Source organism: Serinus canaria, chromosome 3 (assembly GCF_022539315.1).
Source record: "Serinus canaria isolate serCan28SL12 chromosome 3, serCan2020, whole genome shotgun sequence".
NCBI classification, from domain to species: domain Eukaryota; kingdom Metazoa; phylum Chordata; class Aves; order Passeriformes; family Fringillidae; genus Serinus; species Serinus canaria.
The window spans coordinates 16960497-17031361 of NC_066316.1; the positions used below are offsets into that span (position 1 = coordinate 16960497).

At 42.6% G+C, this 70865-nt stretch overlaps 2 protein-coding genes and 1 long non-coding RNA gene across 11 annotated transcripts; 2 read left to right on the top strand and 1 right to left on the bottom strand.

Moving 5' to 3' along the window:
* The first annotated feature begins 4326 nt into the window (after nucleotides 1-4326).
* On the top strand, nucleotides 4327-18313 carry PLEK (pleckstrin). Its single transcript, XM_009096238.4, has 9 exons — nucleotides 4327-4483; nucleotides 5026-5181; nucleotides 10228-10409; nucleotides 11423-11514; nucleotides 12315-12499; nucleotides 13748-13852; nucleotides 15519-15602; nucleotides 16248-16317; nucleotides 17164-18313. The coding sequence occupies exons 1-9, from the start codon at nucleotides 4436-4438 to the stop codon at nucleotides 17301-17303; spliced, it is 1062 nt and encodes a 353-aa protein (XP_009094486.3). The 5' UTR covers nucleotides 4327-4435; the 3' UTR covers nucleotides 17304-18313.
* Nucleotides 18314-31334: 13021 nt separating this feature from the next.
* On the bottom strand, nucleotides 31335-40980 carry FBXO48 (F-box protein 48). 2 transcript variants are annotated; one of them, XR_007777059.1, is made up of 3 exons: nucleotides 40702-40980; nucleotides 40355-40482; nucleotides 31721-31852 (listed from the first exon to the last, which is right to left on the bottom strand). XR_007777059.1 is itself a non-coding variant. In XM_009096240.4 (2 exons), exons 1-2 carry the CDS (start codon nucleotides 40969-40971, stop codon nucleotides 31691-31693), a joined length of 432 nt encoding a protein of 143 aa, XP_009094488.1. In that variant the 5' UTR covers nucleotides 40972-40980; the 3' UTR covers nucleotides 31335-31690. The 2 variants fall into 2 exon arrangements, 1 of the variants encoding a protein (XP_009094488.1); XM_009096240.4 differs by lacking the exon at nucleotides 40355-40482 and having other exon boundaries at nucleotides 31335-31852.
* A 58-nt stretch (nucleotides 40981-41038) lies between these two features.
* LOC127059366 (uncharacterized) lies at nucleotides 41039-46997 on the top strand. 8 transcript variants are annotated; one of them, XR_007777063.1, is made up of 5 exons: nucleotides 41192-41890; nucleotides 42684-42832; nucleotides 43516-43642; nucleotides 45380-45558; nucleotides 45699-46997. It is a non-coding gene; the product is annotated as an uncharacterized LOC127059366 (long non-coding RNA). The 8 variants fall into 8 exon arrangements; XR_007777062.1 differs by having other exon boundaries at nucleotides 45768-46997; XR_007777067.1 differs by lacking the exon at nucleotides 41192-41890 and adding an exon at nucleotides 41048-41172 and having other exon boundaries at nucleotides 45380-46997.
* Nucleotides 46998-70865: the final 23868 nt, after the last annotated feature.

The window sequence follows — 70865 nt, forward strand, 5'->3', positions numbered from 1 at the left end:
GTAGTTCCATCCAACCACTATAACCACACGTACCTTTGGTTAAAACAATGCTTGCTTATTTCGAATACAATGCCTGCTTGTAAGCCTTAAAACACAATGCACAGAGCTCCATTATTAAGCTTCAAACTTCCTCATATCTTGCTAGATAAACTTTTCTGCAGCTTAGGAAGTTATCCTAGACAAGCATTAATACATGGACCATTGTTCTACGCATCCTTGCTTTTCTACTTTTTAAATAATATTTCTGCTGACCAATCTCATGGCTATTGCTTAACTCTAATCACAGTTCTGCTGTTTCTGAGGCCTGTCTTTTGCAGCTTTCCCAAAACCCTCTAATTTTGTGGATTCCCACTTTTTTTTACTGAAATGTCAGCTGGACAGTCTTGTTTGAAAATCACTTGAGTGTATCTTTCCCATAGAGACAATAATTTTGAACATATAACAATTGTTATAATTTCCCCTGCAAATGCAGCTTGATTTGCCATAGTGACATATACTTACGGATAGGTCATGTGTTTTACTACAGATTAGGTGGGTTTGTGGCATTTACAGTGCAACAAACATGTTAGAACCATCTCTGTAAGGGCTTGTGGAGCAATGAAGCAGGTGTAACTGAGAATTTTGTCTTCCTTGCAGCTGCTGTATGGTTCCAATTTTTGGTATAAACACATCTTAGTCCCTCTTGCTTAGATACATGTGGTTGATCTTTTTTTCTCAGTGCTTGCAGGAACTTATATTCTGAATTAGCAGAAATAAAGAATTTTCTGAAGAAATTCAGCAGTAAGTTCTCCTGTACAAGAAGAGTAAACTGAGCTAACATATTCAGCTCTGCTGCAGATTGTAATATTGTGACAAATTCTGGTCATCTGACATCATACACCTTTACCTACTTGAGACAGAAATGGAGAGGACATAGTAAGTTATAGCAGATTTCCACATTGCAGGTTATCTTCTCCTTCTGATAAAGCTCTTCCTCCCCTTTGTGGAGAGGTAAAAGAAATGCAGCTCTTCCTCCCTCTTATGCCTGGTGCTGCTCTTTAGGAATGGCTGGACAAAGAAGACTGACATCCACAGTCCACACTCCCTTGCACCTGCCACAGCTACTGTGTGTTTAAGGACCATTTTGCCTGACATGAATGATTCAGCTACATCAGCATGTTTCTGTCTAGGGGGGGATGAAGTGCTGATTTCCCTGCAGTAGTGTGTCGTAAATGAAACCAAACCTCAGCATTAAAGAACAGGATTGCCCCAGACTTGTAAAGTGGAACAGCAAAAGGACGAGCTGAGCTTTGAAGATGAAATAGAAACAATAAAAAGGTGTTATAAAAGTGGTTGCCTTCAGTTAACATTAAATGGAAGTTATTTTGTGTTTTGACACTGAGTAGCATAAGTAGTAATGGTAAATTCTGGAGCCTTTGGCTAGGTGCCACTGCATTTAGATTTACATTTCATACCGCCAAAGGCTTTTCACACAGATAAGTGAGAAAAAGGAGTTTTTGTGAAATTGTGGAATCCCCATCCTTTTCTGTTTTCATTAAACCACTTTTTAGTATAGGGATATATAGATATTCTATTGAGGAGTACCTATCTCTGGTCATCTCATATCGCAAATTTATTGTGCAGGGCCCTGTCATCCTGATTCAGCACAAGCACTGAGTCAGCAGGAGCAGGTGAGCAGGAAAACCTGCACAAAGGATGCCTGCAGGGAGGGAAATACTGGCAGGTTCTTTTGTCTTTGCTCCCCATAAAGCCTTCCAGCTAGGGAGGGGGCTTCCTTTCCTCACACCGAGGTGGGGGACGCAAAGTAGGGACAGAAAGAAGAGCTGTGATCCTGTTCTTGGTCTTTAATCATAGCTCCAAGCTCTGAAGCATTATGTCCTCAAGGCAGGTAATAAAGGGATAATTTGGCTTTCAAATTACACTTTGAGACTTACTGTTGACTATGACCAGTATTTTTTGGTATTTGGTATTGACCGGTATTTTAGGTTTATCCAATTGGAGAAAAGGAAAAAAAAAAGTATCTTTTCCTGAAGATAGAACCACAGAAATGAAAGTGAAGAGAAGGAAACAATTCCCCTTTGTAGAAAGATTCTTGGCAGAACAAGGGCATGCTATTTTCCTACAAGAATTGGACAACCCTGGCCTGCAGCTTACAGAATTACTTTGAAGACCATGTACTGTCCTTGGAACAAGATAGACCATGTACTGTTCTCAAATAGATACAACAAAGAAAAATGAGCATTGTGCCAGGATGAGGCCAGATGCCAGGCACATTGTGGGAATGTCTAATTTAGCACACGTTAGCAAAAATGCTTATAGCGTGACAAGCAATCAGCAAATAACATGTATGTATGAATGCAGCCTCTTAACCAATGAGCATTAAGCATTAGTGGCGTGAGACAGTGTATAGAGAAAGATAAGTATGTCAAAGTAAAGTAGAACATGTAGCCCCATTGGTGTGATTGTTGTTACTCAGCTGACTCCGTGGGACCCTCTTGACACCTTCTTAAAGCAAAAAGAATTAGTGACCAAAAAAGACATTATACAGGAGGATTCTACAAGCTCCTCAGTCCCTCAAACATCTTTTTAAAACTTCTGGGGGAAGAAGAGAACGTTCACAGAAATATAACTCAGAAATCCCATTAGATTATCTCTGCTCCAGGAATCCAGAGCATCTTCAGTTCATTCCAAGTCCTAGACCTGGTGGGCAAATTTTCTATTGTAAATGTTGGACAAGGTTTTTGATCACTTTTTAGTGGTAATTTTTTACTTTTAATTCCAAGGACCATGAAGTTTTATTAGGTCTGTTGAGATTCTGTCTCTAATAATTTTAAAATCTAATTGTTGAATTCAAGTATGCTTCACAGCCAGAGAATACATGGAGTCTTTAATTTGCAAACTGATGGATTGGGTTCATCAGCAGCTAGTGCCTCTAATAGCAATAAGATCCTTACAACAGTATGACTTACATGAACAAAGGAACAATGTACTGGGACTGCAGGTTTTAGAAACCCCAAACAATATAGTGATAGATTAAATCATCACAAAAAAGTATGCTTTGGACAGAATGCACCATGACATAACCATAATGTTTCAGGTTAAAATGTTTAACCTGAAACAGGTGGTACAGACAGGTGCTCTGCCTGCACAGAGACTGGATGTGTCATTTGAGCAGCAACTCACTGAGAAAGACCTGGAAAAGGAAAATCTCAATTCAGACATTGAGGAAAAACACCCAGCAACTGGGATAGTGAAGCATTGATACAGATACCAAAGAAGGAGTGGAGTCCTATTTGTGAGAATACCACTAAATAGGCATCAGTGAGGAATGTCTAGGAAAGGTCTCTGAGGGCTCTGCTAACCCTCTGGTCCCCTATCACAGACTTGTGAGTTAGACTTCCTTCAGAGTAAAGTCTGAGACAGAGAGTCATATGGAGAACAGGAATTTCTGTCTGTGAAAAAAGTCCCTGTTTAGGAATCTTTAGTTTGGCAGTGGTGACAGATGGAGACACCCTGGGCTTAATCAACACTTATCTGAATGAGGTTAGCTGCAAAAGTGACCTGGAATCTTGTGCTTGGAAGAACACAAGAGGCTGCTTCAAGACACCATGAAGCAGCCTCTTATCGCTTCCCATATACACTCACTTTCTTCTATATGGGGAAGAGGGGTTGTGACTCTGGTATTTATAAAAACCTATGCATTTGCCTTGTCTTTTTCCAAAGAAAGCCAAACAAGCTCTGCAGGAAGTAAAAGATGATTGTACAAAGCATTTTGTGGTCAGTGCTTTAGGTAATGCACAGGTCTAATCCATTTGTGCCTATTTGACAGCAGACGTCTTTGGGAGGCTTCAGCATCAAAATTCAAATCCTGATCAAGTCTGATAAACAAATTTCTCATATCAGCAGAGGGCGCATCCTCATTAACCAAGTGAGGGTCCTCCACCTTCCTGCCAGACCCCACATGCTTGCCCTCATGGAGCCAGGTTTGGAAGGCAGGGTGAAGTGAAAGCATTGATGCATTGAAAACCTGTCTCTGAAATCATTTGGCATGCACCAGGCAGCAGCAGCACCATGCCCTGTTTTGGGTGTTTTGGTAGAGCTCATGTATTTGCAGAGCAGGCCCAGTTCCTTGTGACTGAACACTGAAGTGTTTATTTAACTTCCCAGGACTCTGTCATCAAGGCTGGCTGTATTTGAGAGGATGGAGTGTTTTGTCAGGCTGTTGTCTGTGCTGCCAGAGACAGACTATAAATACACATGTACTTCTGCATTTCCCTATCTCTCACTCTCTAAGAGGAAATGGGCTTGCGATTAGCATTGAGAGGAACTTGTGAAATGACACAGTTGTACTGTAAAAACACCATCCCACAGACTTTGCTGCCAGAGGAACTCAACAGCCAGTGCTGACAGATCTGAGAGCAGGATTGCTCAAGCCATGGAGCGAGAGCCAATGCGCATAAGGGAGGGCTACTTGGTTAAGAAGGTAAGTGGGGTAGTTTTGGATTAAGTGGAAGAGAAGACTAACTCTGGGAAGGTGTAGGGAAACATACTGTGGAATCTTGGCAAAGAGGCAACAGGAAATAGCCACAGCCTACTCAGTTGCACTTAATTGGGTTAAACATCAAGGAAGAATAGTGAGATTAAAGAGGTCACGTCACCTTGGCCTCAAGACAGTGTGTGGGGCCACAGGAACATCCAGTCTTTGGGAAGGTGTTTGCCACTCCACATGAATCTCTGTTTCAGAGTCTTTTGTAGTACAGCCCATAGGATAAAGCCTTTGCTTTTATTTAAACCCACAGTGGCTTCCACTGGCAGAGCAACTACAAGGGGAAATAAATGGTGGTCAGAAAAATAACAACAATATTTAACTGCATAGTAGGATGGGTGAGGTTGTGGCATGTTCCCTTTGAAACACAAACTGTAGTTATTTTAGCATCAATAATACACTCCCTGGAATCTCATATCTTCCTTGGGTATCACATGAAGAGTGCTTCATTGAACATAATTTGCGATTTATTGATGCAGGGCAGCATGTTTAATACCTGGAAGCCAATGTGGGTTGTGCTCTTAGAAGATGGAATTGAATTCTACAAGCGGAAGGCTGATAACAGTCCCAAAGGGATGATCCCACTAAAAGAAAGCTCTATTCACAGCCCATACCAAGATTTTGGCAAAAGAATGGTATGTACTTTTTTAATAAAAAAAATTGACAGTATACTTATACTTCTGGAAGCACTGAAAAGGCAAAAGGGTGATGGTTGCTAATTCCTGGCACTTATCCTAGTGGAGATTCTCATATGCCTTAGGAGGTCACAAGCAGGCTTGGAATTGTGCACTATTTGAATTCAGGACACTTCAAGAGGAATAATTCAGAAAGCACTTGGGGTTTGGTTGGTTGGTTTTTATTAAACTTCTGAATCTCTCAGAGAGCAGAACTAAATTTAATTGGTGTGAGGACTTTTTGCAGCTGAATGGCAACAACTCCTGAATTAAATGTAAATCTAAGTGCCACAGAAAAATGGTAGTGGGACAATATTTTGTGAGCAGGAGAAACATTTATTTTTTTGTCAAGGAACAATTGGCTTGCGCAGATAGGAAGGAGATAAATGCTGTGACACACATATTTTGTTACAGGGTTCCTGAAAAATAGTTGGTAAAACAGGATTTCTCATATGGGCAAAGAATCATATCATTAGTAATTTGTTATTTTGTCAACTCAGTTTCATCAAATAGACCTGACATTCCCATGAATTCCTCTGACAAAGGGGCCCCCCAGAATCTGGAACATTATTCCACCACAGTTTAAAGAAATTTACCACAGGGATACCTGACTAAAGATAAAAGTCTCTGTGAGAGTATTAGAAAAATAGAAAGTGTGAGACATGGCTGAGATGGTGAACTTTACTTTTACATATGAGTAAAGTGAGGATACTTAAACCTGTCTTTAGGTTTGGTAGCAAGTGGAATCAGGATCCCTTGTGTCAGATTTAGACCTGCTGGCTTTGCTTTTTCCTTCTTTTCTTTCTTCTGCTTTCTTTCTTTCCTGTTTTTTTGTTTTTTTTTTTTCGGGGGGGGAGTGGGGGGCGGGGGGGGGGAGGGTGGTCTTGGGTTTTTTTTTGGTGTTGCTGCAGAACCCATATTTATATGAAGAAAACACACCCTGATTCTTACTAAGTCTTTTTAGACTTACATCTGTCAAGAGAAAGCTTCCAAGCTATCTTTGAGACAGTATAGAAAAAGGATGGGGCAGAGAATAAAGATTGCTGTTAATCCTGTGCTGATTATCTTATTAACAAGCCTCAGCACAACACTCCTTACTCTATACATGAGGTATGAAGGGTACTATGCAGGAGTATAATGGACCTAGATTATAATGGTAGAAATCAAGTTTTTCTCACAAAGAATTCTTCTCCAAACAGTTTTGTGTTGGGTTTTGGCTTTTTCTTTAACTCTCAGAAAGGCACTGCCATCAACATTGTTTCACAGTAGTTGCTTGAAAATGTCAGTAACATATTTATAATAAAGGAAAAATAATTCACCAGCATATGTGCATTCAACAAAGCAGGCACAGAGGTCTGAAGTATCTGATGTCTGCTGAAGGCAGAGTGAGAGAGATCCTCACCTGCCCAAAAGGCATCCTTTGGGATGCACCAGTCTCCAGAAGATGCATTGTATCTTTATGGAAGGGTGACAGTCATTCCTTTGGCTGCACTGGGTTTTCTGTTATGCTTCATTTTACATTGGGTGTTTACATAATGAGCTTTACATTATGTTTCATTTTAGTTCTTGGGGTCTTTTCTGAGGGACAATAAAGACAAAGAGAGACCCAGGGGTTGAGGCACCCAAAATAGCTTTTCATAAATGAGATTTGTGCAGAGTTTGCTGAAGTCGGTGGAAAAAATCCAAATTACTTCAGCAGGCATTGGAGCAGATCCTTGATATTGAGGTGGTGAGATTGTTCTGCAAGTCCATAAACAAGTAGCCCTGGAGATAGATTTTCTCTTAAAATTTCAACTTGCCAAAAATTGAACACGTTCATTCACAGGAGCAAAGCTATCACCAGGATAATTCTTACAAGTACAGCCCAATATTATTATACCTAAGTTCCTACATGTATTCCTTGAAAACGTAGTATCTTTATTTTTACATCTTTCATTTTACAGCTTTACTGTACTGCTGAATTCAATGTTTCTGCATTCTTTTCTGGCTTCTCACTAGTTAAATGTCAGAGCATACAGTTATTCCTCTTATGAGAATTACTCTGGTTCTTAAGTTTATATGGCTAGGAATGAAAGTATATTTTTAGGACAGGAATTCTGTATGGTAAATAGTGGAATAATTCTCATTGGGTCAGTTTTAAGGATAGTCTCATCTGTCTGGGCCCAGTTTGAACAGGGACTATTGGGCCACAAACAAACTTCCATATTTCTCTGGTTAAATTTTTGAATCAGCATGTGTATCTGCACCAGGACTTCATTTGGAAGCTCAGAGCACATCACCAACATGCTTTGTTTACTACATCAATTACAATTTGCAGGTGCTGAGGGGAAAAGAACCAATCTTGGATTTGTTAAGCACAGATAAAGCCTGTTCAGAAGGGGCTGCAACTGCATATTTTGAGATTATATTTCAAAATGCATTCACCACTGTCTGCTGTCCTTGACTTAAAGTTTGATCATTGTTTAATGTAACATAAATTCTGATATTCTTCAGCTTTTTCCATTTCCCCCCATGGTTTTCTTGAGGACAACATTATCCTGTTTGGTTGCTCAGAGTTAGATTCATCTCTCTCAATTTAAATATGTAAAATGTTGGTATTTAGTTTAGTCTAATCATCTAATTTTCTCAAAAACACAACCAGGTATACATCATCAGAGGGAGGCTTGGCCATATCTAGGATTGAAGAATCAACCTCTTTACCAATTTCAGAGGAAGCCTGGAAGTCTATCTAACTTACTGGCCCAGCTTTCTAAATGCTAAGAAGAAATGGCTTTGCCAGTCTTTTCTGTGTGCTGGAAATGAAAACTCTTCTTAGCATTTCACTCTAGGTTGCTTCTCAGCTCTGAGAAGGCCATTTTTTCCCTTTGGTAATAAATCTCATCAATGCTTTGGTATTTCATTCTATTAATCTGGGGTGTTAGCTTGACTGTTGAATATTGGGATTTGGATAGATCTGTCTGTTTACTTTAGTCATACACTGTGCATTAATTTTCAGTGTGTCTTTCCTGCATAACAGAAAAGGTGAGTATTGCTGGAAATATGAACAGTATCAGATAAGAGAAGGCTACTTTTCCATCCGAGATGGACTTTGAGGACTTGTTGCTTTATAAGTTTGAAATGTATTTTCCATTAAATTCAGTTGGACTTCTGCACAATTTCAGGGTGTCAGATTTTTTCCTGTTGGCCATAGTTTGGAAAATGCTTGTGAGGGATGTTCAGAAATGTATAATTTACAAACATGGGCTTCAGCAGTGCTGATTTCACTAATGTAAATTTGCTGTTCTTTGACAGCCTTTGCTTTCCTTGCCCTAATCAAGTCGTGCTGTTGGCCTGTGGCTTAGCTTGGCATTTTTAGACATCTGCTTAGTCAGAACCTGTAATATTTATTATAACACAACTACAGAACAAATTAGTGTCACTCAAGGGGAGCTATATTTTAGAGGAAGTGGAAACCAGAATAATTAGATCCAGATTTTCCATCCAGATCATCACTGGATGGAAATGAGTTCAAACAGTGTGAACTTATGTTGGATGGTTTTGGGGTTTGTTTTTTGGTTTTGGTTTGGGTTTTTTTTTCAGGTTATTGTTATTTTTTCTGTTTACAACTACCTCTAGGTGATCTATTCTCATTTTTTGGGAAATATAGTCTTTCCATTGTTGCTAGTGTGTTTGGATAGGTGATCCTAAGGCGTAGCCAAGGGTTGGATCTGTCATCTCCCTACTAAGCCATTAAAGGTTTACTAGGCTGCAAATATACTCAAGTACTCTCTTGAGTATATTTGAGACCTTTTCTTCCCTTGTGACTCAGTAACTGAATATGATGTGAGGTATTTTTCCTTCTTCAGACTTCTCACTCTAAACATTAAAAAAAATTTACATCCATTGTAAGCCTGCAGGGGCTGGGTGCTTCTGATGTCTTAGGATTTTAGCTTCTATATTTTTCAAATCCTGTACTGCTTTAGTGTACAACTCTAAAACTCCATATAGAGTGTCAGCTACTGTCTTCACATTTTGGTCAGACAAAATTATTCTCTAGGCCCGAAGCTAAAGGACACCTCACTGTTCCAGGCCCTGAATGTATAAACAAAAGTGAGTTGGGGGGGAAGAAACTGGGGGTACATGACTTCATTACCTGAAGTTGTAATTGGAATATTAACCCCTGATATGTAAATGGGCCAAACTTAATCTGTCTGAAAAACTTGTGACCGTTGTCCATCTCAGGTGGAACCCCTCAGAGGCTTCTGACTGCCCAAGGTGTACCTATTGAAGGCCTTTAATAAATATCCACTTTTATTCTCTTAATCTTGTCTAGCTTCTTTTCTAGGTAGCCACTCCAAGGAATCACTTCAGCTTTTCAACTGTGTTGAACTTCCCAGAAAAAGTTAGAATCAGCAGCTGTACTGGTGCCACATACTGTTGCTATTGAGTCAGAAGCAACACAGATAAACAAGTGCCACACTCCATGCATTCACAGAAGACTAAATCATTTTATTAAGAAACTCATTCCTTTTATACTGTAGTTCACTACAGGTGAACCTGATTGGTCCTTTAATTAAAACACCGTCACCATCGACTAATTAAGAGACCACCCTTTTGGTAAACATATCTCCATAACACATTCCACATGTTCACAACACCAGGTGCAGCAAGTTAATATAAGAATTGCTTATAATTTTTTTTTTCTGAGCTTCTTACAGCCTTTCCCAGAACAATGCCTGGGAAAGTTGTCTGTTTCTCTTTGTGACTAGAGAGCTGCCTCCACAGCACACCTTGGATGTGCTGATGATGTCAGGATCAGTGATGGTGAAGTAACAAAAGGATTCAGTTATGTGCAGTGCTTGTTCATGGTTTTCTTTAGAGTTTCTATCATTTTACTGTGTCTCTAAGGCACTTTCTACAGTCCTTAGGCATAGGTAGGCTGTATGTTGTGGTATCTTAATTGTGCCCAACTGGCTACAACTGCCCAAAACAACTTTTAAAAACACCCCCTGTAATTTATTATTTCAGTTTGTATTCAAGCTTACAGTGGCCAAGCAGCAGGACCACTTTTTTCAAGCTGCCTACCTGGAGGAGAGAGATGCCTGGGTGCGGGATATCAAGAAAGCAATTCATTGCATAGATGGAGGCCAAAGATTTGCCAGAAAATCCACAAGGAAGTCCATCAGATTGTCTGAAACAATCAATCTGAGGTTTGTTCTCATTGCTCTGCTCTCCCATTTACTTCCATCTGCAGTCAGTGTTTCAGACATGTAACCTTAGTCAGGAAGAACAATGAGCCTGTCTGTCCAGGGATCCTCTCACAACCCTTTCTGCCTGACTAAAAATTTCAGTTTGTATAATGTGTCAGAAAGCTGGCAATCAGAACTGGGAAGATCTTTTTGAATATACTATCAATTACCAAAACATGCTTGTTTATCAAAGATTTTTTGCTGATAAAGAGATTCCTGGGCATAATGGAGTGCAAGAGGGTGTGCCAGCTAAAGTGTGACTTTTCCAGAAGAAGCATTTTATACAATAAATCATTTATTACTAAAAATATTTTAGACCTTTTGTTTGCTCTCCATCTTCTCTTCTTCTGATGTTAGCCTAGTTTTTGGATGGTAAGGGGGCTGTGGTGCCTGCCAAACACGAAACTGACAAAGGGAGAAGAAGAGATAAAAGGAAGCATTCTGTTAGTACTTTTCAAAATCAAGGATGACTTGTTTTCTGCCTCTGAGCTGTAAATACCAAGATAAAAATAAGCCTGAAGTGTTCTTATAAGACAGTAAAACTGCAAAGGGCCAAGATCATCCAAGAACATGCAGACTTTGGGACAGGGACAGGTATTCTGCTTGGCCCAGGACCTTTGGGTGAATACAGAGCACAGCAGTGAACCCTCCTGCTGAGGCTGTGGGGCCCTGTGAAGGTGCCTCAGCAGTGGGTTTTCCTCTCTTCATGCTATAGTCACCACAAGTAGTTGCAATCTCAAAATAGGGAGATGTGGTGAGCCATTTGTACACTCCGCCCTCTGCTCCCACAGATGTGAAGTAATGTAGTGAGACCTCCAGGCTTTGCAACTTGAATTTTTCAAGAGATGCAAGAGATGAAACTAAGCCATTTTACAGCTCTGCAGAGAGCTGAACATGATGACAATGACATTGTTGTACAAACTGGCAAAATCTTTTTATTTGCTAACAGTTTCTGTGCTTCTTTTTATGCACAGTGCTTTGTACCTCTCAATGAAAGATCCTGAAAAGGGAATCAAGGAGTTGAAGCTGGAAAAAGATAAAAGAGTGTTTAATCACTGCTTTACAGGTAAGGAGCTCCTGTCCCTCTATACAATAAAGGGAGCACAGAAAAACCAGAGGTGAAACAGCTCTAAGCTCTGTAGAGGATGGAGAAGTTTGATTTTTTTCTCGACTAATCCAGGAGATGCTCAAAGGATATATCTTGGGAAAGTGTTCAGTTATGGCCATGGTAAACAAAGGAGAAGAATGAAATTTTACTTGTGTCAGAAAGATTAAAGTAATCTTTTGAGTAGATTGCAGTGTGAAACACTTATATACAGAAGAATTATTCCATTCTGGATTTTTCATCACCAAACGGTGTCCCATTGTAATTCCTGTTTCTCTCAAAGTCAAATCTGTATTTGTGCTCAAAACCACATAGATGTAGTACTTGAGGACATTGCTTTGGGGGGGACATGCCAGTGTTGGGTTAATGGTTGGACTGACGATCTTATTGGTATTTTCCAACCTTGGTGATTTCGAACAGCATTATGTTAGAAGCATTGCAGCCTGGATCCAGGCTTGGCTATCCTCTGTACATTCCCAGTCTCTGTCTTTGAGGCTTTCTTGTTCAGCCCTGCATCCCCTCCCAGCTCTCTTCTCCATCAGGAATGGTGTTTGAGAGCTGTCCCGGCCCCTGCCATCAGCTGGAAAGGCTGTACCTCAATGGATGGCCAGAAACCTCCCTAGATTAACTCCCCATATTGTTACTAAGAACATATTTCAGGAGATTGATGAATACATGGAGTAGGCTTGTTTCCTGTGTACTTTTAGGCTTTTTCATGTCTCTCTTGGTTTGTGGCTAATTTTTTGTTCCTTTGTAACTAGGCACCTGTGTGATTGACTGGCTGGTGTCCAGCAGCTCTATCCGAAATCGTAAAGAAGGTCTCCTGCTTGCCTCTTCCCTCTTGAATGAAGGCTACCTACAGCCTGCTGGGGACACGTCCAAGGCAGCTGCAGAGGGACTGTCAGACATCCCCTTCCTGGATCTCAGTGATGCCTACTATTACTTTGTGAGCATTGTATTGTGTTTTTTTATTGTCTCACTTCCTGATGCTCTGCTTTTCTCATGCTTCTTGTTGGGCTTATTAAATCCTGGAGGAAAGATTGTACAGAAGAGGAGACATCTGTCTTAAATTGTCATTTTCCTGTAATGCTCAGAATGAGCCTGCTCACGTTAATAGTTATAACCAGGACAGATTTTTTTTTTTCTGGCACCTTCTAAGTGTGAATTGAGTGCTGAAACTAAGTGTGGGAAATGAATTTGTAGAGAATTCTCAAAGCGTGATAGAAGGCTCCCATAGTACGCACCTTTAAGCTGGGTTCTTTTTAACTTAGAGTTTGTTCCTGGTAATTGTACTGGTGACCAGAATTTAACCATCTGTTTCCCTGTTGACTCAATGGAAGAAAAGAGAGTAAATCATTATCACAGGGCTATCACAGAGTGGCAGAAGCTACAAACCCATTTTTGTGCAGAGCCATCAAATCTGACTCAGTGGGAGTGTGCACACACACAGCTTGCCCATGAGCAAAGAAGTAAAAGTTTTTAATATCCCCCAGTAACCTGTCCTGGGTGTCATACCCAGCCTTCTCCATTTATTACTTCATATTCTGTGGCCTGTTTTGAAGAACTTGAAATATCACCGTCAAATATGTTTGAAAGATATTTGGCTTATGGACTTATGCTAACAAAATGTATGTCTTCTATAAAGTGAAAACAAGTAAATTGGTATCACAATTCTGTTTATACTTACCCCATGGAATCACTTCGCTTCAGCAGAATGACTCTCCCACTACTCATTTGTTTTCCTAAATATGTTTGTGCTAGGGAGACTTTACCTGTTAGCAGAGACACTCCTGGTAAAGGCAGCCTTGTGGCCTCCTGGAGTGCTTCTTGTAGCAGCCCATGTATGACCTGCTTGCTTTTGGATTATTTTTAGATTGATTCAATGCCAGTGTGGTGTGAGGAGGCCACAGAAAGTCAATGTCTTGACTTGGTATCATAGAAGTGTAGTCCCACCTCACATTGAAATGTGTTCATGTGGTTTGGAGAGCTCCTCAGCTTCACTGGGAGGCTCTTCCAGTAAAAGGTTAGATTTTTTAACAGTAAACATAACAACAACAACAACAACAGTGATACTATTTTCTTTGGGGTGGCAAAAAACAGCATGGAGGGAAGTGAAAAGATGCCAGATTGGTACATGTACAGAAGCATGCAGCAGCTGTGTAACTTCTGTAACATTTCTCTTGTGGTCTTGCAGCCAGACAGTGGATTTTTCTGTGAGGGCTATTCCAGTGATGATGATGCGGTCCAAAAAGAAGAATTCAGAGGCACAATTGTCAAACAAGGATGTTTGCTGAAACAGGTCAGTGTTGCCCATGTTCCATCCTGTCACTAGGATGATGTTCCAGGGTGCAAGGCTACTCTTTTACAATTAAAAGCTTTAGGTAAGAGAGAAACTACCCTATGGCATCTCCACACTTGGCAGGTTTCTTCTCTGTCTCTCTTGCCTTTGCACAAGGAACACTTGCTGCAGCACAGCAGCAGGTCTCTGGACAAATATTGCAAGGTTAATTGCTCTTACCACAAAATAAAACAGTTGATAGCTTAATTAGGAAAGAGTCCTAACAAGAAGATGTGACAAGTCTTTGGTACAATGCAAAACTGAAGTCAGGTAAAAAAGCTGCCACTCCTGTGTCTCTCTGGACACAAAACTCGATTTAGTTGCCAGTTTTCATGGACTTTTTCAGCATGCTTGAGCAAAGGAGTTGTTTCAGTCACTAATATTTCATGTGTAAGACAGAAGATAACTGGATACCTTAATTTCCAGCAAAATATTAATCATTACAGTGAATGTCATTTTTCCAAGGCCATTGCAAGCAGATATCAGTGAGCTGAAGGCAAAATCAGGATTCTTCAATGAATAAAATGGGTCAGGAGGGAGGGACCTGCAACAGTCCTCTGGTCAAACAGCCTGACTACTTTCAGGGCTGACCAGGGGTTAAAGCACATTGTTAAGTGTTTTGTTGTCCAAAAGCTTCTTACATACTGACAGACATTGTGAATTGATCAACTCTCTGGGTAGCCTGTTGCAGTGTTTGACCGCACTCTCTCTAAAGAAATGTTCCCTAATATTGAGTCTGAACCTGCACTGTTAAAATAGTCTTTGAGGGCCTAAGAACTGTTTGGTGGTGCTAACAAATATTTCTCTTGTTTAATCAGTTTAGTCAATGGAAGAAATTAGACCCACTCCTTGCTGCTCTTTTACTCCATCACATTCTTACCAACTTAGTTAGTAAGAGCTTCCATGCAAACAGGAGGTGATTGAGAAACTTGTATTTTGAAATGCCAGAGGAAGTGATTAATGACAATCTTCCACCAGTGTTAGTCTGCACTTGGTCACCCTCAGTGAGTTATGGGTCATTGCCTGGGAAGGTCCCTGCTTCTGCTGAAAATGCTTCCACACCCAACCTTTTCAGTCATGAAAATGGGCCATGAAGCACCTATGTCCATATTTCTGCCTGCGCTTCTCAGCTGTGAGCCCTACAGGATGTTTAAGCCAGATAAGCAATTTTTGTTGTTATCTTTGCAGGGACAGAAAGACTTTCAGCTCATCCTTGCCAATAATTCAAGGTGCCTTCCTGCAAGGCACTTTGCAGCCATGTTTTCTAGCAAGTTAAACCCAGTTCTTACAGAACTCACGTGAATGTCATAACTTCCAGACTGTGTGGTATGTTTAGGGGAAATCTCCCATGTTGAAGCTCCTCTGTTTTGCACAAAAAAAAAAAAAAAAAAAAAAAAAAAAAAAAAAAAAAAAAAGAAAAAGAGAGAGATAAAGCAGAGGATAGCCCAGTTCTTGTGCAAAAGACTGGAATGTAGAAAAGGCAGATTCAAGTCCTACTCCAGTGAGTATTTCCTGTCCAGAATATTCAGGTTTTTCCCCTTTGTATTTGCCTGTCCTCTCACACATGGGTAAGATTTGCATGCAGGCCAAGCAGCTCTGTGACATTCCTCGTTTTGAATTTTCCTAGGGACATCGGAGGAAGAACTGGAAAGTGAGAAAGTTTGTTTTAAGAGATGATCCTGCATATCTTCACTATTATGATCCGGCTGGAGTAAGAGAGATTCGGTTTATTTCCCTGTTTGTTTTGAATCCAGTACCCTGTAGAAATACCTGAATGGAATACTTGCATGAGAATGTGACAGGGAAGATCAGGCAGGACAGTGGGACTGTTCTTCCATGACCTAGCCATCCTCTGGAAAAGCAGAGTGAAGGATAGTTTCTGGGGCTGTAAAGCCAGGGTGGCAAGTGCCCCCCAGACCTGGGAATAAGTAACACTGATCTGTATTTTCACCTCTTATTTGTGATTAATTAGAATCAATGTGTACTCTCACTTGATCAAAACAAATTAGGTCCTAAGTGCAAATGAACACAATCCAGTAATTTTGCAGTTTATATTTGAGGTATTTGCCATGCTAGGCTGAGACATGGCATCCTATTTCTTGTGTATTTCTAATGGGCCCATTCCCATACTACGTACTCTGCAGATCCTGAATTCTAAATCACAAGAGTTTACCTATTTATTTGTAAGCCTTTCTCTTGCCACACCCCCAGCCCTCCATGTCAACACTGACTGAAGATCCTGAGACATACAAAGTAATCAAATGGTTTTGTCTCCATTCTGAAAATGTAGCCATATGTTAACATGCTACTGGTTTCAGAAGTGTTGTATTTCATTTTGATTCCATGTCCTCCCCAGGGAGAAGAACCATTGGGAGCAATTCACTTGAGAGGTTGCGTGGTGACAGCAGTGGAAGATATGCCAGACAGTAAGGAACCATATTGAATGAGCTCTCTAATAAGTTTTTGGAAAAACCCATTCTTTCAATCTGCCTAAAATCACAAGTGTTTTTTATTCCAAAGCAATCTATGTACAATAATTCAGTAATTTTAATAACTGATCTCTCTCTTTCTGTCTGAATTACTGGGGAAGGGCACTGTGGTAAAAGTAGCAATAGGGAATCTAGTATATTGCAAGTACTTTGGGGAAGGCTGGTCAAAAGGATGACACAAACCCTGTGTTAGGAGAATTGGCCTTTAAGCAAAGTAAGCTGAGTTTAAACTCTTTAGTTAATGAATTTGGGATGGAAGCTTCATGTTAGAAATGGTTATGCCAAAAAATTGTTACTGTCCACCTTCTCTTCCTTCCCAAAGCTAGAAGTTGTGGGAACAGAAACAGTGTTGCTGCAAGGACCAAGTAACATTAATTTCATGCATTCTCCTCTCCACATGAGAGGCTGGCTATCATATCCAGCAAGACAGTTTGTTGGCATCTCAGAAAAGAAACTGATATGACATAAACTCAAACATCTTATTTCTGTAGCTGGCAAGGAATGGGATGGTTTGGGGAATATGATCTGTCTGCAGGATTGCAGATCCCTCCATGATTTGAGACCAACAAACCAGTGACTCCTGAAGGTGAAACATGCAGAATTCATGAGTGGTTTTGCTGAGAGAGAGAGAGAGACTCATCTCTTGGACCCAATGTTTGTGAAGGCCTGATCAGGCTCAGCTGTAAAAAGAAAGGAGATCTCCTTACATTGTGTAAAGGAGGAAATATTGAAAGTACAAAACTTTTTTCTCTCATAGCTGACTTCCTTATTTTTTCCCTGTAGCCAAGAAGTATGATGCTGACAATATCCTCTTTGAAATCATCACAGCAAATGAAATCCACTATTACTTGCAAGCAGCCTCATCCACAGAGCGTACAGAATGGATCAAAGCAATCCAGTCAGTTTCTAGGACTGGTAAATGAAGATGACAACAAGACAGACAAATTAAATTAGTTACTCAAAGCAGAATTTAGCATTTCCCTAAGAGAAAGCAGTATCATCCCAAAGGGCTTGTATGTTGGAATTGAGGACTGGGTAGAAGTTTCAATTTTATAGTGGACACTAACAAACTAACATTTTTCCACTTGTGTTATGGTAATATTTTACTAAATTATAGCATAGAATATGCCATATTAGTGTGTTGCTTAGTGTAATCAATTGACCTTGACAAGGTTGTACCTGTTGCCACAGCTGATAGTGGGAATCTCACCATTAACAGGGAACACAGTCATGTCACTGACAGAGAGTACCTCAATTAATCACTCTCTTCAGCCTGTGATGTGTTTCAGGATTTTTATGTATTTCAGTCTTCTCCAGACAATTTTTCCACTTTCTTCTTTACCAGATCTTGTTGCTGCTTGTTCACTTATACAAATAATGCCATAAGATATAAGGAAAAGAAGTCAACTCATTTGGAAACCTGATCCACTCCTTTCCAATCTGTCAGCATTAAGGGAGGGAAGAAAGCAGACAGCTATGGAAACGCCATAGTATAACTCCATGGAGTTATACTCTATGGAACCAAGTATAACTCCATGACAGCAACATGAGGAAAAGTCTCTTCTCACAGTATTTCAAACACAAAGGAATCTCACTCCAAACTCCATATCACCCAATTTTAAACCTTGCCAAATTTCTCCACAAGAATCTGCCCCGGGACCATTGTTTCCTTTTATTTAGGTCTACAAAGCAGATGCTGGGTTGTTAAGTACTGCACTCTATTTGAATTAAGAATCTTGCAGGAGAAGGGCAAGGATGCATGAGTTGGTTACTTGAACTTGATTGAAGTGCTTTTGATAGATTTTCCTTTTTTAACCTAAAGCAGCATACTCAGTCCTTGATTCTGTGCCTTAGCAATATAAGAGAAACCTTGTGCTTGTAACTGAAATAAATATTTTTATTTGATAATCAGTTCACCTGATTAATCCTTGCATTTTTGTCTGACTGTATATCAAACAAACTTCTAAGTCTTAAAATCTAAGGAGGAGTTGAAAATCAAGTTAATGTCAGACTGTGCATGTAGGCTGTTCCTCGTACAGACTGATGATTGCGTGAAGGAGTGTCATGGTTTTAGCCTGGTGCAATGCCAGTGCCCCCATGAAAATGCTTCTTACCTGGTATCTACTGTGAGATGTGATCAGAAACAGAGCAGAGCAGGCTCCAGTTTAAGAATGAAAGAAAAAAAACTTTATTAACCCAGGACTATAAGAGAAACACGCAAAACACAGGATGAAAACCTCCCAAATATCCTCCTCCTCCCCCCACCAGACTTCCAACACATAACAATAAGACAAAACCTTGGATTTTCAATTCAATTACCACCCTTCAGATCACCCACTCTCAGTCCATCACCACCCTTCAGATAATCAATTCTCAATTCCTCGAGAAGAGAGGAGTCCCTCCTGCACCACAGAATTCTCCAGGAAACAGTCGAAACTTCTTGTGTTTCTGTGTCACATGTGGCACCGCACGGAGAACACTTGCCATCGTGACCTCTTCCTTCCATGTCTAGTGCTCTCACTACTGCACATGGACCAGAGCTGCTTCTAGGGTTTTTTTCCTTTTAAGGATGCTTTGTCCAGTTCCAAAAAGAGCATAGTCCCTCTCCTTTTGGGATACCTGTCCCCCCCAAATTTCACCCCCTGGGACCAAGGGGTCTCCTGAACAGAGATCATCTTCCTCTTCTTCTTCTCTGAAGACGGAGGGCACCACCACCACCCTCCTCACCCGTCGTCTCTGTTCACACACCTCCACATCACCGCACTCTCCTGGCTCTGAGCCATTGCCTCTCCCTAGAAGGCAGTCTCTGTGTCACAGGAACACAAGTGGTTCTGCTGTGGCTATACAAGAAAAGTCCAGCCAAAGGCCACTCCATCATCTTCTCCCACATAGTATTCTTCTGAGCCTCTCTCAAACCTCTTTCACTTGCACCCACTTACACCACACTTGCCCATTTCCTGTTATCCTACTATCCCATCTCCATCTCTCTCCTCATTCAACTCCAGGAGGATCAGCATTTGCAAGGTTTCCATCATCCACAAGAAGGGTTAAAAGTCCCAGGCTCTGCCTGTCCATGAATTCCCACAGCTGGCTTCCCTGCCAGGTACCTCCCCTTCTCCTTCATGCTGCCCGCCGTGCTATCACAGGCACAGGTTCTCTCCCTCTCTCTTCCTCCGGGGTGTGGGGGTGGGGGGTGGCTGCCCGAAGCCTCACAGTGCTCCTCCACCCTTCTATCTCTCAGGGGCTTCCTCCCTTCTGTTCCAGGCCTGGCCTACCTCCTCCGGCAGCATGGCCTCCCCTCCCCTGCCCAGCTCGGAGCTGGGCAGGGGAGGCCCACACTCCTCCACGACTGGAACCCAAGGGAGTTTCCCCCAGCAGTTCACAGCTTTTAACCCGCTGTGTTCTAGAGGTGTATCCATACCCTCAGTGGACAAACCAGGTGCCAATAATAAATTCTGAGCACCTATTGGTTTGACCACATCATCCCAAAAACTCACTTCCTCTTAATCAAACCACGACAAGGAGACTTCAAAATCTTCAAAACTCTGTTCATAGATCTAATAAAGTACCTTAAACTTAAGAATTTTTATTGGGATCTCTTCCATCTAAAAAAAATGCAGAGCTAAAGCTTCTCTCCAACTGTGCTTAATTATACCTGTAGCTGAGCTAATGAGCCTGAAGCCCTGTTGCCTTGCATTTCTTATCCCAAAGAAAACACAGCCTTGCAGGAGCAGCAGGCTGAGACACTGTATCATCATGTCCACTTCAGCTGGCCAGCAGAAATCAGTTTCTGGCAGGCATTTCCTGTCTCTCATGCAAGCTATCGGGATTGTTGCAGTCTGATGTGCCTTCCTTCTGAGGAAGGAAGACTCATGGTAAAAAACCCCACTTTTTGCTCAGCATGCTTTCTTGATAATTGCTGCTTTTTGCTGCTTATTTTGCTTTCAGAGCTCACTAACCCAAAAATACCCAAGGGCACAGGAAAAGAGAAAAAAACACCCCACACAACCAAATAACAGAAACTTGTCCAGCTTACCAAAGGAGAGACATGCCAAAATTTAATAAAACTGAACTGCTTTACCAGTCCATGACCTTATAATTTTAACTTGTGCCCAGTCCAAGCTGTGGCTGTCCACCCATAAATGGCGTTTTCTCAGGCAGAGGATGATACTCAGTGTATTTATGGGAGAGCTCTTATATTTGTACCATCCTATATTGATGGGGTCTGTAATCTCATGGCTAGTGCTTCAGAAGACACATTTCAAGGGTTTGTATGTTCCTCTGCTTCTTGGCAGCAGTGAGAAGATCTTGTCAAAAGAGAATTCAGAATTAAAAAAGCAGCTACATGTCTATCAGTGATGATAAGGCCAGCCCAGTAACTCAGAAGGCATGGAAGAGGCACAGATCATGAATACTGGCACAAAGAAGAGAGAGACAGCTTTGTGCAAGGAACTACTAAACAAAAGAGAGGAAACAGAAGAGCAGACCTACATGTGTCATGCTTCCTCTTTCACCCTCTAACTATTTAAATCACACTTCTACCACACCCTCAGCAATTACTACATTAACATAGGTTTCTTTTTTACTTATAAGAAAGACCTAGTTTAAAGGACAGCAAAGTAAACAAACCATTGTAGATAAGGATTGTATTTATTATCTTCAGTCTGAAAGACTTGTATAATATAATCTTATATAAATATCCTCTTAAGTTCATGTTTGTCTTGCACAACTTGCACTGAGCAATTTTCCCTTCCCTGGAACACTGCCTACATGCTTACTACAGTCAGAGTCAGATTTTTGGTAATGTTGCCTAACCATGCACTCATAAAAACATCCACAGAGACACAGTGCACCTACTTTCATTTTAAAATGAAGTTTAAAAGAAAATGGTATGAAACAAACCACTGAAAAAATACTGAAAAAATAGTAACCCTAGCCCACCAAGCTTTTAGCTTGAGTCAGTGATAGTACTTCTTACAATACAACAAACAACACATATGGATGTAGTTTGGACTTAATGTGTCTCTAGCATTTTTTTCAAAGAGCTGTTTACTTTCCCTGCCCCACAGCTTTCTTCTGAAGGGTAAGAAGATATAACTTTGTTGATAAGTGTAGTTATTTTGGTGCTTTTCTTTGCAGTGTGCTGTCTTTGCTTTTTATTTAAAAGGGCATTTAACAGAAAATGTGAAATGTCTACTGAAAAGGTGTTTTAGTAACAGAACAGTTTACTTAGTAATATTTAATCAAAGTTTTTTCATAAAGACAAAACTCATTAAGGCCTCTGAGGTATCTAATGTTTACTGTCAAACCTCTCTTTTAGAAAAGTTTTTATTTTCACTTCTTTTAGCAATATTACCTATAATTCCTCAATGTCGTAGTACCTCTTCTGTTTTGGCTTAGAGTTGACTTTACTACAAACATTAAACACCTATTTCCCCCCCCTAATTTGTTCTCAAATATTTGAGAAGTTATTTTAAGGTCAAACTTCTTGCTTCACAGGGCTCTTGATAAGTGCTTTTCACTGTTTGAAGTGTTTCTCCACTTGTTCTGAGTTCAAGCTTGGGCAACACTGAAAACCAGAAAAAAAATTACCTAAATAATCTTTCTGGTGGGGGCCAGAAAAATTTAAGTAGGGTGGGACTTTTTGGGGGAGGGGAGTCAGGTGGGAATGGGTTGGGTTTTTTGGTTGTTCTATTTCAGTTTGTACCTTTTATAACTGTAGGAGACTGTAGGAGGAACTTGAAAAAGGAAATGAGTAGATAAGAGTCCTCTGCAGGTTGTTGGTATTTCTGTGGGTGCCTTAGGTTTGTGTTTTGAAAAGTGTAGGTAATTTTTATTTGTGAGCTGTGATCTTCTCATTGATGTATAGAGATTTTTCTCTGCTCAAAGTGAACTCTGACTGAAAACAAAGTTCTTCTTTTGTTGTTACTCATCAGATTTATTGAAATAGAACTTCTTTATTTGGCTTCAAAAGAAGCTTGGGAGGGAGTTTTTGATTAGAACATAGCACTTCCTGCCTTGCATTTAGAACAAAAACTGTGGCTTTCCATACTTTGTTTCTGGTTCTTGTAGATTGCTTAATTTTTTTTCTTCCAGTGCAGTAAAAGGGAGACTTACACTGTATGAAAGGTGAATAAAATGCTGCTTTTCATGCTTCATTGACCTTCCATGTTAAATTTTATGGGCTACATTAAAACTCTTTGCTTTCCTGCATGGACTCTGCCTTTGTTTTAAAATGACAATGTCTTTCCCTCCTTTTCTTCAACTCAATAAAAGATGACTGAGCGGGAGGAAAATAATTAAAGGGAAATGCTAATAAAACTGATGGAATTTTGCTTCCAGCACTTGAAAGGGAGAGAGATGATGTTAGTATTGTTTAAAATTTGCCTTCAGTATGTTTTTCACCACAATTTTGAATATTAATAAACTGGAGTGATCAAGGGAGATGAAAAAGACCTGGGGATTGACTAGTTCAATTAAAAAATCCCAAACAACTAGACATCCCAATCTTCCTACATCCTCAAACTCTGATATAAAAAGGACACTGAGAACTCTTAGAGTATTGCCATTAGCCTCTCTCTCTATCAAATATACTAGAACAGCCTATTGCAGACTAATAGGGTATCAATTATGTATATCAGTGTATGATCAGTCTTTTCATGTACCTGCTTCCTTATCATAAAGAGAATCTGAAAATCCTTTCTTAATCACTAAAGTATATCAAAAGAAAATCAAGAAACCATCTCTTCTGTCCTCCATTGCTTCTGTTAGATGTGTATGTAGGTATCCTGCTTTTGAAAGCTTAAGTTGCTATGTTTCCCAAGTACATGATGGTTAAAGTACAGTAACAAAACGAATGCACATGTGTGAGATATTTATGAATAACATGAAGAGTTATTTAGATCAGGTTTTTAACACTCTTATGTAGCTTTTTGCTAAAAGGAAGTATTTAATGATTCTGGCATACAACTAGTAAAATAAGATTGGTTTGTTGGTTTGGATTTCTCTTAATATTTTTTGCTTAAAGAAATGGTTTATTTCCCAAGTTACATCTTCAACTTTCCCTTTCTTGTCTTCTGCCCTCCCCCATATCCTTCTTCTTATAACTATTTTGAACTAAACATCCTAAAAACTACCTTGTGTTTCTGCTTTTCTGTGGATCTTGGATGAGAAAACATAAATGCCTCATGTCATTTCAGAATTGCTACAACATACCATGTGTTCTTTAGTCACTTCCTTAAAACAGTAAAAACTTCCTCTCTTCTCCTCACATTTGTGGGCTATACATAGGTATGTAACTCCTTTATGGTTATTGGGTCCCTGTTTGAGCAGGTCCCTGGTGTTGTTATCTCGAAGTACACACGTTGATGAGCTGCATGTTAAAATTACTTTAAAGAGCAGTGTAACTTAGTGAAACAAACTGTCTACAGACCAGTGGTATTCAAAAATAAATGTGCATTAGAAAAGCCAATTTAGTCTGGTCAGCCACAGTGGGTGACTTTTGACATGTTTTTGTCATTGGCTATGTTGTTAAAGGTCTATATAGTGTACCTGGTGAAACCTAGGTGTTAGGATATCCCACACATATTTGTTCAGTGCTCTTGTTCTTTAGCAATGTGATGGAAAAGTAGTGGAAATTATTGAAAATATTCCTTCAATGGAACAGACAAGTAAAGATCTTATGGGGTATTGTAACATTTCATTTATTAGTTGCTAGATACTGCTGCAAAAAAAAAAAAATACTTTGTCTTTCTTAACTTTTCCTTTTTCCCATATAGGATTAAAGGCTTAAGGTGGCTGGTTTGTTTGGTTGAAATTTTCTCTTTGTTCCCAGCTTGCTCAACCTATACCTTCAGTTCAAGTCTTCAAGCTGAATCTTCCAATAGGCAATTGACAGCATCTTTTGGTTTTGGCATTCTGAGACCATGGAAATGTTTAAAAACAGTATTTGGTGCTGAGTGATACATTATCTCATGGCCACTGGTGTCCTGTGGCATCTGGAGAAGCCTTTGTGTATAGCTCTGGTATCTCAGCAACAAAACAGCTCATGCAGTCAGCATCCCTGGACTGGCAAAGAGCAGCTCCTTTGCCCCTTAAGGTTTTTAAAGTTTTTAAAAATGCAGCTTTAACAACATTTTTAAATGTGAGTCAAAACCAGCTAATGTTGTACCTAATTTCCGTGCTCTAGCAGGCTGGATTTTATTCCCCTCTGGCTTTGTAATCCATAGTTGCTGGGCATGGGTTGGCAGTGCTGGACAGGGTGATTCTGAGGAGCTGGGGGAGACTGCAGCAAACTGTGCCAGTACACAGAATTATGGTTTTCATAATTCTTGGGTTTCATCTCGGTAGGTCATCCAGGATCTCTGAGTTTGCAGTTCATCACCTCCCTCCTTCCCTTTCAACCCACAGTTGTAGCTTGGGTTTTTTGATTTACGAGAATAGCAGAAGTGGGTCTAGCCCTTCACACTGAGGCCTCAACCCCCTCCTGGCCCCCTACACTCAATTTTTAGCGTTGTGCTGATCAGAAACTTCTGCTGACTTAAGGTGTCAAATGCAGCAGGTGATTTCTTCTGTGGTTTTGGAGATGGACTTTTCTAAACAAGCAATATGGTGGAAAACAACTGTCAAGTGTCAACATGCTCTTGGAAGCCCAATATACCTCATCTCAAGTTCATTTGGAGGGAAAATAAAAAAATAACACCACCACCACCTAAGCCCTCCCAGCTGTATGCTTTTATTGTCTTCCTGTCAGCTCTGGTGGGCTGAAACGATTGATTCCAGTCCTGAGCTCAACTGTTCTACCTTCAATTGAGATAACTTTTTCACTTGGTACATTCCAAAGATGATCAGGATAAAGACATGACTATCTGCACATTTCTGCCTATTGGCAGAAACACTTAACAAAATTAGACTTGAAATTTGAGTGGTCTGATTAAAAGTCTGTAGTGATTAAATATCTTGTGCATACTTTTCCATTTAGTCAGTTAATGGCAATGGCCCAAAGCCACATCCTGCACCATGATGAAATAAAGCCATGCTGCCAGCTAGTCATTTCAAAAATGGAGCACTGCAACAATGAGTAGTTGCAAAGAAGGTTCTAACACCAACAGGTGTTATTAAAAATACCACAGGTGGTTTTGAAGATGCAGAAATAAAATGTTGACCTGGGGGGCCCTCCAGCTGAGCTTCAGTGCTGGTCTTTTTGATTTCCAGCTGTGCAGCACCTCAGAAGGTTTCATGCAGGAGGAAAGACTTTTTTTCCTCACAGATGCCTGGCTGGTTTAAGGCCTTGTTGCGTAGTTGAGTTGTGTGGGCAGAAAATATTTGCAAGCAGCTCTGCACACAAAAATTTCACGTGCTTTCTCCAAAGGGCTCTGTATCCTAGGAAAACCAGGTGGGTAGGATGGTGAATGGCAGGAAGGCCAGGTGATGCCTTGTGGAGGCTGACCTAGAACAGAGACTAGATGGAGCTAAAGAATAAAGTAGGTATTTATTAGAAGGCCTCAATGGATACACCTTGGGGAGCACAAGAGCCCAGCCAGGACTACACCCAAGATGAACTCAAAATGGTCACAAAATAGATGAGCGGTCATGGGGTCTCACACTTTTATAAGTTCTGGTCCATTAGCGTATTGGAACTAATTGTCCAATTATAGCTTTAGGTTATGAAGTACCATCCTAGTTTTTCTCTCTTCAGTCCACTGTTGTTTATGCTCTTGGGCCAGAAATTTGGATCATTTGTCCTTGGTCTCCAGCTGGAGAAGGAATTGTTTTGTCTACCTACTCTGTGAAGAGAGCCTACTATCCCTTAATATGAAGCTCAGAAGTACACTCTAAAGCAGTACAGAATCTGAAAAATATAAAAGCTAAAACCTGAGGCATCACAGGTGGCTAATGGAAAGCCTAGGTGATGGACACCTTGGGCATCTTTCTGCAGCTGACACCTTCCAAGTGTCAGAGGCATAAGAATGGCATGACAATGGAAGGTCAGTGGGGTTTGCAAAAGTAGAACTTTGCACTTCAGCAAAAACGTGTGGGTAAGAGGTAAGCACTGGAGCGGAAAAAGGGTTTCACCAGCCAAGGTGTGAGGGCAGCTAATGCGTGCCCTGGGTGGTGTGGGCTTTACATGTGTGGTTTTAGCTGCTGAGCATGCTCTCTGGGGAAGGACACCCACATAAGAATGCTAATTTAGGCATTGGTACAATCTTCCTATTTCTGGCATTTCAGTGGCTTCTGTTGGCAGACAGAAGGGGCAAGAGATGAGCCCAAACCAGGTGATGCAAGGAGTTCATCACTGGATGCTGCTGGGATATCCTTAAAGGGAAGGGAACACATCCATCCTGCAGCAGAGATGGGAGGCAGAGTAGATGGTGCAGGGGCAGAGAGGAGTAGAATAGATGACCAGAATTGATGTAGTGAAATCTCCAGGGGGAATTAAAACCCTTAAAGGAAAGAGTCAGAGTAGGGAGAGGAAGAAAACTTTGTTTTTATGTGGATTTGTACTTAAATACTTTTTTTTCCTCAGTAATAGATTTTTTACAAGAAATATACACCACGGTTACTCCAGCTTTAAAGATGCAGGCCTCGTGTAATTGCATAGCTGCATATTTCATTCCTTGTTTTTAAAGAGGCACAGCGACCTGATCTGAATAGAGGCAGAGACACAACAGATAGTGGGGATTCTTAATGCTCATTCGAGAATGGGGAAAAGCTACAGCTAAGTGCACAGTGAAGTAACTGTTTTAGGATTCATACCTGAATATTATTTTATTTACAAACTGTATCCTGAGACAAATACATGAGAACTTACAGCATAAGGGTATGAAAGGAGCAGGAATAGGGGTAAAATGTCAGGGAGTTACTGACTAGACGTAACAGAGAAGGCTGGATGAGAAAAATGAGGAACTAGATCCATTATTGAGCAGTTTCCCTATGCTATGATTAAAAAAATGGGCAGATTTGAGGTGGTGAAAATGTACTGCTAGTATTGTTTTCATCTTTATTAACTTAGATGCACTTTTTGCACTTCCAGCTCTCTTAAGTCAGGGTAAAACATGCTGTGAGCAGGGAGTGAAGCAGTACCCTCAATGTGCTTGGGTATGCCTATTTGTGTTGTTTTTTTTGTTAATTTGAGCTAACAATAAACAATCTTGGAGCAGAACAGCTAACAGTAGTGGAAGCAGTGTTTTCAATTCATTGATCTCTCTGGTACATCCTCTATATTTAGGAATGTTCTTTAGTCTGAGTTACACTTGTTGGAGGTTAGGATTTTTCCTTTTATTTCCTTTCCTTTTTTTTTCTCAGGGGTTTTTTTCCCACCTGTTGCCTAAGAAATTATAATGATGGTACTTAAGAGAGACAAAACATGTAGCCTGAAATAAACAGGGCAGGAGATCTTTCTCCTTTTTGATGCCTTTTTTAAAAGTGATCAGCTCAAGGTTGGGAGGCCCGTCTGGTCTGTGATTTCGCCACTCCCTGGAGTGACTCTAAGGAGAACGAAAATGCAGCTTTGTCCACCAGGGGGCAGAGCTGGGGGGGGGGGGTTGGGAGGGGGTGGGAGGGGTGGTGTCCGTCCTCAGGAGAGCATGTGGGGGTATATCCCTGGATCCCAACTTTTGAGTTATCCATCTAGGGTACTGGCCCCAGCTGAGGTCTTCTATACTTAGGGCGAGGGATAACTAAGGTTTTCAGCGTCTCTGCTGGCTTCTGACCTCACCCCTGATGTCCAGACACTACTTTGATCTCTAAATTCCATATTGGCTTGCCGGTTTAGGGGTTCATTAGCTGTTGTTTGGTGGGGGGCTTGCCCCATTGCATTTTGGCTCTAAATTTTTTTGCATATCAATTTATTTGCATATAAATTTATTTGCGTCTGGGGTGGGAGGATGCCATCCTCCCACCTGGCCGCAAGCAGGGTGATGCTGATACAATAGAGTGAATTCTCAACAATAGATGGCTAACGACCTGATACTTAACAGGTGATTACAACATGCAGCCAACAAAAGCACTCCTCTCAGCCAGAACTAGTTAAACTTGTAATTCTACAACCTTAGGAAAAAAAATGGGTAACCCCTTTTTTTTGTTCATAACAGTCCCCCCTCTTTTTCTTTGATCGAGCTTAAACTTAAGCTCGCATCAACTTGCAATTTCTGATTCATGAGCATAGAATTTACCAGGCTTGCTTCAGTAGCATCGTGTTCAAAGCACAACCAGGCTTCTTCTACAGGGCACTCTCCCAGGAGTTGCTGCCCAAAAGTGGTGGTGTTCTGGGCCATCCAATACATTTTCCCTTCCTTTTGACAAACAGACCAACTGGGGGAGCTTAACACAATTAGGTTTAAAGTTGGTGTGGACTCTCGACAAGGAACTTCTTCCTAGAGGAGTTGATAGCATTTACAGCATGGCACTCCTGGGCTCCCTAGAGCACCAGCAATTAAAGAGATCACTACTACCCTTCCCAAGAGTCTGGTATGGGTCATTTTACACAGCCTGACAACCAGCCTTGCTTCTTGGGGATTTTACTTAGAAGTTTTCCAGCCCTTTAGAGTCCCTTTTACCCATTCCTCTGGTTAAACCTTTCTTGGTCTGTCCTTACTAATTTGGTCTGTCCTGGGGGGCTACTCTGTAGAGGACTGACCTGGAGTCTTTGGTCCTAATCAGGGGGAGCTTAACCGAAATTGCTTATTAACAGTCTTAACTTTTCAGAAGCTTCTTTTAAACACAGAACTGTCTTAAAACACTTTAAGATATGTTATGGTTCTGATACCAATCTATTTCCTCATACAGTTCATCAGCTTTTTTGACTCTTCCTTCTGAGAATCAATTTTTAGTCTTTTGGTCCTTTTATAACAGTATACCCTGGTGAATTAACTTGTGATGTGGTTGACTCCTGTTCTGAGTTAGGGGGTGAGTCATGTGGAATTTAGTCCAATGCTAGAAGGTGAGAGGGAGAAGGTAAATCCTGGTCCAATACCAGAGGAAGACTGTGGTGTGGATTCTGGCCCAATGCCAGAGGGAGAAGCTGATGTTGAATCCTGGTCCAATACTAGAGGAAGACAGTGGTATTGAATCCTGGTCCAGTACCAGAGGAAGACAGTGGTGTTGAATCCTGGTCCAATTCCAGAGGAAGAGGCTGATCTTGTACCCGGTCCAATGCCAGTTTAGGTGTTACTGGCCAGTCCTAGTGCTATTGGATATCCCTCCACCCAGCTGTTTTATCCAACTCTAGATGCCTTTGGGCATTTTACTATACCCTCTGTTACTTTGTTGAGACAGGACTTACTTGCTCCTCTATCTACCAAAAATTCAAATTCTTCATTTAGTGGTCTCACGTTAAAGTTTATCAACAGCTTCTCTAGATGTTGCATCGGGTCTCATAAAGTGTAAAGCCCTTGACCCCCCCTAATCGTCACTTCTAAAAATCCCTGCCTCCTCCTGGTGGTGGACCCACACACCTTTTTGTTACCTCATATTGCAGGGTAGAATTGCTTGCCCCCACACTTTCTCTAGCTACCGCAACCATGATCCTAGCTTTGGCCTTTGCTCTTTCTTCTTCCCTCCTTAAATACATCTTCAATGCTTCTCTCAATAATTGCTCGGGATCAGTATCCTCCCGAGCTGTCAGATAGTGACTCAGTTGTTGACACATCCACTTGCCCAACACCAAGGCCATCCACCTTGCACCTCTAATTCTGGCCAGACTTCTACCCAGTAGCGGATCATCTTAACCTTATCTAATCCCTCCGTAGCCTCTATAGAATCCCATCTCTCTAACAGTTCCCCTAAGGGACTATGGGGAGGTATATTCCTCAGCCTCTTGCCAGTCTTCTTACTATTACATTCTTCCATTTTTCTCAGGTCCCAACAAAAACTCACAAAGGTGCCTCTCCTTGAAGAGAAATACACCAGCAGGTACCTATTTGAGGAGTTCCAGCCTCTTCTACTGAACTTCAAATTTGCCTGATGTTCAGGACTTCATACTTAGACAACTGCCTGATCTCTTGACTGCCTGACTCCCAATGTCAGGTCTTATGTCTATCAGGACTTAACCCATGAAACCCTGGCGTAAGAGCCTGGTCCGTGCCTGACTCCTTCTGTCAGGAAAAACAACTGCCTGATGTCTTGACTGTCTAACCTTACCAATGTCAGGTCTTATGTCTATCAGGACTTAAAAACCCGGCCTCCTTCGCCAGGATCTGTGCCTGACTCCCTTTGTCAGGACTTAATTTGCCTGCAGGGCTTTGTGAGGTTGCTCGAATCCTTCTCGAGACTTAAGCTTTGCCTGAATTCCCTTGTCAGGACTCCTGGGGTGCATGCCACTCATACCCAGGATTTCCTCTGCACGGCCGGAGTCGGGGGGGGCTCTCTCTCCCCCTTAGGAGGCAACTCACTCATGCTAATTCCACTCGCTTCCCTTTGTTCCCAGCTGGCCCCCTCGCGGGAGTCCGGAAACGCGGTACTGGGAAGTCCCACTCACTTCGAGGATCTGAGCTGCCAGTCCTCGTCTCATTCACACTCACACTCGCTTGTCCCCACTCCCGCCGCCGGATATTTCTCACCAATCTGGCGCTCCTCTGCATCACTGGTCCTGAGCTGATCTTCTCTGGTCCTGATAGCCAGCTGTCCCGGAGGTCCTAGGGTGGGCAGCTGTCCCGGTCCCAGTGTCCTCTTCAGGCGTGGCTGTTCCGGAGAACCCCCAGCTGAAATAAAACAGGGCAGGAGCTCTTTCTCCTTTTTGATGTCTTTTTTAAAAGTGATCAGCTCGAGGTTGGGAGTGGCTGGGCTCAACTCCTCCCCTTCTCTCTCGCTCTTGGCTCGGAGGGGAACGGAGCGTTTTGCTGCCCAGAGGATTCTTTCCGGTGTGTGGATTTGTCCCTTCCCCAGCCTTCCTTTGAGGGCTCTCATGTGCTGCTGATACCATACACTTCATGTTAAAAGGTCAAACACACTTTGGGGGTTTTTGGGGGTTGGTTGTTTTTCTGTTTTTTGTTTGCTTGTTTTATTTTTTAAAATATAAAAATCATCTCTTCCAAAACAAAAAGTGCAAAGTGAAATTAAAATCGGCATATTTTTGACAGTGCAGTAGAATATTAAATTTATAAATATAAATTACAACTGAATATTTAGTTGTTTTTAGAATTTTACATAAAATTAATACAGTAAAATGCAAATTAAAAAAAGACACCCATAATTTTTTGGCGAAGGTTTCATCACAAATTCATAATCAGTTCAAAATCAGTTTTACAACTGCTGAACAGTGTGTCTGCTATAGGCAAAAGCTGTCTGAGTTGCAAGAATCAGCACTGGTTTATCATCTCTCAAGTTCTGCTTCCAAGATCTCTCCCCACGTGTCGGCATCCATTGGATACATGCTTTTCTCTGGCAAACTGAATTGTGAAGGAATGTTGCTGTATTTCCCACTAAGCCATTCTTGCTTCACTTTGCTTTTCCAGTAGTTTCTCAACAATGTAATCTGGTGGAAAAACATATAGTTAGATCTCGGAAAGGAACCAATTTAAATTGCATTCAATATAACAAGTTTACACTAGAAGAGAAGTGCTAGAAAAGGGATTTGGAATGTGTCTTTGGATATCTAGACATTAAGTCCAGGAAGGGGCAATGCTGACAAGAAGCAGAACTTTTCTGTTCCTGCCTCAATTATTTGGTGGTCAAGATGAAAAACCCAAACCAGGAATTTGTTTTACTCCTTAAAAAAGGGACCTTCCACTTTCTGTTTAGGCTGTGACCTTTCTTTTGTTCCGAGGCTGGCTAGGTTCTTTTTTTCTGCCAGCCTTTAAGGGCAAGAAAACATAGACTTGGTGTGTTTGTAGCTTTTATTTCAAATCCCCTCCAGATAGAACAGACAATCAGTGCAGGGAGCTCTGGAAATTGCTGTGCAAGGGTAGCAAGACCTATACACTGAAAGGGTAACCATTATCTGCTCACAGCTGTGCCTCACACTGCAGAAACTTTACTGAAATGTCAGAGTCCAGTGGCTGCTTTTGTTTCATTTGCTGCTGCTTCTCTCCTTTCAACCCTCCAGTGCTCTCAAACACACCAGCTAAAATAAGGTGGGAGACTGTGGGAATCCACAAAATCAGAGGGTTTTGGAAAAGCTGCAAAAGGCAGGCCTCAGAAACAGCAGAACTGTGATTAGAGCTAAGCAGTAGCCATGAGATTGGTCAGCAGAAATATTATTTAAAAAGTAGAAAAGCAAGGACGAATAAAACAATTAACACTTGTCTAGGATAACTTCCTAAGATGCACAAAAGTTTATCTAGCAAGATATGAGGAAGTTTGAAGTTTAATAATGGAGCTCTGTGCATTGTGTTTTAAGGCTTACAAGCAGGCATTGTATTGGAAATAAGCAAGCATTGCTTTAGCCAAAGGTACGTGTGCTTCTAGTGGTTGGATGGAACTGCTGTCAATATGCTTCTGCTTTGTGTGATTGGTCAAAAAAGTTATAAAGTAAGTTGTAACATTAAGTTCTTTGTCTGCTGCTTGGGATGTGAGCTGCTGGCATCTTCCCATTGTCACAACCATGCAGTGAGACTGATGCTGAAAAATAAAACAGCTCGAGGCACGTTCCACAGCAGTCCTGTCCAGTTCGTGATTTGTACATAACCCCTGGCCAGCGATAAATGGTGCTCCTCTGTGAGGAACTTAGTTAGACTAGAGCATTAAAACAGAAAATCGTGAATAGAGGATTAAAAAAGCAAATCATGACTAGAGGATTAAAAAAGAGAAAATTGTGGATAACTCAGTCGCCGGACGCCCAGGCTGTTAACAAGAGGAATAGATCATCCCTTTTGTTATCTGCACCTGATGTCCTTGAAAGTAATAAGTAGTAATTTTAGGAGCTTTTAGGCAACGTGATGGGAAATCATCTATCTAAAACAGAATGGGATGTTTTTTACCGGCTTGAGAAAATTTTACAGGATAAAGGACGTTCAGACAGCTCAAAACATGAACTAAAAGACTTACTAATCTGGGTAAAAGCGAATACTCAAAATATAGACTTGCAGTCTGCTTTTACCTTTGATTTTTGGGACCATATAAACTGGAAACTTTATAATCTATTCACTCTCAAAAAGGAAGAGACTGTGGTCAAACCAATGCCTGTCTCTAGAGCTTTAATGGAGAGTTTTAAACTAATTGATCATAATAGAGACTTTCTCGAATGCCAAAACAGAACACCTGGTTCTGAGACAATAACTCCTAGTTGTGCTGAGCCGTCGTCCTCTTCTGGGGGGATCTCAGGTTTTGTTTGGGGTTCCTTCCCTTCTGGCACGTCTGGGGTTTCTCCAGGCGGTGTGGATAGTACCCCGATCCCCGGGAGGGGGGAATCGGATCAGCTTCCTGCTTCGTTTGTGTCCTCTGTCTCTTCCGGGATTCCCTGTGTCACTGATGCTGTGACAGGCTGTCCTCCCATTCCTCCGCGGAATCCTCCACCCCTGGAATGCCCGGGAAAGCGTTCGGGACTTTCGTTGCATTCCGAGACTGTTGGGGGGTCGGGGGTCATGTTCTGGGAAGGATGGGAGTCGTGTGGGTCTGGGAAATGAGAGTCTGGGGAGGCTTTGCAGATCCGGGGCTGCTGTTTCTGTGCCCTGTTCCTGTCCTAGACAAACTACGGCTGGATCTTGTGCTGAGGTTGTGCCAGCAGGGTCTGCCGAGGCGGGCTGTGGATCCGCTCTGCCTGGCAGAGGGGCGGCGGGGATCACTCCTGCCACTGCTTCCCCTTCCTGGGAAGACACCCCCTTAGATCAGGCTTAGGCGGGCAGATTGCTTGGCAGACCTGAGAATTCTTTTCGTATAGATCCCTCCCAGGGTTTTTGCTGTTTTTGATTCCCCAGCCTCCGGATGCAGTCAGTGGGGGGGCTTTGGATTCGGCTCTGCCTGCAGAGGAGCGAGCGGGGGCGGGGGGGGGGGCGGGGGGCACAGAGGCGCTGGGCAGCAGCCAGGGGCCAAGCGGGGCCAGGATGGCTCTGCCCAGAGAGATGCATGGAGGGGATGCAGGAGAGCTCAGAAAAGTTTCTGTGGAAACACAGATCGTTCAGAGACTTTGAGGTCTGGCTCATTTGCTGCTGGGGGCGGGGGGGGGGGGGAACAGCATGTCGGGATCACAGCTCGGAGCTGGGGATTTTCCAGCTGCATCCCCGCGGGCTGGGATACGGTGTGGAACTTGCAACAGCTAACTGGAAAGAGTCACAAATACGAATTCTGGGTCTGCAGCTCGAGAGCAGACCAATTCATATGACTCTAATGAAACCAGATTTAGTGAATTGAGACGTGATTTATCAGGCTCTGGCTCTCTTCCTGTAACCAATACAACAGATTCCTCGGCTGCTACCTCCATTGCAGGGGGGGTTGGTGGGAATGTGGAGCTCTTCTCCTCTGCCCTTCCTGGCAGGGTTCCCGGGACAGCTGATGACACTGACAATACTACCTGTTCCCCTACATCAGACACAGGAGTGGTGAGAGGGAAAAACAAAAAGCAATCTAAATCAGAGGCAAGCACTCCATTGTAATTACCTAATTGGTCTAATATTATTCAAAATTTAGAAAAGGATTTGTTTTCAAAGGAACAATTCCTTGCATTACCTGTAGGATATGGTTGTAATGATGTAAATCCATGATTTGAATCTCTCACCATGATATAAAAGAACTCCGCCAAGCTTTGAAAGAGAGTGGGTTCTTCTCCTTATTTTGATAGTGTGTTGAAAAGTATATTTAATTCTTATGACTTAGTCCCTGCTGATTGTTGCTATGTGGCATCTTTGATTTTAACCAATTCACAATATATTTTATGGGAATTACAATGGAAAAAACTTCTTAGGAAATTGGTTGAAAGATATGAAAATGCTCCTTATGATGAGTTTGATGTTCCCCAATTAGCAGGTGATTCACCTTACCATAGGCCAGAAAATCAAGCAGTGGAATTGCCTCGCTCTGTACTAACAGATATTAAAGATGCTGCTAGGGAAGCTTTATTTTCAGTTGAGCCAGCTGGTACCCATGTGAATGCTTATACTACTATCAGACAAGGTGAAACAGAATCCTATTGTTCTTTCCTAGACAGATTAACCCAAGCAGTCGAAAGACAATGTCCAGATGAACAAGCATGCTCCTATATTGTTCAAAACCTTGCTTCTGTAAATGCTAATGATGAATGTAGAAAAGTTATTTTAACTCTACCTGATCAGCCTCCAACTGTAAGACAGATGCTAACAGCTTGCAGTAGGCTCACCTCACCACAACATCTTGCTAACGTGCAAGTCAATGCTTTTGGAAAGCAAATTGCAGAATCTCAAGAAAATTTGGCACAATAAATAGAAAAATTTTGAAAGGCCCTAGAAAAACAAGCAAAAATTTGGGAAAAGTCTGTTGGTACTGTATAGTTGGACTCTGATAACAAATCTTGTTGCACAAGCTTTTTCTCCAGTTTGACAGAACTATCCAAGATCCATGATTCTGCACTACATGGATGATTTGCTCATCGCAGCTCCAACACAGACAGAGATGGAGCAAACTCGTGCTAGTGTTGTTGCTGAAATCCAAAATGCTGGACTTGATATTTCTACAACAAAAATCCAAGAAGTTCCACCCTGGAAGTATCTGTGATGGAAGATGACTGAAAAAACAATTACACCACAGAAGATACAGCTCCGGACCAGTGTCAACAATCTGCAAGACTTACAACAGCTTCTAGGAGAAATCAATTGGGTCAGACCTGTTTTGGGAATTACCAATGATGAACTGGGTCCATGATTTGCTGAGAGGAAGTTGCGACATCAACTCTCCTAGAACTTTAACACCTGAAGCTCGTGCAGCCCTTGATAAAGTCATGGAAGCTCTCCAAAGACGACAAGCTCACCGCTGTATTCCAGAGAAGCCTTTCTTTTTTGCAATTTTAGGAGAAAAAAATGCAACTTTGTAGTCTCATTTTTCAGTGGGACCCTTCTGAGATAGATCCTTTGTTGATAATAGAATGGATTTTTCTTCCCTACAAGTTTCCAAAGACTATCTTCACAGTTTTAGAGATGATAGCACAAATTGTAATTAAGGCCAGAACAAGATTGTTAGGTTTGGCAGGTCAAGAATTTGCAGTTATCTATTTACCATTGAAAAAAGATTATCTTAATTGGGCAATGCAAAATTCTGATGATTTGCAGTATGCATTGTTGAACTTCCCAGGTGTTTGTTCTGTTCATTACCCAGCTCACAAATTATTGCAAGCAAAATTGCGTTTTAGAGAGAAACCTAAGTTAACTGAAGAACCTTTAAATGCAGTAACTCTCTTCACTGATGGCTCTGGCAAGAGTCACAAATCAGTCGTAACTTGGTTGAACAAAAAAACGCCTGACATTCCTTGTTCATCAGTGGAACCTGCAAAATCAGATCTCTGATTTTTAGTTATTTATTCTGTGTGTCAATTGTTGTTTTCGTAGAGCTGATTTTTGGCAAAGGCGCGGTTTTTGTTTTGATATGTTGTAGATCCCCTCTATTGGATTTTCAAAGGTGAAACCTTATTTTAAGGTCAAAAAGGCAAAATTCTTATATTGATGGGAGGATTTTTTGTCAAAAGTTAGCTTGTGAAAAGGATGGAGCAAAATCAAATTATGTGCTGTTGTTGGTGGGTTTTAATTGCTTCTTGTAGTGCTGATTTGCCTATGGAACAACCAAAGACAAATGTTTGGGTGACCTTAGCCAAGGCAGCAGGCTCGGATACCATATATTTGTCTAATTCGGAACCAGAAAAGCCTTTCTCAACCTGTCTGGTTGGTGTGCCAGCAAATTATTTGCCTTTGATCAAAAACCACATACAACATAAAAATCTAATGTTGAGCCTGGTGAAATTGATAATGGGAGCAATTTTATATTGAATTGGAACATCTGCGTCAAAGAACTTCCCAAAGCAGTATCTGAACCACAAGAATTAGAAATCCTTGGTACTTTAACAATGGATTTTTGCTTTACATTTACAGCTAATGATTGGAGAGAAGGTGATCCTCCAAAGTACAATGTTACTCCCCATTATTTTGCACACAGAAATTTAAGTTTTTGGTGTAATTATTCAAACAGTTGGGATGTGCTTTCTGAGGCTGACCAATATCCACGACAATTGCCAAAAGGGTATTGGTTCATCTGTGGAGATAGGGCTTGGCAGGGCATTCCATCACGCCTTGAAGGTGGCCCATGTAGCATTGGGATGCTCACTGTGATAGTACCTAATGCTAAAGCAGTCATGAAAAAGAGACATAGGGGAACAAGAGCTGTTCATCATTATGATGAAAACTGTAGGAGTGATTTCATGCCTTGGAAAGCTGCAAAAAGGGTTTCAGCAGGTTTGTTTTTACCCGAACTGGCTTCAGCAGTGGCATTGAAACAATTGGATTGTGTTGGATGTTAGCTGAGTAAACAGACTAATGCCACATGCACTGCAATCAGTGATATGTTGACCAATGTTAATAGTGTTAGGCATGCTACCCTTCAAAATAGAGCAGCAATTGATTTTCTTTTACTGGCACAAGGACATGGTTGTGAGGAATTTGAAGGATTATGCATTATGTATGAACCTGTCTGATCATTCTGAATCCATCCACAAAAGCTGAAAGATTTGACAGCTCAAATTAAAGAAGATGGTGGGTCCTGGTTAGATGATTTGTTTCAAGGATGGAGCTTTGCACCTTGGCTAAGGGAACTTTGTAAGACAGGTCTCTATGTATTGGGTGTTCTGGTAGTTGTATTAGTAGTAGTACCTTGCATACTCCGGTGTGTGCGACAAATGATGGACAAAACTATCAAAGAAGTTTTTATCATACGAGAGAGAGGTAGGAAATGGATTCACAGAGAGTTCTTGGAATCTTACAGAGATGGTGGATGAAGGTATAGGCTTAGAAGAAGGTTTTGAATTAAGACCTTGGAACCAACAAGACTTTTTCGAACAATGACTCCTAATTATTGTCAGGCATGATTTATGCCCTTTGAACTGACTAGATTTTCACAGCATTAAATTGCTGTGTTGTAATATAGCAATGCTTAAGGCAAGCTAAAGAATGCTTTAAGTAGTAAATAAGCAGAAATATTAGAGCAAGGCTACGAAAAGCAAGGTAGTAAAAAACGACATGGTTATGAAGGTTTCTTTTTAAGTGAACCAAGAGGGGGAATCGTGGAAATCCGCAAAATCAGAGGGTTTTGGGAAAGCTGCAAAAGGCAGGCCTCAGAAACAGCAGAACTGTGATTAGAGCTAAGCATAGCCATGAGATTGGTCAGCAGAAATATTATTTAAAAAGTAGAAAAGCAAGGACGAATAGAACAATGGTCTGTGTATTAACGCTTGTCTAGTATAACTTCCTAAGATGCACAAAAGTTTATCTAGCAAGATATGAGGAAGTTTGAAGCTTAATAATGGAGCTCTGTGCATTGTGTTTTAAGGCTTACAAGCAGGCATTGTATTGGAAATAAGCAAGCATTGCTTTAGCCGAAGGTACGTGTACTTCTAGTGGTTGGATGGAACTACTGTCAATATGCTTCTGCTTTGTGTGATTGGTCAAAAAAGTTATAAAGTAAGTTGTAACATTAAGTTCTTTGTCTGCTGCTTGGGATGTGAGCTGCTGGCATCTTCCCATTGTCACAACCATGCAGTGAGACTGATGCTGAAAAATAAAACAGCTCGAGGCACGTTCCACAGCAGTCCTGTCCAGTTCGTGATTTGTACATCGGCCCCGGCCGGCGATAGACTACCCTACAGCTGGCCCAGAGTAATATGTGGAACCATCTATCTGGTCTACCTGATCAGGTCCTGATCTATCTCAACTTCCAGGCTGGGTTCAACAGGGAGAGATCATTCAGCAGGTTCTGGAGCTAAACCTGCTGCAAACTCCTCAGAGTAGTCTGTGTGTGGGGAGAGTTTCTGAACAGTTTATAAAAGCTCCTGCTCATTTCTTTTCTATTCCCCATTTTTTTCCTCCTGAATGTGTGTAATTTGAGGTGTATTGAGACAGCACTATTGTGAAATACAAAGCTGTGTTTCGTGTCAGGTACATAAAAGCAATATGTGTATTTGTGATCGCGATATGTGTGGAGTCCAACAATGGGACAGTTGGAAATTCTAATAATTACTGAGGAAAGTAAAGCGTGGGAGAAGGCCTTTGAACCCATCCTTTGTTTGCAATTAACCTTGGTTGATTTAGGAGCATTTGCATTAAAGTGTTAAGGACATTGCTTTTTGCTTGTAGTCAGGCCTTAAAGAGTGCTGCAATAATAACCTTTTTTTTTTGAAGCATAATTTTAGAATATTGCTTGTATCCTTGAAACTATAGCTTTGGAATATAAATAAAGGAAATATGCTTATCTAATGCCTTAACAAAACAGAGAAAAACAGCTTGAGAAAGGAAGTTGAACATCATCTCAAGGATTTGTGGTTTTGACCAAGGGAAGCTGGACATCACTGTTATGAGATTTATAGTCATTGTAATTAAAAGGTGAACCTACATCTGGGGAACTGGATTTCACCAGATGGGATTCGTCTTTATTCTTGCGGAAACCCGGACTAATATTTCGGAAACTACTACTACCATCTGCGGATCCTGCTTTTTGGGACACATCCTGAGAAAAACTAACTCACAATAGTGTATAGAATTGTGATGTAAAAATTGGAAAATAGAAACTGCTGATGAGTAAAAAAATTGGAATAGAAACTGCTGAGAAAGCTTGAGTACCCCTATAAATACCTGTAAGCCCCAACTATCACCATGCAGTTGGAGGGAAACTGCCCCCACTGTACCCAGCACTGTGTTGCTCATACTTTACCACATTAATTAATAAATTGATTGCTGCTTGAATATTGGCATAGTCAAGCTTCTTATTTTTAACACTATCCAGGATGATTTTTCAGGAAGTCATTCCCAACCAGCAGATCTATTCCCACAAAATACAACCAGAGAGCACACACCGCATATCGGAGTTCAGTTACCTAGTCCCTGCCGGCCCTATGTGCGGGAACGTGGGCTTCGGCCCGTTAGGGCTTGTGCATGACGAAGGTCAGCACTGAGGTTGTGCGGAGCACCATGAGGACAAATGCTGAGCCGGACAGGTTGTGTCCTGAGTAGGAAAAGGCACAGCTTTGCTTTATCTCAGTGTATTTTACCAGATGTCCGTCTGCCGGGATGCGCTACCGAGCTACGCTGTCACGGCAGCCGTTCCCCCCACAACCCTGGCATGGGTGTGACAGGCTGATGTAATTTCCTTAAACTTTTCTATTGGCCCCCAGCATTCTCGTTTATGTCACTGCCGGTGTTCAGCTGCTGGACGTGGATTTACCTTCCAGGAATAGCCGTTCCCTCGGTCGCAGTCGATCTCCCGGTGGCAGACGGCCCGCACGGCCAGGCAGTGGCGCCGCCACAGCCGCTCGTTGCTGTCGATGACGCGGTGCCAGCGCTTGCACGTCACGGACGCGTGGCACAAGCTCTCGACATCCAGCCCACTGAAAATCCGGGATGTGATCTCGGGAGGAAGGGCAGACACGAAGTCACCCAGTCCTCCTCTTCTTCCCTCGGCGCTGTCCCGGCCGGCAGCGTGTTCCGCGTCCATCCCCGCCGCCTCGGGGTGGGGAGGCGTCACTGCGGCCTCTCTGTGTGCGGGCGGCCGCCGCCGTCAGCGCTCTGGGCTGGGTGCCTGCCTTGCGCCATGTCCCCGTCGCCCGCCCGCTGAGGGTGTGCGCGTGGGGCGTTGATTTCGGGGTGAATCTCCGCAGTTTCGGGACCACGGAGGCGGCGCCGCCGCGCGGCCCAGGTAAGCTGTGCGTCACGGGGCGCGCGTCATCAGGCGGCGGCGGCTCCTGCCGGGCTCGGCACCACCTCCGTCCTTGTCCCGGCGGCTCCGGCAACCTCGAGGTGAGGCCGGCCCGTCCCCGCAGAGCCGCGGGCCCGAGGTAGCTACACCCGCTCCCAGGGCTGGAGTGGTTCTTGTCCGCACCCGTGGGGTTCAAGGAGGAGCGCTGTAGCCCCGAGGCGGCTCTGCCGTGGATGGAAGAGGCGGGGAAAGCTCGGCTCCAGCGGAGGGCAGCGAGGATGATTGGAAGAGTGGAACATCTCTCGTAGGAGGAAAGGCTGGGGGAGCTGGGCCTGATCAGCTTCGAGAAGAGACGGCTGAGAGGAGACCTCATTCATAAGTATCTAAAAGAAGAGTGCCAAAAGGATGGACCAGGCTGTACCCACAGGTGCAGAATTATAGGATAGGAAGCAATGGGCAGAAACTGATGCACAGAAGTTCCCCCTGACTGTAAGGAAGAACTTCTTTACTGTGCCGTGGCTGCACATCTAATAGATTGCCGAGAGAGGTTGAGGACTGTCCCTCCGTGGAGATATTCCAGAACCATTTGGATGTCATCCTGTGCCATGCGTTCTGGGGTGATCCTTCTTGAGCAGGGAGCTGGAGACAGATGACCCCCTGTGGTCCCATTGAACCTCACCCATCCTGGGGTTTTGTGAGCCCCTGCAGAGCTGAAAGGGTGAGGGCAGAGCTTAGCCTTTGGTGTTTCTCTTCACAGGGCGACAAAGAGAAATTTCAGCTGGTCAGTGTGCCATCTCTGCAGTGCAGAAAGTTTTGGAAGGGTTGGCAGAGACTCCCCAGTGATTCTGTGCAGTGAATTCTCCAACAATTAGACTTGTTTTTCCCTCATTATTTGTGCTGGTGAATTGGATAGTGAAAAGGCAATGTTTTGAAGGAAAAACAGTTACAGTTTGGGTGTGCTTTTATAATCTAAAAAGATTTTTAGATGTAGTGGCTCTAAACTGTGGCTTTTGAATCTAGCACCTGTGTATCTAGCGTCACTTCAGTGCTGCAGGCTTTTAACCTGTAGTGAGAACTTGCTGGGAAGTGCTTGATTCATTGGGCATCTGATCCTGAAAACTGCATCTTAAAATTGTTGCCTGACTTTTAGAGTAGGATCAGATTCTGGGGAGTTGTGCAGATTTACCATAAAGCAAATTCTAAGATGCAGTTTCAGCTTTCTCAAAGTTTTGTCATGGCAGCAACCAGTGTAAATTATGTACTTAAGCCCCAAAACAGCACAGTTGTGGTCAGCAGTTATTAGAGAGTCTATTGTTCAAAACCCTTTAGGTGTGAGGTAAAAGGAAGGTGCATTTATTTCCTCTGTAAGCTGATGTTAAGAGGATGTTGATGGTCAGTTTCAAACCGCATTTGTTAATGGCAAGCATTCAGACTAACTTTTGAGTTTGAGTCAGAAATGCATGTTTATATTTGTAGTGTGTGAGTAGGTAAAATTGATTTTGTTTTGTCAGAAAAAAATCAGGAGGCTGATGCAAAAACACCAACTGTTCATGCTGTTGAGATGTCCTGTATTCCATTGTTAATGGAACCAGCATGTTCCAGCTCTAAGGTACAGGGAGCTGCAAAAACAAGGAATAATGCTGCTATCTCCAGATTTTTGGTGGGTGTTCAAGTTTTTAATGAAATTTAATATTTGTAAGCATGTGTTGAAAGTTAAGGAGCTGTTATGTTCTCTATACAAATGAAATGTCAGCCTTTGCTGTAGTTGAGATCCCTGGGGTGGACTGGCTCAGGAAATTCAAAATGATACTGTTGTTTTCCATAAATAATTAATGTGACTTTGGTGTATTTGCATTGTTTTTACAGAGATTTAGAGTCTGGTTACTTTCTGGAGAAATAAATTGTAGGAATTTAAGAAAGACTTTTATGTTTGCGGAGTTTGGGGTTTTTTTTCCTTGGACATATTTGTTAATGTTAGTTTGACTTTTGTTAAACTTGTTCTTTCTGTTATATCTATGTAGGGAAACTCTAGAGCAAGGTGGTGGTAAAGCTCTTCTATGAATGTTTCAGTTTGTAGCCTTTTAGATATTTATTCCAAAGATCTAAGAAGTTCTGTTTTATTTTGTTTTGGTTTTACTGCATGAAGGTTCCTATAAATATTGTTTTTCTGAGTGTGTGGAAACTGCAAAAAAAATTAAAATATTTGAGCAATGGTCCCCATACAAGAAGTAGGTGGTTACCCAGACTGCATTTGAAGGGCATAACTGAGTACAAACTGTTGTCTGGTTTCCCCCCACTCTTCTGTAACTGGATAAAGGCACTAAACAGTAAATGTTCTTTCAGGTTCCTCTTTCTGACCATAATGAAAGCAAAGAGTCAAAATCTATTCAAAGAAAGAGAGTGCTTCCATCTTGGATATTGGAAAGAGATCTTCTGTTGCAGAGGGTTTCCAAGCCTGTTACGATGGGAGGTAGGTTTGCAGTGTGATAATGATTGCGTTCCAATATGCATTTCTGTGCTTTGATATACTTTTTAAAATTATAATGGTGGTGGTAGGAAATATTAATTTGCTACTTCTCTTTCCATGCTCAGTGTGGGGCCAGCTGACTCAGACTGACTTCTGTTGTCTCCTTTGTCATCAGCCCTATGGGTGTGATAGAGCTCTTTTTCATCACTTAATTTTCTTTCTGTTCTTTTTGTTTTTGATGCTAGGTAATAAACTCTGTTTGTACAGCTGAGCATTGGACGTTCAGGAGCCCTTTCCTATAAACTTGCCGATTTTGTATGAAAATTCTAAGTAGTTTCTGTCTCTTTAATTCCTAGAATTCTCCACACTTAAGTCACTGATGTTTTGCCTTTCTGAATTTAGATTCTTAATTTCACAGCTTTTAAAGGTAGATTGGTTTGGGTGGTGATATTTGTTAGTTTTTTAATCATTACTGGATCAAACTTGGTTTAGTCCAAAGTTAATTCCTAGGAGGAACAGTTCATTACAGTCTGATACCACCATAAGGCTAAAATAGTGTTGCATTCCCTCCTGTTCTTCTGGGAAAAGAAATTGCTGGATGTGTCATGTGCTGCTGCTGCTGCCTAGCAGCAGAAGGCTGTTTTCAGTCACTGTCAGTGGGACACATGAGGTGCCTCTGCATTGACACAAGCTTAAGAAGACTTTCTAACATGTCTGTGTTTGGTCTTGGGAGCTTCTAAAACTGCCATTAGGCAAACTTTCTACATGGCATTTATTGCCCTTGTAACTTTTATTGATGGAACATGAAGGCCAAAGAAGTGAGAGGGGGAAAGTATTTCTGTCACTCCCTGTGCTGAACACAGCACACCCCACCCTCTTTGCCCTTCTGTGGGGAGGTGTGAAGTGGTGTGGGTGCAAACTTGAGTTTGCTGATCAGTCCAAGTATATGAACTGTGGCTGGTGAGTGTGTGTCTGCTCCCCTGTGTGCAGCAGCTCTACTCTAGTGACTCTTTCCAGCTGCTCTTTCTGCTGAGATGCTGTTATGGATCTTAATATGCTGTTAGATCTTAATATCCAAGCAAGCCCACAGGAGTATGTTACGCAGTGTCTGGCCAGTTGCTTCTTGCCTCCTGTTGTAAATACAGGGGTCTGTGTCCACTGATGAGGGCAACTGTGGCTTTAAAAATCTCAATTATATGCCATCCACCACACTGCCAATTCTTTTCCTCAAAACTTGTCTGGAAAAAAATTATAAGATGACAAAGAAAATCTGTGTTTCGGTATTTTTTTCTTTCATCTTCCTTCTAAATCTAGACTGTTCCTTCCTGCCATATTTATATAAAAATTGCATGGTGTTGAGTCCTGTACTGTTGTAATAGTTTTCTTATGTTTGTGCTTTTGTTTTGTATTTTTGGGGGAGTGAGGTTTGTTTGTCTATTTGTTTGTTTCTTTGCCAGTATTATATTTGCTGTATGTGTGAATATGATGCTTATTTCCAAGACTGAATGTTTTGGTTTTGTCAGTGTTGAGATTAGGAGCTGTGTGGGTGAGATGTGTCTCAAGGCCTGACCTTGAGGGAGCTGGGGATACATGCAAACATTGGAACTGGTTAAAAAGTCTTTTTCACAATTGCTGCTGTTTCTCATGCCATGTGCCCAGTGTTCTGCTTGAATGATTTCTAGTGTCAGGATTTCACTAAAAAGTTGCATTCCAAAAGTACCCTTTTTCTTTTTTTTTAAGGTAGTAGAAAGAAAACAGGCCAAGGAAGGGGAGAAGGTCTTACAGAGTCATTAAAATCAGCAGTACATGTACAGCAGAAAAAAAGATTACCTGCTGAAGAAACTATAGAGGATTTTGAAGGTGGAGAGCAAGATCAAGAGAAAACAAGCTGCCTTCCCATTCCTATTCCTTTATTTCAGGTAACTTCTTGGCTCAGGGCAGAGCCATGATACTGCAAAAAATGAGAATGTAGTTGGCAATGTCATGTTGAAGGTTGGGTCTACAACATAACTTTTTGTTCTATGTGTTCTGATCATGATTTGTTGTTTTGAAATACCAGTCTTTTGGATAGCTCTATAGCAAGGATCATGGAAGCCTCAGAGATTTGGTTTTCTGCATTTCCTTCAAGGGATCTGGGACTTGGACCTCGAATGTCCCACGGAAGTACCAGACTGAGAACTTTGCAGCAAGAAGCAGTATTCCGGCCTCCTGCTGAGAACAGATTTGCCCCCGAGCACGCAGCATGGGCTGGATAGCTCAGTCCTTAGGGGACAGACTGCCCGAAACCTAAGCCGCTCTCAGCCGCTGGCTACCTTTAGCAAGCGTAACGTTTATCAGCTCTTTTTGGTGATTATCAGCTCTTTTGAGTTCAGCTCTTTTGCTTGCTGAGGTGTTGCACAGGTCAGCCGGCAGGCAGACGTGAGAGAGGAGAAGGCCATTCTGGTGTTCCACAGCGATGGCTTTATTGGGGGTCTGTGAAGGTTTCCAGCAATGGCTTTTCTCACCAGAATGGGCTAAATCAGCCCATTATATAGGGCAAGGGGGGATCAGAAATTGTCCAATAGCAGAGGTTAAGGAGAAGTGACCTATGGGATTACAGAGAGATAAGCTGGGGTCCAAAAAGGCGGGAGAGAGGGGCTTCTTTTGCTGTTTCACCGTGACTTGGCATTTTAAGCCTCTTCCCTCCACGGGGCCCAAGCAGGCCCGGAGCCTGCTACAAAGCAGGAGCACATGGGCCAGAGCACTGCTCCTAGGAGTGGCTGGTGCATGCAGCTTCCTTTTCTGACAACCTTTGGGGATAGGTGATGGTGTGAAACTGATGCAATGCAACACTTATCTTTAGGAAGGCAAGTCTTAGGTACTGGTAATAGGGAGTAGGAGTCTGTATGTGCGCATTTCTTCCCGAGTCTCTTGTTTGTGAAACATTTGGCAGCAATACTTTTGGAAAGTATTGCTTTATAAAAAGAAAAGAATGTTCTGAAATAACAAATAGCAGTTATACTGTGTCAGGGAGAAAAATAGAGAGAATTTTGTAAATAGGGAGAATCAAAATGTCAGCTTTGATCTTCAGGAAATGTTATGAAACTCTACTTGTTTGCTTGCAGCAAAAGAAATATGCTTTGTAGTCTGCCTTTGTATTTGCTTTTAGTTCAAGGCCCCTAAGTAGTTGTTTCTGTGTGGTGGCAAAAGCGTGTTAGAGCAAAGATTATATGTTAATTCTAGTTATTTGACTACATTTCTATTAGCCTGTAGCAAACATTTAGCAAGTAAATGTAACTCATAGTTTAGTTCCTTCATTTATGAATTTGAAAACACTGCTTTTGAAAGAATTAAACTTGATGCACACCTCTTGCTCCAAGGAGTCTTCTTGTCACCTTCTGTCACTGTCACTTTCTGAGGTGGCCAAATTCAAAGGAGCTGCTGTTATTCATTAGAAGACAACGTACTCTGTGTGTGTTGTAGCTGCCTTTATTTGTTATCGAGGAACTTGCCCTCTGAATGCTTTCAAAGTTTTTGTCTGTTGCTTACATTTCTGAAGCTAGCAGAATAGGGAATTAAAATAAATCTACCACCACCACCCTTTTTAAGGGCCACCATAGAAGAGGTATAGTAGACCTGAACTCTCATGTCTGAAACTGGAACTCAGAATTTTTCTTCCACAATTCAGTCCTTTTGCCTTAGCCTGGAGTGCAGTTCTCTGCTGACTGGGGGTGTGTAAATCTCTCCCTAACTGTCAGAGCAAGGGATGCTCAGCCAATGTTTGGATTTGTTTGTGGGTTCTTCTAAATACTTTGCTGTTTGTTTATGAAAATAAGTATTTTTCCTTTCACTCTAAGCTTGTAAATCAGGCAGCTAAAGACCTGCATCTGTCTTTTTTTTTCTTGAGTCCTGTCTCCTATATTTTAATTAAGAATTAAAATATAGAATTTACAAACATGTTATGTGTAGTCATGGCATAACTTCAGGCTTGAATCCTATGGCTTTATAAGCAATGCTGATATTTCATTGCATTTTCACTGGGAGGTTCTTTCAGTAGCTGAAGAAATAAGCCCATGAGATGGCAAGGGGTCTTCTGCGTGGGATTGTGAGGAGTCAGGGATTCTGAACTGGTTAGTTAAATTTGCTTTATAAAAAGTTTTTAAAGTTGCTTTTTACAGCTACACTTAAATACACTTTACAGCTGTCTTAAATATTTCACTGAGCAATACTCAACTTCTGCTTGAGGATGATTGCATTGATTCTGAAGAAGTTTTAAAGTTTTATTTGCATAGTTTTAGTTTGCATAGTTTTAGTTCACATAGTTTCCTGCATCATGAAGTGTTGAGTACACAAATTTAGAGTTTCTGTGAAAGCAAAGCTGCAGTAACTGTGTCAGTATGTTTATATAAAGACAACAGTAATAAAACTTTCTTATTAAAATAGGCTTTTAATTGGTTACTTTTCATGCAAGTAAGGCCTAATGATTTTGTTTTGATCAAATGAATTAACACATTCCTGTGCACTGAGGCTTTTTGTGAAACAGTTAACTTTGGAGTGCAATTTACAGTGTGATAGATGTGCTCCGTAACTCAAATATCTTATGTCTGCAAATAAATATAAAAAAACCCCAAACAAAACCTTAAAGGAAGAAGCCTTAGGGTTTTTCTGAAAAAAAAAGGAAGATGTTTGCTTATTAGCTATGCACTTCTCTGCTTCCTTTTAGTTTGTGGGGTATTGTTGCACTGCACATAGAATAAGTATAAATTAGCCAGGCAAAGCTAAGATAAAATAAGATGTTTCTACTGAGCATCTGAGGTAGGACATGTTCAAAAGATAGGACATGTCTGAGGTGCTCCACAGGTAATGTATAATTTGACGAGCATCATCTACTGGCCCAAAGACTCCTGAAGCCTAGTGACTAGGACTTGTACATCACAACTCTTTTGTTGCTCTTTCTTCTTTCTCCCCTACTTCTTTTTCTTTTTTCCCCCCTCTCCTTCAATAATGGCTGTTTGGTGTTGTCCAAGTAGGTCTTGAAGCAACATTTTAAAAGGAATGGATGTCTTCTAAAGTACAATACCAATACACACTCTCAGCCAGGCCGAGTGGCAGCAAATGGAGGCCATTTTCCATGGGAAGAAGAAGTCGTTTCCCCAGGCTCTGGCTATCAGATTCAAGGTCGCCTTTGTGGCTCTAGGGACTTGAAGGGTCTTAGTTGCCTGCAGTTTTAGTTTTGGAAAAATCCGACAAAGTTTGCCTAATTCTAGCTTGGCCCAATACAGTCGGTACAGGTAAGATGCCATAAACGGAGCCCATTTTCCATGGAAAAAAGTAGCCATTTCCCAGGGTCTGAGTATCATATTCAACGTGGCCTCTGATGCTCTTAGAACATCCTGTCTCCTGCCTGCTTACAGCCTTAGTTTTTGAGAAATATAGGAAAGTTTGCACTTTTCTAGCTGGGCACCGCACAGTTGGCCTGGCGGCGTGGCAGCTAACTAAAGCCATTTTCCATTGGAAAAAAAGTCATTTCCCCAAGGTCGGGGTATTCGATTCAAGGTGGTGTTTGGCGTTGTAAGTATTTGTAGGATCCTAGTTCCTGGCAGCGTTAGTTTTTGAGAAATCCAGCAAAGTTTGCCAATTTCTAGCTTGGCACAGCACAGTCGCCAAGGGAAGTGGTTGCAAACGGAGACCATTTTCCATAGGAAAAAAAGTCACTTTCCCAGGGTCTGAGTATCCAATTATAGCCAGCCTTTGTGGCTCTAAGGACATGGCACGTCTTAGTTTCTGGCAGCTTTAGTTTTGGAGAAATCCAGCAAAGTTTGCCAATTTTTAGGTTGTGACTGCACTGTTGCCAGGCCAAGTGGCAGCAAACGGAGGCCATTTTCCATGGGGAAAAGAAGTCATGTCCAAAGGCTCTGGGTATCAGATTCAGGGTGCTGTTTGGGGCTCTAAGGACTTGCTGGGTCCCAGTTGTTGGTAGCTTTCATTTTAGAGAAATCCAGCAAAGTTTGCCAATTTCCAGCTTGGCACAGCACTGTCCGCCAGGCCGTGTGGCCGCAAATGGAGGCCATTATGCAATGGAAATTGAAGTTATTTCCCCAGGCTCTGGGTATCAGATTCAAGGTGGCCTTTGGGGATCTAAGAATGTCCTGTCTCCTACCTGCTGATAGCAAATGGATGCTTGTGTAATGTTTGGTTATAAAGGTAAAGACAGGACAACAGGAGGACAGTCTCAGGATGTAAATGCAACAGTAGACATTGACAGAAATGCAAGCTTGTGGTGTAACTACACCTCATGTCATGTATCACGTGCCTTTGGTGTGTCCTTGCAGCAGTGAGAGGTGTGTTTTTACTCTGTGGTGATCCTGCTTTGTTGATACAAATACCTGGGTTGGTAGTTCAAAACAGATAAGAGGGCGTCCCTGCAGTTTGAGGTGGTCAACTCTATTGACACCCAACATAACAGTGATTCCTCAAAAATCAACAGGCAAGCGATGGCCTTGACATAAATTTACTTCTCAATGCCGGGATGAGGTGGCTTTTGGTGTGGATCCGTGGTTCTATTGCTTCTGCATCAATTTTTACACCTGGAGTAGCTTCAGCTCATGCTCTGTCTTCCTTAAACAAGCTTGGTTGCTGGCTTGCTAAGAAAAGCAATGACACATCTGTGGCTTTAAGTGGGTTACTGCTAGATGGAAACAGCATTAGGCATGCAACATGGCAAAAGAGCAGCTCTAGAGTTCTTATTGTTCTCTCATGGTCATGGATGCCAGGATTTTGAAGGTTCCTGTTGCATGAATTTATCAGATCACAAGGAATCCATCTACAACAGCATTGCAAACTTGAAAGAGAGAGTCAGTCACTTACAGGTGGATGACAGATGGGGAGGACTGAACAGTTTTTTCAAGAGCTGGGGTGTCACTGGGTAGCTTAAGGCTTTGTTGAAGACAGGATTGGTAATTTTGTCGGTGATTGTAATTATTGCTCTGTGTCTCCCTTGTCTGCTGGGACTTTTGCATTGGGCCCTGCAAAAATCCGTGTCAGCTGTGTTTGTCGTTCAAATACAAAAAGGGGGAAGTATGGAGGGGCTTGACAGCTGGTCTGCAAGCAAAGCTGAGTTAATAGAAGAAATAACAATTGGTGATTTTCGCCTGTATCCATAGCAAGGAAGAAGAAAAGGCCATCAGCATGGAAACTGATTAGAAAAGATACATGAGAATTTTTGTAAGCTAGACTTTGTGCCTAAGTAGATGTGTATACGTGCCTTATTTTAAATTTCTGTAAAAGTTTTGCCAATTATATTGATGCTGATTGCTTTGCACCAAGGAATATAATAAGTTATTGTGATGTAGTTAATGACTTAAGATCACGCTTTTTTAAGGGTATATAAACTGGAGAACACGCAGAATAAAAACTTTTCTTTTCTATGCACCTTGGTCACGTGTGTATGTCACGTCCAGCCTAACAGTGACACTGGTCATTCACCTGCCTCTTATATTCCTGTTAGCATTCCTATGGAAGGAGTTTTTGTACAACTTTCCTGTGCATCCTTCTAGTCCTCCTGCAATCCTCTGTGGTAAATCTTATTCTGCTATTTAGGCTCCGAGTTGCAAAGATCTCGATGAATTTCTAGGGCAAGATACAGGGATGTTTACTGTGCTGGCATAGTTCCTCCCTGCCAGAAATTGTGGAAAAGCTTTTAGCGAAGATGCAGGCAACAAGACACGCAGAAGACTGAGATATGGAGCTCCCCGAAGGTAAGCGCCAGTCCCAGGCATCTTCCGGCAGAAGCCACGCTTGGAGAGAACCATGAGTGGCACAACGTTCAGTGCGCGAAAAAGCCACTTCTTCCCCTCAGGGAGATGGAGAGCGCGGGAGCTGCTGAGATGTGAAAAATGAAGCCACACAACACTGGCATTCTCTGTGCAGCTTTCAAAGTAAGAGAAGACACGGCACTTGGTCACTCGCCAGCCTCCTAAATTCACATTCGTAAAAAACTCACCCACCTGGGTCCCTGATGGCAGAATGCAGGAGCCACTTGGTGCTGTCAAACCAGCCAAAGTGTCAAGCGGTGCCAGCTTGGGTCTTGGAGGCATCTCGCTCAATGCGGAATTTCAGGAGCCAGCTGGCCACTCTGGGCCACAGGCCCCTGAACTCTAACGTCAGTCCTTTTGCCTGGGGAGCAAGACTCACTAGGCCATGTTCCTGCTGTCATTTCAAAGGAGCCACTTGACTCTTACTGTCTCTCTGACATGCTGTGTGTGCTTTCTGGGTTATGCGACCAATGTACGACGAGTCCTAAAAAATTCACAACGATACTACGGAATTCTGCTGATGAAGACCCTTGAAAGACTGTTGTGAGTCACCAGGTGATATGAAAGACGGTCTGAAGTTCCCCTCATTTTCCTTACGACTATCCCCAGGACAGACCATTGGGACCCTGAGGACCCTGATCCGAATTCTGGCCTGCCGATGGTGGATGAACGCCAGAAACCCTGAGGCCCCTGAGCAGAATTCTGGCCTGCCAAGTGATTTTCACAGCTGTGTCTACAGTGACTGCTTCTACCAGGGCCCGCCAAGGGACCATGCGCCCTATATGCTTGCACCTGCTTCACAACAATACCCCAGGAATTTTCCCAGCTCATGGCCAGGCGAACTTGCTGGGGCAACTTTGGTAGCCAACCCGTGGAAACTCCTTCATCTCCTCCACTACCACCGTGAGCGACAGAGATTGAAGACCCCTCCCAAGGACTGAGGCTGAGACCCCCATAATTCTGATCCAGGGGTGCTAGCCTGACTGAAGCAGGATGTCTGCTAAGTGTTGCCTGCAGATGTGTTCACTGGCCCTAGACTGGTTTCTCCTAGAAAGCAGTCTTGAAACAATGGGTCCCACTCACTGCTGATATTGACTTATCCTGCTGAGAACATGGACTGTCTGTACCTGTCTTCAATGCCTTTTCCCCCTCAACAATTTCAATAGACTTTTTCTTTATTGTATCTCTTCACCCCTCAGCAATGGACTATAATAGATTCTTGAGTTAACCATGACTTGGAGATCTCCCCTGGCCAAGCTCCATCGGCTGGACTACGAGGACTTCATCTCTCTACGTTTGGTACCTATTCTCCTGTCCTAGTTCAGGGCAAATTTTGGAGAGAACCCGCAAAGCAGCTCCTCTAGGAAAGCAGATTCATTTGGCCCCTCCCCCCAGCCAATCCGGGAGAAAATACCTCCTTGGAGAAAAGCGGAAAAAACGTGTTTCTTAAACAATAAAATCCCTTGCTGCTCCACAGGAGATGACAAACTGAGAAAGTCCCTTCCCCGGGTTGCAGTTCAGCTCACTCAGTCCCTTATCAGTCCCTCCCATGCTGGAAATGTTGCGGGCCAGGCCCAGCCTGGTGGGCCACAGGTGCGACCTGCCAGTGCTCTTCTGGGTCTTCAGTCCAATGCAGGTTTAAAGAGGTCTAAAGAAAAGGGAACAAAGAAAAAAACCACAGCCCAGGGAACTTCTTGGCCTCAGCTAGCTAAAGCTAACTAAAAGCAAAAAAAGAGAGCCCTGTCCTGCTGTCTGTTCATCTGCAGACAGTACAGTCCAGGAGCAGGAATGTGGAGGAATGAGTGCAGTGTCTGAAAACAGACTGCACGCTTCTTCTCTCCCCCCTTCACTCTATGGATCAAGTCTTAAAGGTGCAAAACTTATTATTCAGCATAAACAGAACAAGACGACTGGGGATAAAAGCATCATATAGTCAAGCTAGGACAACTCCCTGTCTTTTTCTCCCTCTCTTTTGTATTCTTTTTCTCTCCCTAATTCAATTCCGGAATTCTGAAAAGTGTTATGGAACCAGATGGGAAAAATTATCTGGATATCCCTTCAGCGAGACTGTGTCCTACAAAGAAGTGGGAGTGTGCCAAACAAATTCCCCTTACTCTCTGTTGCCAGCAGGACTATGTTGGTAATTACACTCCAGGACCCAAAACTAACAATGTAGCAATTACAAAGAATTGTAGAAATGAACCAATTGATTGCTGGCATAATTTTACTTTAGCTAAACCGACTTATGTGGCATGCCGCTGACAAAATAACTTGACCAACCCATTAGGTTTCAAAGGCTTAGTTCATAAATTTAAGATAAACACTATAACAAACCTCACACTGAGTACTGTAGTTACACCCCAGTGGATAGAAGGGACTGAGAGCATGAAGCCCACACTGAGTACCATAGTTACACCCCAAATGGGTAGAAGGGACTGAGAGCACAAAACTCACATTGAGTACAGTGATTACATTCCAGTGGGTAGAAGGGACTGAGACTACAAAGCCAACATTAAGTATACTACTTATACCCCAATTGGTAGAAGGGACAGAGAGTCCCCTTAGTCAATATGTTACCAAATGGCTTTGGTCCCAGGCTGTTGTTCGCTTTGCAGGAATGAGAAAAAAAAAACCCGGCTCTAAGAGCCTAAATGAGAGATGCGGGACTCCAGGTGGTTCTTCAAAATGCAGTTTATTCCGTCCAATATTGCAGCAGCAGACTGTTGCAGCAGTCCAGGGTTATCGGCAACAGAGCCTGTGCCTGCAGCTGTCAGCTCCAGCTGCAGGCAGGCCTGGAGATCCTTTGGTTTTGCTTACAGTGCATTATATACTTTTCTTTGCTTGAAATCTTAATACAGTAGAACCAATCTATCCTTTAACTGCTACTTATACCTGATCATAACTACTCTAATTACCATATTCATGTTACTGTTCTCCACTCACTAAAAGTCAGTACATTACAGTTGAAGCTAGAAGTTGTTACTCAGTTTTCTTGCAGTGGAAAATTCTGAGACCTTTTTTCTGCTTGCCACATTTGCTGACTTTTTTGCCTGTGCTATCTTTCTGCTTGGTAAAAAAAACTTCTTGTTTGGGGAGGATTTATCCTTTGCTCTAAGTCATAAAAGCCCCTTCTAACTAACATACCCTTTGCCTCCTTGGTTATCCAGTAAGACTGGCTCAGCAGTTCTTTTCTTCTCGATGAAAACTTGCTTCCAACTCTATTCTTTCTTCAGATTCTACATTTAAAAATCTTTCTGCTAAGCATACATTTCTGTCAAACTTTCATCCTTCCCAACACCTGGCAGCTTTAAGGGGTAGCGGGAGAAGAAATTAGCATAGGATGCCGAATGATTAACAGGACTACCTATAGTAAAGCAATCTCAATCAGTGTTTTGACAGATCAGACAAATAAGCATTAAAAGGTTTGTACACACCCAAGAGTACAAGAATGTTGGCACAATTTTACATTAACACAAACCACAGAAGTAGTTTGTCTTTGGTCCAAAAATACTGAAGGCCTTTCTTTTAAGTTTATAATAAATCCTTTGACCCAACCTTCTACTACCACTGCTCCAGCCCAACTACCGCTTGTGCTTAGCCTGAGAATTTTTGAAATCGGACCCTATAGAATCAGGAAAACTGGTCAACAACAAATATTGTTCAATCCAGCATGGTCTCTTAAACGAGTCAAATTGCTGACAATGCAAAAAAAAAGTCTCAGAAATTCAGCCCGCCTGTTAGCCTTTTTTGCAGACTTCCTTTGAGGGTTGGACCACCCGGCTGCAAAAACAGAAAGCCCGGTTTTATAAAAACCAGACGGACACTAAGAGATGTAACCGGTTTTGTGGGATCAGGTTTGGGAATTCTAAATAGTATTGATTCAGAAGTACTAATGAATAAATTGGCTACCACAAATAGAGATATGACCGAATTACAGCAACCACTGCACTCATCCTTATTGGCTTTGGGAACACAGCAGTGGTTGCTATCAACCATATTACCAACTTGGGAAAAGGTAAATGGAAATGATCACCAATTGGTAACTGAGGCACTTGGGGCTACATGAAACAACCTTTCTTTGGCTCTTAGCTGTATCCAGGCTCAACTGGGGATGCAGTCAGTTGCTGCCTCAATTAGAAGAGAAGGTGAAGAAGGCACTTTTCCTACTGAAATTTGGAAAATAATTTGCGACAGTGTCAATGATTTTGAAAGAGAATTCCAATCCTGGTGGAACTTGGTGAATTTTACTTATGACCCCATTACAAACACACCACAGCTCTTGCATTAACCATACGCAATGCCTCAGTGCATTTGATATTTCTCTAGCTTTCTGAACATAGAGAATGGGCCTGTCAAACTGGTGAAAAATGGCAAAATGTATATTCAGAATCTTGTTTTGTCCAAGAACAAGGCTTCATCTGTGAAAGTAATGCAAGTGTAGCTCAAGACACATGTCTGGATACAGAGCAAAATATCTGTCCTTTTGAAATTCATCCTAACCAGACTTCTGAAACAGTCCTTATATATATAGGCAATGGGTGTGCATGCTTTAGAACTGCTTGTGATATGGTATTGGTAGAAAATGGAGTAGCGGATACTAAAAATCATTCAAATTTTTGTGCTTGTAACTTGACCAAAATTGCAGGATGTGATTTCTCTTACGAAGCTCCAGTTACCTCCCCTTACCTTTCACAATCCAATTACACTCTGATTCACAAAGTATTACCTACTCCCATTGGGATGAACATTACTTTGGTGAAGCAATTGTTGCTTCATCAGGACTTAATCAAAATATTGGAGAAGATCAAGAAGAATGGACAGAAAACCCTGGTAACTGTTCATCAAATTGTGAAAGCAATACACCGTGTCATGGAGCAAGTAAGAAAAGATGCTGAACACAGGTGGGGGGATACTCTTTTTGGGTGCTCACCTACTGCCACAAGTGTCCTGAACAATTTGTGTCGTCCCATCATTGTCCTCTTGAGTTTAGTTTGGATTCGGTTTTTTTAATCAGCAATCTTATTCACTAGGAATTGGAGAAGGATGAAACGGTTAACAAAATTGACGTCTATAATTAATGCACTCAACTTGGCTGATGTCCTTTTCACTGTGGTCATCTCCAAGACTAATGACAGAAACTGATTATAAATTAGACTATGTGTTTTGAAATAATATTCAATTTTCTTTTGTGATTATATGAAAATTGCCTTTGATTTTTGGTGAAATGTTTTTAAAAAAAATATTTTAAATTAATATTTGTTGATTTGTTTATTGCTTTATTGCCTTTGATTATTTGTGATTAGTTTTGATCATTTAAAAAAATTCTTTTTGAATATTATTCTTTAGATTACTATTAATTATATTTGTTTCTTGTTTCCTTCCCCCCCACCACCCATTTCTTTTTTTTCTTTTTCTTCCTTTCTCTCTCTCTCTCAGACCTACTGTCTCTGCTTTCCGGGATATGCTACCATCGTACGATGAGTCCTGAAGAATTTGCAATTATGCAAGGGAACCCTGCCAACGGAACCCTGCCGATGAAGACCCATGAAAGACTGTGGTGAGTCACCGGGTGATGTGAAAGATGGTCTGAAGTTCCCTTCATTTGCATCAGACGATCCCCAGGACAGACATCGGGACCCTGAGGACCCTGATCGGATTGTTGGCCTGCCGGTGGTGGAGGAATGCCAGAATACTTGAGGCCCCTGAGCAGAATTCTGACCTTCCAAGTGATTGTTCGCAGCTCTGTCTACAGTGACTGCTTCTAACCGGGCCTGCCAAGGGGCGACGCGCCCTATATGCTTGCACCTGCTTGGCGACACCAGCCCAGGAATTTTCCCACCTCTTGGCCAGATGAACTTGCTGGGGCAACTGTGGTAGCTACCCCATGGAAAATCCTTCATCTGCTCCACTACCACCGTGAGGGACGGAGATTGAAACCCTCCTCCAGAGGACTAAAGCTGAGACCCCCGTAATTCTGATCCAGGGGTGCTGGCCTGACTGAAGCAGGATGCCGGCTAAGTGTTGCCGGCAGATATGTTCTCTGGACCTAGACTGGTTTCCCATAGAAACCAGTCCTGAAACAATGGCTCCCAGGGCTGATATTGACTTAACCTGCTGAGAACGTGGACTGTCTGTACCTCTCTTCAATACCTTTGTCCCCCTCAGCAATTTCAATAGACTTACTCTTTATTGTATCTGCTACCCCTCAGCCATTTCTAGATCTGTTTACCCCCTAAGCAATGGACTATAATAGAACCTTGAGCTAACCAGGACTTGGAGATCTCCCCTAGGAGAACTCCATTGGCTCGACTACGAGGACTTCATCTCTCTCCATTTGGTAGCTATACTCCCTCTCTCTTTCTCCCCCTCTTTTCTATTCTTTTCCTCTCCCTAATGCCTTTAAGGCATTTGCTGTGGTCATTGTATAAAAGTGCATTTGTTTTGAGTAAAACTGCAATCCCCTTTCCATCTTGTCTTTTGCACTCCGAGATCAGTTAAGAAAACATCACCAGCTCCGTTCATGCTGGTGATGTGACAAGCGGATTGTGACAATATGTTCTTTCCAGCTGAAATTGGTTCTAGTCAATAGAAGAACACTGGTAGGTAAAAGTAGACTATAAAAGATAACATTCAGAATGTATTTCCCTTGTCTTCCCATTAAAGCAAGTGAAGAAAGCAGACAGATCTTCAGATAACATGCTATGCGAATTGAATGGAATCTTCTTTGAGGCAACTGTGAAACTCACGCAATGAAATACAGTTCTGACAGATCAAAGGGTCACATATGATGTAAAATCTATACTTTTCATGTTTGAATGAAGCAAGATTTCTTGAAGTACAATCCTATAAAATGAAGGTGAATTTGCAGGAGCAATTGAACTGGGTGTCCTTTAGAAACACAATGTTTTTGAATTAAACTGAGGATTCAGGAAGGCAATCTTGAAACCAAAAGGATTTCAAGACCATTTCATTCAAACTGCTACTACCACCCTAACTAGGAGGACGTCAGCTTGTATTCTGAATCTGTCAGTGGTTTTTCTTTGGTGTTCTAGCATGTATTTGGTTTTTTCCCCCTTCCTAATAAACTGTATTTCTGACTTGGAGTTTTGCTGATGTCCCGGATTTCTTTAGCCCAACTATCTCCCGACACCGACAGCGAGAGTGGGCCGCCCCAAGGAAGCTGTCGAATCCGGGCTGCAGCTGTAGGGCACAGCTGCTCTATGGCATAGGTGGACTGCCTTGGGGATAGAACTGCGCTGAGGGCAGGGACAAGGACCAAGGAGAGGTCTTCTGTATGTCTTTCAGTTTACTCCCTGGAGGGTCAAGAACAGAAAGACACTGACTCAAAGGCATACATCAACCTATAAATGGGGGGAGGTCCCAGGGGAGGATACAATCTTTAAGCAACTGGGAGAAAGTGGGGGTGGAACACAAGGCAGGGAAAACAATGTTTAAACCAGTAGGGGGACTACAGGGGAGGAGAATAACTTGAACAAACCAATGGTGTTTCGAGGGGCACAAAATAGATAGGGAAGTTTCTAGAGAAAGGGGCAGGCTTGGGGAGGGGTTGATGTTCAATGGGAGAAGGAACAGGGAACAAAAGGGCAGGTCTGTGGAGAGATGGACAGCTAGGGCAAAAACCAACACTACAGGGGGGAAAGGAACAATCCATTAATAATAACATATGCTAGAACAGCACAAAATAGGAAGGATTATAAAACAAACTGCTAGAACTGCATTACAATAATAAACACCCACAGCAACAGAGTGTCTCACTGGTTGTGCTTTCAAACCAGGAGAGGTGCCAACCCAATAATTTCCCAGCTTCAAAGCCAACTGGCTGCAGTTTTGATTTCCTTCTTAAATATATCACTGAGGCACTACCAGCTTCTGTAATTGGCTTAGCAGCCTGTCTGTTCTTAGTGCCAAGCCGGGATTCACTTTGCCAGGCATGGAGGAAGTGTCTAGGAGCTTTCCACAAAAAATCACTTCTGTGGCTGGCTTCTTCCCTCCCCACCAAAAACCAAGCCATGCCAAAACAACACCTCAACTAACCCATAGTACTCAGTACACATCCAATAATTCCTTTTAAAAGATAGTTTACGTTTTTTACCAAACACTCTGAAAAGAAGTGGATCCATAATATTGATAAAAATTGTTCCAGTTCAATAGAAATCTTGGGTCATGCAACTTTATATTACATAGCTATTTTTTTTGTACAATACACAGAAGAGTTTTTCACCTCCATGTAAGAGCCTAAATGAAGGATGCGGGACTCCAGGCGGCTCTCCAAAATACAGTTTATTCCATCCAAGACGTTGCAGCAGCCCAGGGTGGTGGATGACAGAGCCTGTGCCTACAGCTGTCAGCTCTAGCTGCAAGCAGGCCTGGAGAGACTTTGGTTTTGGTTACACTGCATTATATACTTCGCTGAGCATCTTCATACAGTAGAACCAATCTATCCCTTAACTCTTATCTATAGCCTATCATAACTACTCTAATAACCATAGTCATGTTACTATTCTCCACTCACTAAAAGTCAGTACATTACAGTGGAAGCTGAATGTTGTTTTTCAGTTTTCTTGGCAGTGGAAAATTCGGAGACCTTTTTTCTTCTTGCCACATTTGCTGACTTGTTTGCCTGTGCTCTCTTCCTGCTTGTAAAAAACATCTTCTTCTTTGGGGTGGGTTTATCCTTTGCTCTAAGTCATAAAAGCACTTTCTAACTAACATACCCTTTGCCTCCTTGGTTATCCAGTAAGACTGGCTCAGCAATTCTTTCCTTCTAGATGAAAACTTGCTTCCGACTCTATTCTTTCTTCAGACTCCACATACAAAAATCTTTCTGCCAAGCATACATATCTGTGAGACTTTCTTGTCAAACTTTCATCTTTCCCAACACCTCTAAAGAGAGGTTTCCTGATGGTTTGGATCAGAAGATCCAGTATTGCCATCCTGAGATTTTTCTTTCAAAGCCCATAAGCTGTGCTCAAGGTTTTGGCTATGTTCTTTGTTGTGCCTTGCATATATTTTGGCTAGAAAGCCAGTGGAGATGATGTCCTTGGTGCAGAAGCCATGGGAAATAAGACGGAGTGTCTGGCTGATGTGCCAGGGCTGTAGACTATCCACCACTTACCCAGGGAGGCGAGGATCCTTAAAGGAAGAGAATATTGGCTATGCTCTGGGAGTTTGACAGAGAGAAAGCTCCTCATAGTTCAAATGATTTGTCTCCTGGAGTTCTGAGGAATATGTTGGGAAGAAGAAGGCTGCTGTCTTTTCCAACAATCTTCCGTGCATTCCAGAGGATCATTGCACTTCTTGTTGGAGAATGAAAGAAATATTAGAAGTAATTAGGTCTTTTTCTCTGTCTGTGCATCACTGATTGAATTTGAATAGGGTATATTTAATTTCTTTATTTATTTGAATAATTAATCACAAGGTCTTCCAATATCCCAAATTCTCCTTCACTTCTTTGTTTTGTAGGCCGGTCTTGTTCATCCTCTCTCTGCTGTATTATTGCAGACCATATCTGAATGGATATTTTGTACATTTTGAGCATTAGGTTTATACTGTATGGACAAAACACTTTATTTGTAATTATTTTACCAGTTTGCAAAGAAATCCAGAATTTTGAAGAGAAGTGACGCGACTCCACTTGAGGTTTACAATGGGAGAGAAGAATGACGATGTCCTACATTCACAGCACTGCCCACAATAATACTGCAGCTAGTTTCAAGCAATTTAGTTGAGGTTCTGGAAGCAAGCAGCCATGATCGTATAGAAAAATAGCTAATATGTCTCAACGTGTTCCTGAATCTTGTTGTACAGTCACTTTTTTTGTGGTCTGAACTACTTCCTGGACTTCTGTATCTAAGAATCAGATACAGCAAACCTGGAGCAGAGACTTAGTGGTTTGAATGGGTTCTTTTTTGCTTCTCAATAGAATTTTAGAAGTGATGGGGTAAGAAAATGTGGATTTTTATCGGTTTGCCTTGAAAGAAGAATTACAGGGGAAACTGTTGAAAAGAATTGATGCAGAGCTCTAGCATTAACGCACTCTTTCGTACAGATTTTCCGAAGTGAAAACCAAGAGGAGAGAGTGCCGACAAGATGATTTAATTGAACGAATTCAAAATAGCATTCTTTTCTCTCTAAATTACGGCTCTAAACCTCAGGATATTATTAGGAAGTACATAACAATCTCAAAGATCTAAAAATGGATGATGAAGTTTTATATCCAGTCAACTGTAAGGTTTCACATTTGAATCTGGTTTGCATTTTGGCGAAAGCCTGGAATCTCTTGCAATTGGCCAGATAACAAGGGATTTAGAACAGGTAGTATGCAAGTAATCTTTTGGACCCTTCGTCTCCCATCTTAGAACAACGACTACATTGATTATGTTCCTATTTTTATTCCATCAGGGGATTTGATCATGGAAATGTCTAGTCATTCTTTTCTTGTTTTCAACTCCTCAAAGAGCATGAATCAAAACTATTCAGAAGTTCTTGATCTGCAACAGTGACAAGCACTATACTGGTAAGAGTCAGAGGACATTAGCAGATCGCCCATGACAGCCCCCTATGGCGGGCTGTTCTGGCAGGGCTGATGATTGAGGCACTGGAATTCTGTGAAATAGAACATTCTCTGAATTGGAAAAAACGGAAAGAGATTCTGAACATTCAACCCAACACATGAACATGTAATAGGGCAGGTAATTTTCTGTGGAAATTTTTTTAGCCCCAGTGTTGTGGATGATGATTACTCTTCCTACCTCCTTTGGCCAGCTGCCAGCACAGCCACCTAACTCCGCTTACGGACAAAAAGCCAGAAGAAGTGATTTTTGAACAAAACACCTCTCAGGACCTTATAATGTTTTTTGCTGCAAAATGTTTCAAAGCAGATTGGGAACCAATTCCATTTTAGAGAGTGTGTTGAGAAGACCAGGTTGGAAGTTACAAACCATGTGTTCTATTTCTATATATGTTAGTTATTTTGCTTATTATCTATTTGGTGAGGCCTTGTTTTTTTTGTGGAGGATTTTTTTATTGTTTTTGTCTTTTTTCCCGGCATCCTTGAGATTAAAGCACAAGACAGAAAAGTACTGTAACGTTAAAATACTTTTGAGATGTCTTGTGCTGAAAAATTTGTAGCTACTGCTAAGGCCCATGGGCCAGTTCCAGTTTCATTTCTGAGAAGCGATACAATTGCCATTTGTATTTTAGTTCTAACCATCTGTTGTTATGGCGGGGATGCAAATTAAGAAGACCAATTTTTGAAACCGTAGGAATTTATTTACCATTTTGAAGCTGGCTTTTCAGTCTCTGAGCCATCAATGAAAAAAAGGAGAAGAATCTACACTGTTTTAATCCTGTTGGCCATCCACTACTGTCCACGTGCTCAGATTCAGAGCCAAACAATCCTGTTGGGCCTGATGCTTTCTAAGCTATTTGAAGCACTCCGTGGGGAATCTTACTTTTTCTTTTCGTCTCGGAGCTGGTAAGAACTCGACGAGCTTCATGAAAAACTACAAAGATTCTTGCTGTGCTGGCACAGTTTTTTCTTGAGAGAAAGCCTGGAAAAGCTTTTTTGCTAAGATGTAGGCGGCAGGAGCCGCAGAAGACGGGTTACCGCAACCCGCGAAAGGTAGGTGCCGGTTCCCGGCGTCTTTCGGCAGAAGCCGCGGTCCGGAGCACACCGCGACCGGCACGATGCTCTGTGCGTGCATAAGCCGCTTCTTCGCCTCCGGGCGACGGAGAGCTCGGCAGATGCTGAGACGCGAAGAACGAAGGCGCAAAGCACCGGGATTGAGTGCACAGCTCTCAAACTGAGCCAGGACAAGAACTAACCACTTTCCAGACTTTTAAACTTACTTGAACATAGGAAGGGGAAAAGTTCTCGGACAAAATTTCTTTGCACCTTTCTAAGCTATTTGAAGCACTCCGTGGGGAATCTTACTTTTTCTTTTCGTCTCGGAGCTGGTAAGAACTCGACTAGTTTCATGAAAAACGTCGAGGGATTCTTGCTGTGCTGGCACAGTTTTTTCTTGAGAGAAAGCCTGGAAAAGCTTTTTCACTAAGATGTAGGCTACAAGAGCCGCAGAAGACGGGTTACCGCAACTCGCGAAAGGTAGGTGCCGGTTCCCGGCGTCTTTCGGCAGAAGCCGCGGTTCGGAGCGCACCACAACTGGCACTGCTCAATCAAATTCTACTATCACAGTGAAGCTGAGGGGGAAACACAGCTTAACACACTTAACTTGTGGCATGCAGGTACTTCCTTTCAATCCCAGTGTTTTTCGCTTTTAAGTCCCTGACATCACAGGCATAATGACTAGTATTTGATTTCCTCCAGCACAGTTCTTTGGGCATGAACTTTGATATCTATAGAACCTTTCTCAGGGATCCATCTTGGTCACGTGCATCACGTTTTAGAAGAGAAGAGGCATTGCTGAATGGCTTCAGTGAAACAAAAAATTTTAAATGCACTCTGAATGGAATTGAGATCCAAAGGAGCCAGTATTGGCTCCAAGAAAGCCTGAGATATTGTCTGTGATGAGATCTCTTCTAAGAGGTTCATTTAAGGTACCAAATACTCCATTGAAATACTGGCAGATTGGTCATAGGGGAAAAGCAATGTTTTTGAATGATCCTTTGGGAAGTCAGGGCTTGCAGTGAATTTAGTACTTGCTGCTAGGTTGCCTACATTCCAGAAAAGAGTATTAAATACTGAAATTCGACCCATGGTAGATGAAGTCTTTGTGACTGTGAAAGTCCAGTGCATGGCAATCTCAGAAAGGAACCCATCAAAGCCTCTCAAATGGCAACACACAAGTTGTGAGTTGGCAGTGCATGCCACTTTTTAGCAAACCACAGCAAAATGCTGATTGCAAAATGAGGCAATTAAGTCACATCTGGTATGAAGCAGTGTGAAAGAGGAAAGCAGCTGAGAGCATCAACACCGCTAGGTAGTCTCAGCATTCTTATTGACATTAGCAGAAATGGGAAATGAGTCTATCAAAACTACAAAGGAGGCAAAAGAAAAGGGAGCAATGACTCCTCTGGCATAGTGTTTCCTAAGAGGGATCTTCCAAATGTAAAGATTGTATCATCCTTTAAACTGAAGGATGGTATTAAAACGGCAGCAAGGAAGTGGCATCAAATGCTAGAAAGACTCTGGGCAGTGTACTTCTAGACAGAAATGCCACTGATGGAAAACCAACTAAACTGGCACCAATGCAGCAGCAAAATGTAGAAATGTCCACCACTTCACTCTGCCGTTCCTTTAATATGCACACAGCAGCTCTGAAACATTCCTACTCATCATCTCCTTGGCAAACTGGGCGTGAGGGTCCGTAGTGACGCAGAATCCCGAGGCAGGTGCAAAGGAGAGCCGCTTTCTTGCAAAAGCCAGGCTCTTGAAGCAGTCAGGCTTTTATCGGCTGCATAGCTTTAAGCCACAACAAACATAATTCAACCAAGCGCCATACACCACGCTGTGAACATGCGATGGTTCTAGAACTTGTTGATCTACCTCTGATTCAGCTGCCTCACTTTCCCATAGTCCTTTTCTACTCAGCCATGGTTTTACAAGGCCTTCCTTTAGGAAGGTTCTACCTATATGCAACAGCCAACCACTAGTTTCTTCAGCGCCAAGGGTTTAGGCAGACGATTTGCATCTGCCCTTCCGGTGAAACATAATGGGGAGAGAAAATCTTGTCGGAGATGTTCAGTCATTCCATTTTCTAGACAGGTCAGATCCAAAGAAACTGAAGCTATGGGATTGTGTACTTGCTCTTACAAAACACCTGTTGCTATCTGACAATGAACTAGCAGAAAATCAGCAAAAATGAGACTTGAGGCAAACAACATTTGAAGGGAATAATGAGGTGAGAAATAAAGACAACACGTTTCCAGGCTATTGAGATATTTTTAAAGGACAGCAAAGGATTTGAGAGCAGAGGCTAAACTCATGGGGAAGCATTTAAAGCATTAAACTCATATGCATAAACTCATGGGGAAGCATGGGGAAGCATGGGGAAGCATTGCAAGAAAAACATGACCAAAAACTAAAAGAATCCCAAGAAAAATAGGGGCAACTGACCTGGTTAAGCCTTCAGGAAATCAGTGGCTGCTGATTTAGATAGGCCATTCAAGTTCATTTACTGGTGCACCTTCCACTCCTTTTTCACCTGTCAGCATCCCAGGGTGAATTGTAACCTTGGAGACAAGATTACTTGGGATTCTGTTCTTAGCTTTAGGAGAGAAGTACAGCAGCTGAAGTACCTAATACTGATGCGATACCCAGGAACACTTTTCATTGAAGTCCAATCACAACTAGCAATACTAAGAGGATAGGATTGGCCTCTTTTCATGGTATCTTCTCTTTTCATGTGATCTTCTTGTGATCTTCTTGTTCCTGCTCAGATTCTGGTGAAACGTTTTGATTAGCTTCTCTCCAAAAAGGAGAAAAACCAAATACATGTCCCTCCCTGCTGGTGCAGGTTTACCATTGGGTTTGTCGAGCTTAAAAGTGGAGTTGGAACTAGCAGGAATTACTGTGTCTTAAGTCTCCGGTCTGTTAAGACAATCTCAGGTTGATAAAAGCCTACATGCTATTGGCTAAAGAGTCTGTTTGCCCAAGAGCAGATGCATGCAATTTAATCCAACTATCTGTAACAAACCCCTGTAATACAAAAGCGTCACAAATAGCAGGAAGAATTATTTGACCATTTAAGGAAGCAACTTTCTCACCTCCTTTTGGCGGGAGCATAATCTGCTAGCTGAAGTAACAAACTTGAAGACAGAACTCTCCCTGCTCCTGAGAAATTGCTGACAAGGGAACCACCGAAGCTCTGTGACTTTCCCATTTCCATTCATTGGTCAAGCCTAGTAGCCTAAAATTTACGGGCTCAATCAAAGACAAATGCTAATCTAGTCAGAGGTCTATGAAAGGGCCAAAAATTATTGGAGTTCTTCTTAGACAATGGAAATGGAAGCAGAGCTACCAATCTATTTCCTTGCAACATATCCCTAAAATTCATTCCCTTCTTTTCATAACTAATGTATAGCCACCAGTACAATCAGGAGAAGACAAATCTGGCTGATGTCAGCAAGGGAAGGATTTGAAAGAACTATTGCCATGAATCATCCTATAGACAGTAACTCTAACTTTAAGATCAGAGCCCTTTTAGTAAGTATCACTTATGGGAAATTCAGGACTCCTGCACAATGGATCAAGAGGGTTAAGCAGAAGCAGTTTATGGTTCACATGATGCTCTTACACATTCCGACTCTCTGCACATGCTAGTCACGCAATTCTTATTTGTGCCTTTGTCTTGTCCACGCATTCCGCGTGCACCTCTCAGAATTGTGTTTCCTTGCAGTCCAGGTACTTTGTCCCGCCCCCCCCCTTCAGGAGTTCTTGTGGTCTTGGAATTGGGTTCCTCAGATTCTTCTCTCTTGTTTTAGCACGGCTTATGTCTTGATGAATTCCAGAGGGCCCTGAGAAAATTCTGAGAAGAACTGTTCCAAGCTGGATTGCTGGTGCACCCTGTAGTCTAAGCAGTTCCGATACATTGCCACAATTCCCCAGTTTTCTTGCACCAGCCAGACCCTTCCCACCATATTTTCTACCAAGAGGCACACCAGTTTCACCATTCATGGAATCACAAAAAAGCAATGAAATAATGACTACTAGATAAAAAAAGCTCCATTTATGTGATCTTTCAACCATCCAGCTCTTTCCCATCCCTCAAACCATTCATGCAAACCCCACTCATTCCCAGTCAATTTCTTCATGCTATCTTGTAGTTGTGTGAGTTTCTTATGAATGGCTGCAGAGTGGTCAAAAAGATTCATGCAACACATTCCTTCAAATTCCTTACACTCGTGCCCATGTGCTACTAACAATAAATCTATTACAGCTCTTTTTTGCAGTGTGCTATGTCTAATAGTATCTACGTCAGTGAGCACCCGATTTAAAAGAGAAGATGTTATGTTTAGTTGTTCGAACATCCAGCATCCCAAATGCTTAAAAGCAGCCAAACTTTGATAAGCAGTGACACCTGTCGTAAGGAATGACACAGTTATTCCTGCTGGAATGAGCAAAAGTCTACATAATGGGGGCAATCGTGTCTAAAGCTTGTGCTGGTTCTTTCGGTATTCCCGGAAACCACCAAGCGGCTTCCTCATGCAAAGACCATTGTGAAGGTCACAGAGCTCACCAGAGCACGGCTGCTTCTGAAAGAAGCCCGGGATCGGCGCCTACGTTCGGGGAGCTGCGTACGCCCGTCTTCTGCGTCTCTTGCCGCCTACATCTTAGCGAAAAGCTTTTCCACGCTTTCTCTCAAGAAGAAACTGTGCCAGCACAGCAAGCATCCCTCAACGTTTTTCATGAAGTTAGTCGAGTTCTTACCAGCTTCGAGGCAAAAAGAAAAATTAATATTGGCCACGGCGTGCTGCATAACCTTTAAAAAGATGCAAAGAAAATTTGTCCAAGAGCTCTTTCCCTATGTATGTTAAAGTAAGTTTAAACTTCTGGAAAGTTGTTAGTTCTTGTCCTGGCTCAGTTTGAGAGCTGCACACTTAATCCCGGTGCTGTGCGCCTTCGTTCTTCGCGTCTCAGCATCTGCCGAGCTCTCCGTCTCCTGAAGGCGAAGAAGTGGCTTTTTCGCACACAGAGCATTGTGCCGGTCACGGTGTGCTCTGGATCGTGGCTTCTGCCAAAAGACGCTGGGGACCGGCACCTACCTTTGGAGAGCTGTGGATGCCCGTCTTTTGCGGCTCTTGCCACCTACATCTTAGCGAAAAGCTTTTTCACGATTTCTCTCTAAAAGAAACTGTGCCAGCACAGCAAACTGCCCCTGATTACGGCCTCCTACTTTGCCTTTGCAGTGTATTCCAGAAGTACTCCTCTTTCTTAAGCTGCTACCTGTTTTCAAATCGCCGCTCTCCATGTCCCCTGCTACGCTGTGCGAATAAACCCAGGCACATTACCTTGTAGGTTATAAATCCAAGTAATAGGAGAATCCAAGAAGAATACGCCTTGACTTTGAGAAGCAATGCCTACTGAATAGAAAAAAGATAATCTTCTTTGAGATCCAATATCACACATTTGTGTGCAGGGGGGGAGGTGTATCGTTGTGTGTGAATGGGAAGTATACTCACCCACAAACCAGAGGCAATATTTAGTAACCAACATATTGTAAGGGTGGATGCATATCATTTCCTGCTTTTTATTGACCTTTTTTTTAAAAGGTTCATTTCTTTTTACAGATTTTCTAGTCAGTTGTAAAATTCTTCTGTGTTTGTTTGAGAATAGAGATCTCCAAAAAGCTTACTGGTTCAGTGTCACCGACATGTTTTATGAAAAATCCTTTTCTTAGGATTTTTCATCTCCTGAGAGCTGAGAGGCCTCAGGAACAAACTGTAAACAATTCTTATCTGCTGCTGTGTAATGCAACAGGGGAATGTCTGTGATTGGCCCCGTCAAACTGTTTGCAATTAAGAGCCTATCACAGAACACCTGTCCGACTGGTCTCGGGCTGGGAGGACATTCCTATTCTATTCTTAGCATAGCATGCAGAGAAATCCTTCTCTCTATTCTTTAAGTATAGTTTTTATATATTATCTATCATATAATAATAAATCAAGCCTTCTGATACATGGAGTCAACTTTGTCGTCTCTTCCTTCATCATGGGACCCCTCTGAACGGGGTAACATATGGTGAACCCTGAGCGAAGAAAGGGACGTGACCACAGAAGTGGCTTCTAGCCATGGGATGAAGAACCAGAGATCCTGATATTGAGCAGAGTTCACAGCCAAGGCTGGCCACAGAGAGAACCTTTGAAAAGTCTCCGAGACAAGACGTCCAGGAGTCTTCGCAGCACAATGCAGTCTGCTGACGCCCAGAGGATACTGTCGCAAGGTACTGTTTACAGTTCCCTTCCTGAAAATGCTGCCCTTCGTGTGAGACAAATTCGGTTGTGGACTGGAGTGCCTACGGAGGCAGAGGTTCCATTCTCTCCCTCAGATGAGAAACTTATTGGCCTCTGGAGGAGATGGGGTCGGGAGGACACCATTCCTATGCTAACGACACATTTCTATGAGTTTTTCCGGTGGGCAAAACGCCATGGCTTTTTCTCTGATGTTTTGTATGCCTTTGATTCATATGTTTGGGAATGCATGGAATTCATTATCCAAGATCTTTTTTACTGGGGACTTGGTTTTCCTCAGATTTATCCGTGTTTCAGAACTCTCTTCCCGGTCTTGAGACGGAAGGCATTAGCATATCAGTGGATTGCGAATGCGCGGAGCATGTCTCCCTTCTCGCTGGAGCTGGAAAAAAGCGAGCCTGTCCGAATCCGCTGCCTGGAAGTCTCCAGCCCCCCCGAATTGGGGTGTGGGGGCGAAGCTTTGCCCGCGGCAGAAGACAAGTTTTTTTCTCCGCGTTTGGAGCGTGCTCCGACGGAACCGCCTCCTCCCCTTCGCTGCTCTCAGGGGGGAGGTGGGTTAGCTCTGTCACCTGAACCGGGGCCAAGGGCCCCACCCCTGCCCGCCCCGGAGGAGGGGCCAGTCCCTGCAGCCCCTCCCATGGGTCCGCCTCCGGCGGGGGTGGACCCATCACCTCCAGCAGAGTTTGTCGGTGTTTCCGTGGCAGAAGTACCGCCTCCAGTGGCTTCGCCCGAGTTGCTTGGCAACGCACTCGACAGCGATCACCAAGAGTTGGCGACCACGCCCCCCGCGGCTGGGCCGCCATCTTCCGTGTCAGCTCCGCCGGCGTCGCTGTCTGCGCGTGCGCTGCAGCTTCCGGTACCCAGAGAAGACGCGGCGGCTGTCCCCAACCTGGTGGGGAACGCGCTCCCCTCGGCTTTGCAGCCCCCACCGACCCCTGCGGCGGCATCACCTCTGGCTGGGGCACCAGTGGAGGGCGCTGCGATTGAGAGTCACCCAGCGGAACCGTCATGAGACCCGACCGTGGCAGCCGCCGCGGCGCCTGCAATCAGCCGGGACCCCCCCCCAAGCTTTTCGGGTTGTCCCGAGGCTTCCCCTGCAGGGGGGGCTGGGACAGGGGAAGGGGATTCCAGCTTGCCCCTCCGTGGGGGGGGTGCGGCTCAACAGCTGATTGCAGGCTCAGCCCGTCTGCTTGCTTTCAAACTCGGTGTTTTACACGGGCTGCCCTGGGTCTGGTTCGGGATTTCCCGCTGGGGGTTGGAATGCCGGATTCCCCTGCGCACCCTTGCGGCGTGGGGGAGGGGGCTCCTGAGCCTTCTGCCTCCGGTCCCCAGCCCGCAGGGGGTGGTGCCGAGGGGCAGAAAGAGGGACCGTCTTTTGCATTTGCGTTGCAGAGGCAGGGGACACAGTGGACTGTGAGCATCGTTCACTTGCTCTGGGGACGAAGCACCCCCAGATCTGGGGTGTTGTTCCCTTGGAAAGC

What these genes read in the sequence shown, in the direction of transcription:
- FBXO48 (XM_009096240.4), bottom strand. Translation starts at nt 40,971, where the DNA reads ATGGACGCGGAACACGCTGCCGGCCGGGACAGCGCCGAGGGAAGAAGA. An exon ending in GGAACGGCTATTCCTGGAAG is followed by an intron (nt 31,853 to 40,701) that starts GTAAATCCACGT and finishes TTTTTCCACCAG; the next exon opens with ATTACATTGTTGAGAAACTA.
- PLEK (XM_009096238.4), top strand. Translation starts at nt 4,436, where the DNA reads ATGGAGCGAGAGCCAATGCGCATAAGGGAGGGCTACTTGGTTAAGAAG. An exon ending in GTTTAATCACTGCTTTACAG is followed by an intron (nt 11,515 to 12,314) that starts GTAAGGAGCTCC and finishes CTTTGTAACTAG; the next exon opens with GCACCTGTGTGATTGACTGG. An exon ending in AAGGATGTTTGCTGAAACAG is followed by an intron (nt 13,853 to 15,518) that starts GTCAGTGTTGCC and finishes GAATTTTCCTAG; the next exon opens with GGACATCGGAGGAAGAACTG.